Source organism: Pezoporus flaviventris, unplaced genomic scaffold, assembly GCF_033815535.1.
Source record: "Pezoporus flaviventris isolate CSIRO_AGI_PZ_B2104156 unplaced genomic scaffold, CSIRO_AGI_Pfla_v1 ptg000006l, whole genome shotgun sequence".
Lineage (NCBI taxonomy): Eukaryota > Metazoa > Chordata > Aves > Psittaciformes > Psittacidae > Pezoporus > Pezoporus flaviventris.
The window spans coordinates 13,314,027-13,386,115 of NW_026892554.1; the positions used below are offsets into that span (position 1 = coordinate 13,314,027).

The window sequence follows — 72,089 nt, forward strand, 5'->3', positions numbered from 1 at the left end:
CAAATGTTCTGACTGAGATAGTACTGACTGAATATACTGTTCTCAGTGATTGTAATGGTCTGACTGCCTCTTTATGTCAGTGGTTTTTAATCTTTTCAGTGTTCATACATCTAAATCTTCTGCTGGAGGAATGGGCAATTTTACTGAAAATTTAAGCCAAATGACAATAGGTTTTCTATCCTTGATTGTCTTTTATAGTGCTCTCATTCACAGTCCATGGATCACAGGTAAAAAACCCCACTAACTGAGGTGTTTACATAGCCCTCCTTCCCACAATACCTGAATACCGCAGTCACCATGGAGTCACTTTCATTAGAACAATGTGAATCATAACAGCGCTATTTTTCTCATTCCACCTATCTGAAGAGCAGGAATAGTGAGGGTAAGATTTTAAAAACAAATAAACAGAAATCAAAGATTAGCTGCCCAAATCCACCCTTATGAGCCTACTTAATGTAAAAACACCCTGCAACTCTTGTTCGCAATATCCATGAGCAGGCCAGGATTCTCAGCCCCATTTATCCTTTCCACTAGTGATTTGATCAACTGAATCCTTACAGCATTAATATTTGTTCAGTGTTGAGATTTGGCTGACCAACTTTTCAGAGTGCAAATTGAGACAAAGATGTGAATTGTCGGGGTAAAAATGAGGTAAGAGGAGTCATTTATAGCAGTTACAAGGTTAGCTCATCCAGAAATTTTAGGTTTGGTGATAACTTCAAAACTAAAACTGTATTAAACTCATTGCATAAACCTGTGCGGCTACCTAATTAGTCCTCGTGGGATCTCTATTGCAACAGTGCCCCAAAAATGTAAACTAGTTTTTGTTACAATGGCTTATTTAGAGTGAGGCATGGACAGAGCCAGTCGCATAAAGACAGACCTGCTATGTGCCCTGCCAAATGAGATGGTGATTTGGTGACTTAAAAGAAGGGCTTTCAGTGGGTCCAGCACAAGCTATTTCCTATCTGAAAAAAAACAAACCCCAAACCCAGTGTCACACAACTGACAGCTCTGGCATGATGAAAAAGGCTTGGTAGGCACAGACACAGATCTGCCCATCTTAAATGCTGCTGAAATCCCACTGCCAAAGGACACTGCTTGTGTTCAGAGTGCCAATCCTACCCCCACTGTAAGATGCATAAGTCAATACACGAGTAAATACAATTTATGCTGATTACAGACCTGCTTCCTTTTCTTTCCTCTGGTGTTGCCACTAGGACAGAAAGAAAAAAATATTTTTGGGGAGAACAACTCAGCAGCTACAATTTCTAAGTAAAGCTTATTATTTGTACAGCAAAAAATCAAAACAACCTTTTATTTGTCACTGCAGGGAGAAGAAGAAATATGATTCCTGTCTCCTGGCTCTGTAATGTCCTCTTCTTCAGCTGTGCATTTTGCCCAGTTGTGTCTTATCACGTTAGTGAAAAGAGGGTTTCTGCTGCTTTCTTTCTCTTTCTGTCTGTATTTCTTCTTTCTTTCTTTATTCTGTTTGTCCTTCTGTCTCTTTTTTAATACCTCCCTGTTCTTGACCTGACCTCTTGCTCATGTAACATCTCAGTTTTTAAATGGTCATTCACTATCACTATTCCTTTTGGGAAACACGTTTCTAAGCCTAAGCATACAAGATTATAGCAGATTTCTTAGCTTACTGTGTAGTGTGTTTCCCATGTGATAGCTTCTCCTCAGGAAAGCTATTCTTTCATGCAGCCATAGCACCAGCATTGATCAGTGGAAAAGTTCAAGGCAGCAACTCATCAAGCACAGCTTCAATACTAGATTCCAGACAAGGTCTGCAATAAATAAGACCAGTAACAAAGCATCATATTTCCTCCTTACACAGAAAACCAACAGTGACACAGTTCTAAATTTCAGAATATAAGGACAATTTCTTCTCTGCATTGGAGCAAGATGAAAGCTGGAGCTATACTCCCTTTTAATATAAACTCTCTTTAAGTAATCATGAATTTTTAGGATGCTAGTCTTTGAAGTGTGCTAACATATAATTTTAAATGCACAGGTTCTTACTGTATGAGATTTTTCAGTGCCTTCACTGAATAGGACTTTAATGTCTGAGCACCATCATATTATTGAATATGAGTGTTTAGAATATATTATTCTGACCCCAGCGTTAGTTACTGCTTTTTATAAAATATAATAATGGCTCCAAGATTTCAGTGTTAGCCAACAAAAAAAGAACAATCTAGTGCTGTAAGCAGATAGGAAAAAATTCCAAATAGCACTGCGATAAAAAAATATACACCCTATGAGGCCCTCACAGATTATTGCTATTGATTTCTTTCCTGGAGACGTGGAAATGTTACCAGATGGGGTGTTAGGCAGTAAGTGTGTGGGTGCAAAAGCAGTTTATTGCTTGCTGTCTAGAAATCACTGAAAACCTTCACAATTCTGTTTGGCTGTGTCACATAAAAAGGTAAATTTTTTGCCCTACACCAGTCCTTACAAAAAGCTACATGACATGCTATAGCAATGAGCATACAGTAAATTTGTCTCTAAGGAAAAAAAGATCAACAAGGGAATTAAACACACACAGATACATGCACACGCTTCCCAGGGACCGTAAAATGCCTTGCACATATTTTGAGTATTTGTTCTCATCTTGGTCATATCCTTGCACTATGCTGATTTAAATTCATCTGAAAGACTAAATTGATTTATTTCATGGTTTTTCTCTTTTACTTCTGCCTGGAACATTGGGCTCTGTCCTGTATTTTATGCTTATGAAAGTGCTAATAAGATTTGCTGTAGATTTCTAAAAGTCAGGTACTGGAGCTAGAGTATAATGCACAAGTGTGTCTGACCCCCTCGGGGATGCACCCATTAAAAAAAAAAAGGCTGACCTTCTGTCACTTTCTTCCTCCTCCCTTTTAATGATTCCTTCTATATCCTTTTGAGAAGATCTTTACAGCCCTTTGACCCCTGTTAGAACAGGAAGACTTAAACAGCTAAAAGTACCCTCAATATCAGCAGTTGCCAACAGGAGCTCAAGAGGCTTTTTAGGAAATGCCAAAAGACAATAACCTACATTTTCAATGCATTTAGAGACAGGTCCACATTCAATATTGTATAATTCCCCCTACGTTTGCTTTAGCAAAGCACTAGCTTGCACTGAGATGAGGCCTGACAGTACAGACATTCCCCCAGCAGCAAGGCTGCTGTTTTGGCAGCAAACCCATTTTTAATGACAAAGCAGCAAATCTGTGCTAAATCTACACGTTATGTTACTTCTTATTTAGCCTTCAGAGAAGCAGACTTGCGTGCTTTGGAAAGATCAAGCAGCTCTGGCTTTGCTCTGGCAGCTATGCCCACCTCTTGCCCTCCACCAAAACTCATGCCTTGCTGCTTCCTGACCCTTATAAAATCCTCCATCACTGAGCCCACCACATGCCACTGTGCTCTGTGAAGAGAAGCACCACAGCAGAACCAGGTCATGCCAGGCTGAAACCAGTCTTTGCCTGTTCCCAGTAGATATTTCTCACGTGGTGAAAAACAACCCAGCAATCTGTAGCAAAGCAGACTGGTGCTCACAGCTGGATAACAGCTTGTTACTGAGGTCGGGTACAGGCATGAACATCTGGTGGGAGGGAGCCTATACAGGCCAGCTAGAACAACAAGATGAAACCAAGGCGTAAAAGCTCCTTTGTAAACAATTGCTTAAGGAAGCTTCATTAGAGAATGCAAAGGAATCTTTTGTTTGTGCTTTTCTGACATATTGTAGATTCTTCTCTCTTTCTCTTGAAGAGAAGCCTCTTATTCTCCTCTGGCCCTCTGCTCAGATCGAGTCAAGCAGCAGGACTCATCTGAACAGGGCAGTTGATAAAATGGTCAGTGCTGAGCTGAGGCACCGAAAAGCAATGAGGCGATAGCGGAGTAAAAATCACCTGGGAAGTTACATGGACTGTTGCAATGGTATCACGCAATCTCACTGACACCTTCTTATGTGTGTCACCAAATAAAACATCATTAAAATACCAATTAAGCAGTGTGATGTAGCCATCATCTTTAAAATCCAGGGAATGGTGTTTTGGGATTACATATAAATTAACAGAAACTGAGGCAAATCCACTCAAGTCCCCATGATCTGATCTTTGGGGACACTAACCATAAGAGAAGAGCTGGAGCTGTGCTGAGATCGACCTGACCCATCTCACTAAGAGTCTGCAAAATGTTCCCTGATACAACCAAGCCCTGGGCTGTCAACACATCCAAGAAAGAAAGTAAAACTTGTGTTAGACCGAGGGAATTCACTGAACAGGGATGAGTAATAAAAAGGCATTTCAGGAAGGACAATTAAACGTGGACACTTAGGCTTCTTTCGGTATTTCCCAAGACTCTGGTTAACATTCATTGCTGGCAGCACATATTAACTTTGATAGCTCAAGTAGTTTTCCACTGAATTGACTTAAAAGAACTTGTCTTGATGCAAGTGTACCTGCATACTGCAACAGAGTTCAGCCCCCTTTGCTGCTGAGGATGAAGATACTCTTTTAAGCATACAAACCAAGTGTCTCTGGTCCATTTGAGCAATTACAGTATGGAGACTGAATTGTGGTGGATAACCTTTCTGGGTCATTTGTAGACCAATAGGCTTGGAAAATTAATGAAACTAGTCTTCATGGTAGAGACTTCAAAGACAGTAACAAGGAGATCCCCACATGAGTGATGTTCAAACTCTACAAAATGAATGGCAATGAATATAATTGGGCAATACCCCACATAAAGTGTGATCCTCCAGACAATCAGATATTTTTTATACAATTCATTCGAAAGGAAAGAGCCTTGTGTTTGCATGTTTGTGTGACCTGGTTGACCATCCAATAGTAACCGGGTAGCCTTGGTGTCACACTGACAAAGAATGAAACTTAGTCTAATATTTTCCACAGAAATCTCCTGTGAACTCGGAACACTCTCGTGGCAGAGCACCACTTCCTTCTGACTTCTACACACTCTGTGGTGGCCACATAGTAAATACAAATACAGAAGTTATCCTTGTTTCCCTTAACAAGCTAAATGTTTCCCATTAGCAAGGGAGACCAGGTATTTCCCCCTTTGTGATTTTGCAAATCTGGCCCAAGGGCAGTGATTTTATGATTTCCAGAGAAAAAAAGGAGCAGCTCCAAGAAAGGGAAAAGAATTAAAAAAACCCAAAAGGTAAAATTTTCCTGCAAACTTCTTGCTGCAGATGAAAAATAAATCACAACACGGATCTGATAAGACTTGTAGGCCAAAACCAAAGCACAGCCTAAAGTCCCTGGCTCTTGCTTTGTCCTCTCTGAGGCACCATGTCCCTTGGGGACCAGTTGTGCATCTCAGAGAGTCCTTTTGCCTGGTGGCCTGTCATGGAGTCTGTTGGACTATAACTCATAGCTGCTATTTCAGAAACATGTATTTTTGTTTGGTTTAATTCATTTCATACACATGCATGTGTGCACACACACATATACAAAAGCCTAGCTCTGCTTTTTCAAGAGGCCTGGAGTGCCCAGGCATTTCATTGTTTTTCATGCATTAGCTTTGGAGGGCTTCAACAGTGGAGGAGTATTTATTTGTGGATTAAATTGACATAGTACTCCCTACAAGTGCTCCAGATTGAGATCTATTGAATTTGGTGCACTTACGCTGAGGTCCTGATCCTGCAGAACAAGGGGAACCACCCCAGTGATGTTCTCAGTCTAGATGTTAAAGCTAAGGATATGTTTAAAGTGTTTGGGAACTGGAGCTCCAACCTCTAAATATCACAAGGAAATAAATGTCCTATGATTCTCACCAGCTCCTGAAGCTGTAAATGTTTTATCATGAAATATTAAATAAGTAAAGCCAACGCTGCAGTCAAAAGTGAACCTGACATTAAAGTCAGACCTTCCAGCAAACAATCTTCATGGGGTGCATATTTACATAAGCATTTAGAAATCATTAGTATTTAGGCATACTGTAAAGCACTTGTTACCATAAAAAGGCAAGAATGCTCTCTCAATTTGCATCAGTACTTAACTAGCAAACAGCCACCAAATCTTAGATTTCTACTAGGCACATAAATCTTGTATATCAGTGAGAACAGGCTTCACGTTAGCCAAAAGCCCCCAGCAGAAGCAGTTAGTACTGTGTAATAGCAGTCGCTTGTTAATGAAATCTATCCTTTGAAGGAGTGATTTTAGAATTCTGCAATAGCCAATGAAAATTACATGCAAACATTATGGTCATTTGTTATCATTATAAATTGTGATAATGTCATGGCTGACTTACAAAGATGATGACCTGAAAGGCCATGACATTATGACATTACATTTTATCAATAATGAAAAATTGCTTCTTTTGCATGATTGTACCGGAGGTGAGCCAGGACCCTGAAGGGCTGCTGGCTCAAGCAAGCTGGTCTCAGCACTACAGAGGAAAACAGACTGATAAAGAAGTATTTGGGAAAAACAAACCAACTATAACAAGACTAGAGACAGAAGAATATGTTTACCTTACAGTACTTAATTTGAATTTCTGAAGACCTGGATGATATATATCTTGAAGACAGCACAGGGGAGGTTCTCACAGTAGGTGCCACAGTAGGCTCCTTCTAGGACTTGGATGGCACAGGGAAAGCCTTGGGGACCAATGAAGCCCTTAACAGAGGAGTTTAATGTTTTCAATGGCATTAACTGACAGTTCTGATTTGGTTGTTTTCTAATCCAGCCTTTCTCTCCACTGCCTAGAGTGCCCCTCTGCCACGCACTTCAGACAATCAGCTTTAAGCTGGATCTTAGTGACACGCAGTACCCTGAACTGTCTGCCAGGGAGAGGTGGGATGAACTGGTTGTTATGCAGGGAAGTCATTAGAAATAAAACCAGCTCATCTATTACCACTGGTACCAGTGCTGTCATTTGACAGCTGCTCCAAAAGCCAAAAAGCTGGAGTCTTGCAGGACATGCAGTTCTGCTGTGCACAAGACGTAAGACTTCTAACTGCACGGAAACCTGAGCTTGCAGATGCCTGAGCAGATGCCAGGTAAGTATTTACACCTGTAAAAACGTGTAAAGTCAAACCTCCAGCCTCATTATTGCCAGGGCACAGGAGAGCTGGACTGCCTGAGGAATCACAGGAGGTGTGGTGACCTCTGCATACTGCCCTGCACACTGGAAGGGCACTCATGGGTACAGCATGGTCCCTTCTGCATGCTTCCCATGCAGTAGTTCCTGCCTCCCCTCCTGGAGCACAGTATGTATCGAAGAAGCATGATATGGAGTGCCTCTCCTCAGATACACATGGCCTTGACACACACAGCAAGAGAGACAGCGCTGTGCAGTCTCAGCACTGCCACATGTGCTTTTCCAAGACCAGAGAACAACTACTCTCACAGTCACTAAACTGCTAAAATCTTGTGTGCAACTGATTCCCGCACTCCTGCCTGCTGTTTCACTACAAAGAGCACAAAGTCCACTTAAGGATCTCCTACCAGCTACCCCTTGGCCCCTGCCCCATGTCCCACCATCACCTGCCCAAGGCAAAGCCCTGAGCAAACAGATGGGCCTTGCCCCCTGCCTGGTGCTCCCACTGCTGCTGGTCCTATGAGCAACAAAGGCAGAGACTGCTCAGTGCTTGGTTTGAAGTGAATAGGGGCTATAACCTGAGTTCAGACCTAACCCTAAATTCCTCAAGCCCCTGGAGCAACAGCAGGGGGGTATTTAACAAGCAGGGCTACCTGACTTAGTGCATCCCCTTGGCCAGCCCCACCATGCCTACACCAGGGGATGTGGCTCTCCTCCCCTCTAAGGTGGGTACGTTAATGTCACAAAGATGCCTATGCATAAATACATGTTCCCTCTGTAATTGTTTAGAGAACATCAGCCAAAAAGCCCTTGTGCATTTGTAGTAATATTTATGAGGACAATTTTATGGTGAATATGAAAAGGAATGCCCATAGTGATTCTCTTACATACTGCAATAATGAAGATCAAAAAAGGAAAGTTGATCATTTTACTTGCTGTTTTGCCAAGGCTGTAATGCTTCAAGCGGGTCTATACAGTGATGGTTTCTCACTAAATCAACACCTAGTGTTTGCATTAATGTTTTGGTTTTTTACTCAGAGCTTGAAAAATATGATTTAATAGAAGCTGGAAGCACTGTGGCGCCTTGTCTGTTCTCAGCTGCATGTATTCTCTTAGATGGTGGCAAAGAGGCAAATGCTGTACTACACCTAAATACCATGGGCTGAAATTCCTAAAATAAAGACTAGAAGAAATCTAAAACAATTATATCTTGGGTGCAAAGTACATTTAATTTAATTTTATTTTGGTTTATGTATGTATTTCATAGCAGGAACAGAAAATACCTGTTTATTTGATGCCATTTCCTCACAGTATTGGTTTCTGCGGGTGTTCTCTTGATGCCACCTTTTTGAGCCATCTACGTGGAAATTAAAAGCTGTAGCACTTCATAGCTGAAAAATATTACAGAAACTGCCTTAATTCTAGTGGAAAGGGTGGCGGCAGCAGTGCAAGACAGTTGCTTCCAGCACATGGAGCAGCAGCACACAGAAAGGCTTGACCAGTTTTCACCTAAGAGGTTCACTTTTTTGTGTGCATATGGGCTTCTGCTGGTGGTGTGAAATCCCAGGGCATCTGCCAAGAGGTATTGCTTAATGTTTTCTGCTTTTCAAAGGTTCAGTAAGCAAAAGGGGTTATCCTGAGCAGGCTGCTATGACCATGACAGGAGCAAAACACCTCTGTGTATAAATTTGAAACCTTTAACCTCCTAACTGTCAAATTTCAATATTTCTGGTCACAGTGTTAAATGCACCCTAGCATTTTTATTGGAAGAGTTTTCAGTGTATCCGGATGGAAAAATCAAAGTTTGCTTTTATATTTACACACTGTTAGTAAGTTGTTAAAAGAAGAATAAAACAAGGTGACTGCCAGCAATATTTTGTATTAGTATAAGCTTTACAGCTGTAGCATAATAAAATAGCATTCCTATTCTCTCTGTAACCTGTGATATACACTCTAAATGACTTACTGTTATTGCTGCTTTAATATACACTACATCTTACTAATGATAAACAGACTGTACTATATTGAGGCTAGGTCTCAAACTAGACAGAAAGGAATAAAGGAAAAGATGAGATGGGATGAGATAGGATAAAATGTCTCCTTAGGAAAAAAAAATCAAAACCAAACCAACTTTTAGCAAAAATCTAGTTTTCAAGTCCTTCATATATGAGTGCTCATCTTACCTATTTACTTTTAGTTGGTATTTTTTACCTTTACATATACAAAAGGTGTCACTGTAACTGATAGATACAGGGATCTTACATTGCCCTACCCAGAGATGGTATCTGTCCATTTTTGTGCATGAATCCTGTATCATTCCATCACAAAGACCTTTATGACAGCAGACAAGTGAAAGAAATAATGGCTTTAGAAAGCTATTTTCCTTTCAAACAGTAAGTAAATATTATCAGATATATGTGTGACAGTGATGCAGAAACCTGACACAGAGCCACCCCTTCCAGGGGAAACACCTGGCTCCTGCTCCCTTCAGTGCAGCCACCACCAGGAGCTTCAGCAACAAGCATTGAGGACGACATTTGTGACACCTTGACAAGGCAAAACCTTCTGAAATGTCATCACTGGCAGCAGTTATGACTGCAGAGGCTGCTCCTGTGAGCCCCTCACAGCCGGGACACATGGGGAAGCCCTCCTAAGGTCTCCTGCTCCCTCCGTGGCCCCAGGGATGGCTGCTGCACAGCCCTTGCAAGGCTGCTCGTGCTCCTAAGCTGTGTATGAGCCAGGATTCAACATTTATTGTTAAGCCCTGCTGCCAAGAGGAAAATTCACTTTGGGGCAATGAGAGGATTACAACCCAGCTTCTGATCTTCCACTATCCCATTTTACACTGGGGTGACTGCTGGCTTCAGTTAGGTTACTGTGCTTTATGTGGAGTAGATGTAATCAGAGCAACAAGCCTCTAAGCACCTATTTCTGCTGCAGAAGCATCTCTGCCTGTGGCTCTTAAGCACAACAGGATGGCAGTACCAGCATCTCTCAGGGTCTGTAGGCAGAGACCTGTTGCTAAATGGCCTAGCTTTTTCAGACATGAAAGCAGCAGCACATGGCACTTCTGGAGGGGAATATTTTCTTGTGTTGCTGGCATGGATATTTTGTGGGTAGGTGATGCACAGAGAGCCCTGAGCACCACAGTGAGTTGCTGAGCTGCATACACAGCACCAATCACATGTTCCTCCTGCTCTCCTAACTAAAGCATCATGAACATTTCTGCCCATGAGCTGCAAGGGGACCACCTGTACAACAGCTTTGTATGTCAAAAGCTCTGTCCTCTCCTCAGCTCTGCATGGCTACAGCACCAGCATGCATGATCGGGGTTTGCCTGTAGCCTCACTTCAAAACTGATTCCCAGGAGTCAGACTTTTAAGTAAAAGGGCAGCAGAGGGCAGGGAAGCAGCCAACTCTCCTCTGCTAAATGTAGAGGAACATGTTTCTCAGAGTGGGTGAGGAGCATCCCCCTCTCTCCTTGATTGGGTGCAGGAGGTCTCTATCACCTCCATCTGCTCTCCCCTGTGTCCTCTAGGATACTGCACTCCTCCCCAAGGCACATTAATCTGAGCTGGAGGAGCCTCTGAATGCAGCAGGGTGTATTTACTGGTGAGCAGTTTTAGCTGTATGTGTTTCTCAGGGCTGTCTCATGTGTTCTGGAAGCTCAGCCCTGGCTGGGGACCACGAATGGGAGGTCGGGCTTGGCACGGTGATGCTCAGGAGAGCCCTGAGCACGGGGATCGCTCCCACGTTGAACAGCTTTACAGGAGCCCTGCAAGGGCAGAGCCAAGCCATCCTACCACATAGGCACAAACATGGCTCCCACACATTTCTCTGGGGACAGGGGTGTTCTAATTTATTAAGGAAGAATAGCACTGGCAGCTGGGGAAAGGTGTCTTGCTGCCCTCTGACCTGTGACTCAGCTTGAAGAAAATGGGATGTCAAAATGCTCTTGCTCTGAAGATGCAGGCAGCCGCAGCGGCTACTGGAGCCAAGCTGTTTAAATTCACTTAAATTCACATCACTTAAACTAGTGACTATTTCTACGACATTGATAGAAAAAGGCAAAAATATGGCAGTTGCACCTATACTTGCCCCATTTCACATGGAGTTATAGAGCAAAGCTCAGGTAGCTCCTGCCTGCTGGGGAGGGACCTCCTGCTTCACTCCTTTACCAGTCCCTGATTGTGTCCATGGTTTGCTAGGAAATACTTGTAGCCTTATTGAATTTCACACAGCTCAAAATGTCAGCACAACCTGAAAATCAACAATTCTGCCATTCTGATCAGGAAAGAAAGGATGGCGAGATCTGCCCTTAGTGTCATAGAATATAGAAAGGTCTCGTACTGAAAAAAATTAAGCAAAGTGCAAAGAAATGGTGGTTCTGTCCACATGAAGCATCAGGGCCATTTAGTCCTAGTAATCCTTTGAAACACACTATTCAGAAACGTATTTGGAGTTCTTATCACATTTAGGAACTTGCTTAAAACATTTCTGTATTTATCTGAAATCCATTACTAATTGTGATCAGTTTTGTCTGTTGAAAACAGGAACTGGAGCCTGCAGAAAGTCTTTGGGATTAGCAACATTTTCTAAATGCATTGTGACAGTGAAAAATAAACTTCATAAACGGTTGTCCAGTGCTTATTTATTTACTATGATTTATAATGAGATTCAGGCCTTTCAGACCTGATTCTTCACCATGAAATGTGCCCACTGACTACACGCAGCACTGCAAGCAGGTATGAGCATTGACCATGCAGGAAAATGTGTGTCGATGGTGAGGGCACTGGCTGGGAGGAAGGAGGCTTGAGATCTATCCCATGCCTTGCCAGGATGCACGAGGTGACACTGGAAAGGTCACTGAAGCTCTGTGAGCCTTCTGTTTGCTGTCTATAAAGCAGCAGCACTGAGGAGGGCATTCCCACAGCACTGCAGGATCAAAGGAGATGAGGTGCTGTTTTGCTGCTCCTAACTTTGTGCTTTTCTACAGACACGACTTCTGCTGTTGCTGCTCTTGTTTTCAAAACATGCAATAATCTCAGTTTGGTCAAATAGCAATCAAATACTATAATTTTAGCCATGAAATCAATAGTCATGAAAATGGCCCTGGCTCATTATAGCTCTCTTGGGGGGTGAGGGTGTCAAATAGATAAGAATAACAGCAGAACACTGAAACTAGACTGGATTAAGGACTAATTGTAAAAACAAGATGCAGGGCAGTTTTGTGACTAAATGTAGGAATATTGCTCAGTTATGACCCTGAAATTATATTCCCTGTTTACAAATGCTTAGGCAGATTCTTGTGTATTTCTCAAGCTGTTCCTTAACTTCAGAATATCCTCAAGTTTCAGATCAAATGACTGCTTGGTGTTCATCTGCTATGTGGTGGCTAAAATGTTCATTGTACAGTGAGAAGCAAGAACAATACCATGTTTGTGTTGTGTAACCGACACAAATGCAGCCTAAGCCAAAACCCCATACCCACTGGGCATTGGGTCAAAGCCATAACCAATACAAGAACAGTTGGTGCAAGCAACCCAGGGACAAGCTGTGGCTGAAATTTCTATAAACGTTACAGAAATATTTAGAAATAACCCTTCCCATCTTGTGTCTTTGCAAAGATGCTGGTCAGCTTAAGTTTCCATAGCAAAGCAGCACTACGTAATAGAACATTATAAGTTCTATACCATAAAGCCACCTGAACTTTGAAGAGGAAGAGTGCCTGTCCTCGCAGTGGGTCTGTGATTGCTGGGACTTCCTTCAGCATCCCCTTAAATTGCTGGCATTTGGCTCATTTGTGCCGCTTCTATTCAATTGTTGTCTGTGTGATTCAATTTACCATTTAGAGCCATTACTGTGTGTCATGAACTTTCTTAATCTGAAATGCGAGAATCTTCTCTTAAATACGGGGCTGCTGAGAGGCAGGTGTCATGGGGGCAGGTCCCACAGGACCCAGCAGAGGGGAAGGAGGTGGAGAGACCTGATGAGCAATCCCAGCATCACTTCCTCCTTTTCCCCCTCCCACCTCACTGTATCTTCCCTTCCCACTGCCCCACTTCGTATCATTCCCCTCCTGTCCACATAGACCCCTGTGGCATTTGGTATGGAGGTAGGGACCTACAGGGTGCACGGGTGGTTTTCCATGCAAGGGTGAGTAAAAGGTGTATTTATCTCCAGCTAGAGTATTCTGGCTGGGAGCTGAAATGTGGGAAAACTAAGATTATTATTTCACTCCTTCTGTGATCTGCCTCCCTGCTCTGTAACAATATTAGCAACAAACAACAAGAAAAACATATCTGCAGAGAAAATTTCCAGACTTGATTAATGCTGTTTGTCAGTTTAGCTGGGCAGTGTGGCTGTGGCAGGGAGTCTTGGAGCACAATCCTTCAGGCAAGGCTGAAGGGGCTGTAAACAAGCTATGAAAGTTTAATGCCATTCAAGATATCTGAATGACTCCTCAAACGGTATAGTGGTTAGGAATTGTCCTGTACAGCTTTTGTAAAGAATTCACAGGGTTAATGACTAAAGAATGGAGTTCTGGTAATCAATATAGTCCTCTGGCTCTATTGATTGGAATTGCCTGCTTATTTTGCAGCTAAGATTTTTTAGCCCATTCAGAACAAAGACACCCTAGGGGACTGTTAAGTAAATAGGCATTTAAGACTTTTTCGTTGCTAAGAAAGTAGTTAATTATTATTAGTGCTTAAAAGTCTCGATTTAGACAGAACATCCCAATGAACATCATAATTTTGTTAGTTTTCTCTATGCTTTATGCAAATTCATGTGTACTGGCAGCTGTTTAGAGGCATGCACCTATAGGGCTGGGCAAGGTGCTAAGGGATACTTCAACCCAGGAAGGGCTGAAGGCGCTGGGTATCTTTGCAGAGGACCTTTGACAAAGAGAAGCATCAGTTCTCTGAGGCTGGTTCAGTATTTGTAGGAGGATGACTACTAAACACCAAGAAGTCCTTGCTGATCTTTTGCTGAAAGATGACATTCAATGGGGTTGAGGAAAACGGGCTCCTCAAAGGAGAGCTGGGCTTTATATGCACATATTCTTCCCAGAGAAAGTGCATCACAAACCAAACAACTTTCCAGCTCCCCATACACATAAAGACTTTCTGCTGCTGACATTTTTTTTATTTTAAACCAAAAGCTGCTCCTTGCTTAGCAGAAGATGGAGAGCAGAATGACGCTTCTCCGCTGAACTGCGGGTTACAATGGAGCTGCTCTGCATTTTGATGCCACTCTAGTTTCCTTTGCTTTTTGCCTGTTCAACCATTTTTGCTTGTTACACTTAAAGCTGTGAACCCAGTGTATCAGAGAAAAGACATCCTTTAGGGACTGCAAGCATAGCTGATCTTTTTCATCCCCCTTAAAAATAAATTATGGCTGCTTGCTAGTAGGAGCATTTAACAAAAAACAGAGATCACGCACCAGTCAACAAGCACTTATTCACCAGCTGAGACATTAAGAAAACATCACATTTCATATATGATCCAATTAACAGCTTTTTCCCCTCACAATGATTTCCTACATACTTAGGCTATTATATACAATTTGGTAATATGTGGAAGTATTCATCACGCTTACATTCTCTGACACTAATCCTGTTTGTAGATTCTCCTCGCTTTCCCCTTTCTAGGATTTAGAGTGGAGATTCCTGACTATAGCCTGTACAAAGCAGTGGCTGGAATTTAGCCATAAGTGATGTTGCAAATCCATAAAGTGATAGATAGTGGCAGAAGGGCAGCCGAGTTCCTAATTTTACACGCATCTTCATTTTGTCCCTGCCTTGTACAACTGTAGCCACAGTACCTTTGCTCATTGTGACTCTCCAACCTTGGTGTACTGTTTACTAGCACTTGGAAACCTTCACTCATTATTTGGTCCAACTCCTAACAGGGATATTGGCCAAATACAAGCCCTGAATTTGACTTTAAATCTCAGCCCAAATTTGCTGCTGTCAAGAATCCTGGCAAGTGAATTTTGAAGGTTTCAATGCACTAAATAGCAGTATCTCTTTTTGGTTACTGCTGAGGTCTATCCTTGATCTGCATCAGAGAGCCAGCAAGCAAAAGATCAAGTTAATTGTTCCAAGAATAGGAACAGTTATGATAACTGTATAATGATATCCATAGCAAGTGCAAGACATGAAAATCATTCCAGGTCCAATATAGAGGATCATTAGATAGATCTACACGCTTCAGGATTTGATCCAATTTACAACTGATTTCAGGTCAACTTGCAGACTATAGTTTTACATCTCGCTGAACCCCACAAGGCTCTAGTGGGACAAAATGGGAGGAAAATAAAGTAATGGGTTTCTCAAGTGTTTCTGAACCTTCGGGGAGAATCAAATTGGGAAGACAAATGGGAGGGAACTAACGCTGATTTTGTTTCCACTGTGGAGTGTCCTTCAAAATTACAGGCATAAGCCACATAGCCTTTCTTACAACAAAGGCTTTTACAATGAGTAACATAGATTCGGTTACACTGGAAATTTCTGGGAAATTTTGTAGGGAAAATTCTTTCACAATTTGGGATGGAGGAAGGATGTTAGGATTTGACAGATTTTCTATTTTAACTTAGTTTCTCAGTGGTCAGAAGCATTTCAGGTTGGATAAGACACTGAATTGGATTCCAAAAGGTTGGTTTCTTTTTTGTGAATGTTTTTTGGGATCATCAGTGGTGAAAAATAATCTGACATGTTATGCAATGTAAAGACCTATTGTGTGTTGCTGGGAATGTGATCCTGAAGAAACAGCTGTAAACAGTGCGTATTGATGTCGGATGTGTAGTCATTAAGAAAGGAGAAAAAGGAAGGTCCAAAGCCAGGGAATTAATGCAGTGTTGCCCAGGGGCTACATTCAAATATATTTAGTTTTCCAATTTGTAGTTTTAACTTTGCCAATTCCATCTGTTAATTTCATTTATAAACACCCTGCTCTTTCTGTCTTCTGGTACCTTTGCCTCCCCTCTTTTTTGTTTTTTTTTCCCCCTTTTTTATAAACCTAGCTTCTCACTAAAATACACGGGATCTCCTCGAGGTGCGGAGTCCGAGAACATTTTGGAGTGCTAGATAAGCTGACATTCAACCTAGGAGCCTCTGGAAGTTGGGGTTTTACCTTTGCAGGGCTACAGAAGAAACTGCACCATGTTCTGTGAGGGGGAGGACACAAATATCCTCTGGTCAGTCTTTCTGGACAATTTACATGTTTGCTTTCAAGGAAGAAAGTACTGTCACCCTTGATGGTGAGTTGGGTTGAATCTCTAATGGCTGCATACACCAGATATTAAGTCTTGATAATACAGAAAAGAGGAAGAGAGTTACTAAGCTGGCTTTGTGCAATGATAAATGACATTTGCCTAAAAATTACTAAAGGTGCTCCCTCTCCATGGACAGCTGAAGTGCCAGGACAGCCAACTGGGCAGACTGGGGCTGCTCTTGTCTCTAACAGCCTGTGCTGGTGAGAGTATCATACTGAGTGACCGGTTCCTGTACATACATAGAATTAAAGTCATGGCTATTTTTATTTTGCATTCAAAATGGTATTAAGCTTCTGAGGATTGAAGTTCTCTTCCAGGCCCCACCAGAGATTCACTGTGGGACTTTATTCTGCCCCCGTAGGCTCTTTTTGCTTTTATTTCTCTATCTGTTTAATGGAGACAATGACACTCGCCCACCTAAAAAAGTCCTTTCACATCCCCAAATTAAAGTAAAAATACTCATCATTGAGATGTAGGTGACAGAAGGTGATAACTTTCGTTTTGCTAGAAATTTCTCCCTCCAGTATGTATGCAAGATGTATCTTTATGGTTTGGTTGTTTACCATACTTTGTATGAATTATAGAGCAGGCTTCTTATACCTTGGTATTCAGAGTAATGCAACATACTTACTAGAAACCCACCTAAGCAATTACTTTTCTGATCTATTGCCAGATTCATATCAGCTGCAGCAGCTTGCGAAAACCTAACAAATAACATTTTACATAGGCTTGTAGTCTATATTCAATTTTATCTGATTATTTTTAGCACAGTGATTTGAGAATCCAAATTACAGCTAAGAAAATGGAAAATTCATTTTCCAACAATGCCTTAAGCTTCACTAGCATTTTAGAGTAGAACATTTCTGTGATGGCCTTTGATTCAATCCAGGCTGAACGAAAGACATTTCATCACCACAGAATGCATTTCTTTATTTGCCTTGGATCTATGATTCTGTCAGTATTGAGAGAAAAGAAAAATCAATGCTGCACTATAAACCTCGGGCAGCCCCTGGCCAACGTGGTCAGCATGGTGTGAGCAAAGGAAATGGCAGGGGAAAAAAATTGACCGCTCAGCAATAGTGTGGCACAGTAACGGACAAAGCTCTGGGCTAATAACAGCTTGCAATTACACATGGAAAGCCAAAGCTTGTAGGGCATTCAGTACGAAGGGGATGTAATACAATTTATTGAACCACCGGTTAGAGTTCTGCAGCTTCTCAATAAAAAAAAAAAAGGCAAAAAAAAAAGGAGCTGTGGACCTGTACTGCTTAAAAGACAGACTTCCATGGTGCCAGCGGGGGAAGGAGACTTGAAGAAAGCAGAAAGCCCTTCCTTTATGTCTTGGATAGTGAGCAAGTGGGAGAATGCATCCTATTTATGCTTTCTAAAAATACACCAGCCAGGCTTAAAGGCACAGCCCGCTGCCAGTGCCCCGGCTGCTGCCATGGGCGCTGCACACACACATGCACCCTGCGCTGGAGCACACAGATGTGACTAGGCACTGCTGCTTAATTCCTAATACGTAGTGCATCTACACCGACAGCACACTGCATGTCCTGCCTTGCTGGGAAAGGGGGAAAAGTGTCATGACAAAATCTTTGCTCAGATACAGTTATTTATCCAAGAGAAGCAAGCTGTTTCTGCAGGAGAAAGCATGAAATTAAAATGCTAGTAAAACAAACATAAAAATATTGAACTGAGAAGAGGAATCATTGATAAGCATGTTCTGGAACAGGCAGAAATGAAAACTTTCAACTAAAAGCCTGTGATGTTCAGTGGTCAAAGTTGGTGGCAGCATTTCTGGCAGGCCAGGCTACGCTAGTGAAGGTCAGCCCTGCAACTGGAGGGTACTCCCTTCCTGTCCCACTGTCGTGCCCTTTGCCAGGAGGGACAGTCAGGGACGCTGTGGCCACTGCTCACAGCAGGGGCACAGTCCCAGCTCCACAGGGATTTGTGCATGCCCCAAGAAGGAACAGAGGTTGTTGGGTGTAAGCACTCATAGAACAGCCTGCAACCACCATGTGTTTGTGCTTATTTGTGCTTTCAGTGATAAATTACGTTCTGCAGACAGTGATGGAAAGTTTTGTCACTTGATTGCATGGAGACGGGTTTAGTCCTACAGCCACAGGCACCAAGTACTGCCCAGGCTTGGCCAAAGCCCTGGCGCTGGCAGTGCTGGGTCAGCTGAGAAAGCTCGACAGTCTTTGGGAATAATCTGCGGCAGCACCCACTGAAGTAAATTAGAGAGCCCTTGGTGTGGCCTGGGCAGAGCGTGCCTTGGAGAAACCTCTGCATGACACCATTCTGACCTTTTCCTGCCTGTGTTTGCATAAATGCATGTTTACCAGAGAACAGATTACCTCTTGGCATCAGTTTCAGGCATCTGACATAACTGCAATAGTAGCAATGTTGCTCAAAGCCGTGATGCAGAATGAGGATACATCTTTTCCCCAGAGTTTGTAAAACACAGCAGGAATTTTAATACCCAGCCACCAGATCTTGCAGTTCCCAGGGGACCCTGATCTTTGCAGCACCACATGGGCCTTGCAATTGCCTGATCCCATTTGTACGCATTGCTAAGAAACATAGTTTCTTATATTTTTGGCTGACACTGACTTCCCAAGTACTGCAGTGCTGTGGTAAAGTGTGCATCGAGAAGAACTGAAGTAACAGCCACAATGTAGCTAATTGTTTTGTGCTCTTAATTGAAGACACCAAACTCCCCTCACAATGCAGTACAGCTACAAGATTCCTCAGCCTCAATAATAAATAACAGATTTTCCCCTGTTGTAACCAGAGGAACCAGACAACCTGTATTGCTGTTGGATGCTATCCCAGCAAGAATCTGGCCCAGAGGTATTTTTGCTTTATCTGAAATTTCATTTCTAGAATCCCAGTCTAACTATTTTACCCCTTCATATTTTCACATCAGCCTCATCCTCAGTGCGGTTTACGGCTCTAATCTTTCACTGTGGGGTCACTCCTCTAGGGTTCCCTGCACAGGAGGCAGGTTGCCGCCTGCACATCACCTTCGATGACAACACACCAGAATTACCATGTGAGAGGACACGGTGCATCTTTTGTGACAATTATGGCAGGGTCCCTGGTAACTCTATTCCCTGTGTGATAAAACAGCCTCACGCCAAACAGTCACTCAGCAAATCCCTTGCCCTTATCATAATTAAGTCCTTCTACATGACATGGCGCAAGAGATAAGGGATTTGTATGTAAGACATGAAGAAGACACTGGAGTGAGGTGGTGCTGCGTGTGGGGGCTGCGGTGCAGCCCTGGCAGACAGGGAACCCCTCGCTGGTGACTTCTGCGGATGGGAGGAGGAGGAGGATGGGAGCGCTGACCATTCCCAATGTCACCTGCAGAGAGCCATTAGCCCTCTCAGCCCTCTATTCCTACATGCTGAATCAAATTAATCTAACAAAAACAGATGACCTGTGAGCTCAGCCTGCCTTACAGCAAAGTCAAACGGGAGTGAGGGGCAGCGACGGCAGCAGCGAGCGAGGCAGGGAGGACCCGTGCGGTTCCTGCAGCCCCTGTCTGTGGCCTCCCGCGGATCTCCCTCCGTTGCAGGCTGTCACATCCACGCACCTCAGCCACCTCTCCCTCCACAGCCAGACTAACCCTCTCTTGTCTACCTTGGACCGGCTGTTCGCTGCCCCCTCCATTACAGACGTACACACACACAGAGCTGCTGACCTAGAGGTGTTAGCCACTCCGCAGCTGCCGTTCTTCTCACATTAATCTATAGGAATCAATGGACATTTCATTAGAGTAATCAAGTGTGGATGCATCCCGCATTTATATCCCGCGCCTGCTCCCTCCCCCCAACTGCTTTCACAGGCTAATTGGTCCTACAGCAAAGGCTACATGGATATTTTTCCCTACAGATGAGTGTCAAGAGCAGTTTTTTGCTGCTGGTTGAAATACCTATCAATAGAGAGGTAGTATAAAAGCCTTCACCCATCAGGCTGTATCGCTGATGCTAATGCATTATGCACTCTCAGTTATCACACACCCAACTCCCTCCTTTACACTGTTATCCCATACATCCACCTCATTTACATTTACTTCAACGAGAGAATTAACCCATTGCACTTTTCCTTTTTTAAGAAAAACTGAAACCCAACATTGCAAGAATTAGTACAGCTCTATCAGCTCACAATACATTGAGGAAATTGTTCACTTATTCATATTTCACCAGTAACCTTTTTATTTTCAGTCAAATCTCTTCATCTTGCTTACTATGTGATATCTATGATATCTTATTATTTCTTCTGGTATGTTGTGGTTTATATGCTTATTGGTATACAATGACCCCTCGTGAAAGGTACAGGCAACAGCATTGTTTTCAGCAGCCTTTGTTGTCTGGGAGGGGATGCTCTCCTCTCTGCTCACCTCCACAAAGACCACAGAGGTTTAGTAAGGCAGCACATGTCACAAGAGATGCTGTCCCTAAAATGCATATGTGACAGGAGGCTGGTGACTGAACAGGGTCCTTACAGTCAGGGGACCAGGGGCTCTGTTTGGATCATCATTTGGCAAGAATAAGAAAATATCATGATACTTGTTTGAAAGTTATTTTTTTCATGAGATCATGGACTTTTCATTCAAAAATAATTTAAAAAGCTTTTTCAGGAGGTGGGCACCTAACAGCTCAGCTTAAAAATATATGAAAGCCTCAGGAATGCCACTGAAGGCAGGAGGCAGCCCAGAGAAGGCAGATGGTGGCTCAGAGTGCTGTGGTGCTGCTGGAGGAGGGCTCTGGGGCATGAGGACCTCTGCATAGGGCACTCTCCATTGTATGTCCCGATGGTCCTTCTCCAGGCTGTACCAAGACCAGGCAGGCTGCAGGACAGAAGTAGCCCATATGCTTTTGAGCTAGGGAAACAGGCCTTGGTACTTGGCAAGTTGGACAATTTGCTAAGGGAAGCAGCCAGTTTATTTAAGCTGTTTTGATTGTTGTGGAAGAATACAGACTGACAAAACTAGAAACCACCCACTTGACGTGGGGAACCTCCAAGGAGGAGGAGTTAAGCTCAGCAAGGAGCAGGTGTAGGGAGTTTGGCCTCCTCTTGCACTTAACAACAAACAGGCAACTAAACTTCTCTTTCTTGTTAAGAATTTCTGACTATTAAAGATGAGCTGAATTCAAAAATCATGGACTTGCAATACAGCGGGGAGTTCTGGAATGTTCTTAGTCATCTTTCAGCTCATGTCAGACCTGAAAAAAACCCCAAGTACCTATTTTCTACGCAGAAAGCACTTAAGTGCAGGAGATTCAAGTGAAAATCTCTTTGTCCTGCTTTTAGAATTCTTAGCATGAATTACATGGATTTACCTCAGGTGAAAGCACGGCCCCATTGGCTGTTGGTGCTACAATACATTATTTGTAAAAATATTTAGATATATTGCAGGGATGTGGAAGTCCTTCTCTCTTCCCAACTTTTCCATGTCGCATGCAATTTACAGTTTTGTTTAACGAATACTGGGCTTGGTTTTTTTTTGTTGTTTTAAACTAAAGCCTGCTTTTTGCTTATGGCCAAATTCATGAAACTGCAATGAAGAAAAATGAACCCGCTGAAGGGGATTGACCCCAAATGCTCAAGAACAGGTCTTTCAAGACTAACGAGAGAGTCTGCACATTTGGTTTTCCTGCCAGATCTCTTTCCTGAGGGCACACTGCATAATGCAAAAAGCTACGTGAAAAGTTTGGTGCAGATGATGAAAACAGGACCAATCGGCTGCTCTACAAAGAGATGAGGTTCTCTTCCCCTTCCCCCTCCACACGTTTTTCACTGTAAGCGAAAATGAAACTTGTGCTTTTCAGAGGAAATAGCTGCTAAAGGTTAAAGGGTAAGTCTTCCTTGCTGCAAGCATACATTTTTGCAAGCTGAATCTTAACCATGTGGCCAGCAGCACTCACACTGAAGAGAGCCTGGAAGAAGAGTAGGGAAATAGAGGGCAAAAGCATCAAAAGAACATCCCAAAATTGATTCATCTGTTCTTTTTAACTCCTTCATTTGAGTTCTGGCCACCTCTTTTTCTGTATTTCACATTCACTTTAGAAACAAGACCCTTATTCAGAGGTGGAGGGCACTGAGCTGTGCCATGGAAGGGCAGTAGCTGTGCAAAGGAGGAAGAACATCTCTCCAGGGCTGGCCTGTGGCAACCCACGAGGGCAGGTAAGTTTGGGGCAAGAGGCAACTGAAGCCTTGACTCCTTGTCCTGCTGTTCCAACCAATGAGCATATTTGTGCAGTGGATGTACCCACATAGAAATACAATGTCACACATCATAACCTGTAGGGAAAAGAGTGAATGGAGGCAGGAGGAAGCTCTTGCCTGCTCTAGCTCACATCTCCGCTTGCTTTTGTGGTGGGAGAACCAATTATTGGCTCTTGATTTTTATCTTGTGAAGGAAGCCACAGTGAAACAACATCTGAATTGTCCTGAAAGTAGTGCCTTGGACATTAGGTATATTCTGCTTAGTGTGATGCTCCTAGGGAATAAGTGACCCCAACAAAACACAACCACTCATTAGTATTTATGTGGAGTTGAGAGTATTCCTGGATAGCACTGTTATATTAAATGCAGAAAAGGATGAATGGGAGTGCGATCAAAACCACACCTAGCAGCATACTGTTCGCAGAATGCAAACGTGGGCGAGTTTGAGTACGTAGTATGTCCTGTCCATAGGACATAAATGGAGAGCAGTATAGCACAGATGTGTATCCATAAAAATTACAACTGTTTAGCTTTAAATGAAGACAGTTGTTGTAAGATAGCAATTCCAGATTTGAGAAAGAGTCAGCATTTTCTTCGTATTCCTTCTCTCCCACTTGTCTCTCCAAAATAAACAATCAATAAACACCTGGGGATGTTGTAGTGGAGTTTGGCACATTTAGCTAAATGCTGAAGTCTCAGTGAAGCACCTTCCCAAAGGATGCAGGGCAGAGGGATGCCTGGGAAATGGCTATGGCCACTCAGACCAAGGCAGGCCCTGTTTAGCAGAAGTCTAACTAAACCATCAAAGAAACTAGAGAGTTCTTCCAAGTTTGGACTGTCTGTTATCCAACTCAGTTAATGGGATACGTGCAATGGGAATGCGTGCCCAGTGTCAGCTTCCACTGACACCACTGCACCTCTATGCTTCTGGCCTTAGTGGAGCCGTTTTGGTTTACCAGCCCCTGGCAAGTGAGAATCAACCATCAGATCCACACCTCGGTGTTTCTTCACTGTGGATGTGGGTGCACATCCGCTTTCTCTTAAGATTGTAACATATGCTTTTAATTCACTATGTGAATTTTCACTGAACTTTACTCCTCAGCTGGCACAGATGTAATTTCAAGGATTACCAAAAAAAGATCTGCACAGATTTTAACATCTTTATGAAATGCAAAGAAAAAAAAACAAACTCAACAAACCCATCTATTTCATCTGGCAGTAGGAATATCAAGAACTTTAATTCTAACTGATCCCTTGAAGCCAAGTAATTTCTGATAAAGCCAAAACCATGACTGTATTGGGCTACATTAAATACAAAGTTGTATTTGGTATTTGACATTCTCAACACAGACCATCTCAACGTAGCCCCCTGAATTTTCTGGGCAAGTTTCTTGAGTGAGTTGTGATACCTTAAGGGGGCATTAAGATCAGCCCTAAGTGCTGGTTGCAAGAACCCATCAGGGTCAGAAACAGGTTTTTTTTTCCTTATGGCAAATGAATGTGTTTTTAAGCCTTTTCTGACACTACAGATTCCCTTTCTTCCTACAAAGATTTAATGAAGGCAAATTCTTTACATTTGGTCTGCTGCATAAACTTATTGGTGAGATAAACACCTTTTCCATTTAAAAAAGGACCAAACCACCAGACAGAAGATGAGGACATGAGAAAATGGTCCTGTCTTTCATACTGTCGTATTAGCTGTGCTCATATGGGAGAGCTGGGCCAAGAGGTTTTGAGGACAGTAATACTTGTATGTTATGTTGGTGCAGTGCATGGGGCACAGAGGTCCCTGTGGCTTCTGTACATACACATTACCAAGAAGAAAGTGAAGCTGCTGACAAAGTTTTCCTATATGGTATTAGGAAATATGTATCAAGTTGTTTTGTTTTTATTCTGCTTCTATAAATGAAGAAAAGTGAAAGCACTATTAATGCACTAAAGAACTATATTGAGATCTCCAGGAATTCTCCTTTTTTATCTTTATCTGCAATAAAGCCAGAAGAGGAGGCAGTCCAGGAAAAAGACATTCTAAGAAAAACAGCTATGTCCAAAGCCCAGGCTTGTACATTATTTATAATGTGTAAAAAGCCTATACACTCTGTTACCACTAGAACCTGTCTGTTTAGAGATACGGATTAGACAGCAGCAGCATCTATGGCTTTATAAACTAACTGATGGGCTTCCTCGTGTTTTAATGGCTGCAACTGATGTACAACTGAAGGGATCACAAACGCCATCATTCTATGCCCTGTAGATCACCAATACAGAGGAATAACACAGAATACCACTAAATGGTAGTCATAGAAACTGGTTATCAATGTAAAGGTTTGAAAGTAAGTATAAAAGTTTCTGTTGAGTTATATGCCACTCTTTGCTTGAGGAAGATTTATCATAACACTTCCCCCCCCCCCCCCCCCAAACAAGAGCATAAAGCTCTGTTGCTCTTGCAGACCTTTTGGTGTGTGGGCTGTAACAGAAAAACATAATCCTCAGGGACAGACCAAAGCTGCTCAGAACCCATGCAGGGAGAAAGAGGGACGCAGAGGATGGGAGCAGATAAGGCTTCCTCCAGCAGAGGTTCTAGACAGGGCAGGGGAAGAGATTACATTAATCCCTGTCCCATTTACGGACCCTGCTGGCCATCAAAAGGCATTCTTGAGCTGAAGAGATGAAAATATTCCTAGCTTTGGATCTGTTAAGAGGCTCTTCATAAAATGTCACGGAGCTGGTTTAGAGAAAATGGATCCACTTCCTTTCATCTGCTTTCAGGGTTTTCACAATTGTTGAGGTTAGTGAGTTTGCTAATGGCAAGAAGAAAGGCTCTGAAGTGGTACAAGTGGGAAACAAATCAAGCTGATGATGCAATGCTTGTGGCCCCCAGACCTGTGCTAAGGTTGCATTTCTGTGATGGAAGTCTTTTGCAAAGGCCAGCCAGGGAAAATGAACACAAAAAGCAAGACATTCTACCAGCTGCTTTCCCCTGTATTATACACACCTTTAGCGATAAAACAAACCTGACTGCTATGATGAGCACCCACTCTGCAGAGCAGCTTTCTCACCTTCCCGTTTGCCCAGGGGTGACAGAATGACCCCCCTGGTACAGCCTCTGGGTCAGGCCTTGTTTTTGCATTTCTAACCATACTGCCTTAAAAAAAAAATAAACTCAAACTACAAATATTGGCAACATTTTTAAGTGGTCAGATTTTAAGGTGGATAAAAAAAAAGTCTTCAGAGCTTGCATTGCTCTTATTGTTTTACAAAGTGTTGCTGGCACCAGTCATTTTAATACCTAGCAATAAAAGAGGAGGTGTGAGGAGTATTGCACTAAGATTTGCAGATGGATGCTCCGAGCACTACTGTGAGCACCATTCATGTTGCCACAGGTGGCTGCAGGGAAGGAGTACCATCATCAGTACCCGTGGCCGTTCAGAGCCAGGGCTGAGCACAGAGCCTCGCCAGGGAGGCCCCGAGTTACAACAGACCGCTGGCCACACACTATCATCTCTATTTGCAGGAGTTGGTGGACTTTCCTCCTCAGCTAAATAGGCTGACAGCCTCAAAGATTGGCTTTGAGTTTTTGGTTTGAACAAATCAATGAATAACAAGGAAAACTACAAAAACAACAACAAAAGAAATGGTTTCTGAGTGTTACCTGCAAATCCACATAGTTATAGCAGAAAAATCTCTAACAAAAAGGACACCAGGAGCAAGACAAGGGAAGAGATTCCTCCTACAATACACAGATCTGAGCAAAACCACAAAATGCTCTGATAGGAGATTGCTACTCATTGCATACTGACATATACCTGTTCTGAATAAGAAAGACTTGCTGAGAGTCACTTTTAGGCTGTCTCTCAATGAAGCTGCCAAATTGAAACTTAGAAAAACTATGCTTTTTAAGTTGGTTTGTAACCTGCACTTGTGCTGGCCGCGGAGGAAGAGGATGGCCTGAGCAGTTCCTGGGTGAGTGAAGTGTGAGTAGGAATATGAAAATAGAATTTCAATTACTTTTCATCATCAGTCTTTCAGTTAAATTACATTTAATTCACACGTGACCAACCCTGCCAAAGGAAGGGTGGAGGAAGAGAGAGGGCAGGCCAGAAAACCATGAAGGTGACGTGAACAGCTTAAGAACAAACATCAATAAACAAATGTTTATTACTTATGATAATGATTCCCATTTCTTATGCAACATTGAAAATAGAGAGCACTGCACAAGCATTAACTAATCAGTGACCTAATTAATGATTCAAGATCCCAAATCAACAACAGAATAAGACAAGTCCAGTGGAGCTGTGCTATCATGGAGGTGTCCCATGGACCCAGAGAGCTCTGCCCTCACACAGAAGCTCAGTGAGCAGCATCACAGTCTTTCCTCCCTACCAGCAGCATGCACCACATGGGCATGGAGCCACCTGATCCTTTGGTAACATTTGGGTGGCAAGTTTGAGACAGAACAGCAAGCACCACCTTCAATGGGTTTTCAAGGGGGAAAAGTGGCAAACAGCCACAAACCAACTAGCTCATATCTTAATAATGCTAAATACATGGGTGAGACATTCGCTTAATAAGATAAACTCTCTTTTATCTGGAAAGCTACGTAATGTTACATTGATATTGCTGCTTTGCCAGCCAACAGGTTCGCAAACCAAGTAGGCAGCTGAAGGACCAAATATCAGATGCTCAGCCATGCAAGAAAATTCGGTGTGCTGGGAGGAGCTACTAGCAGACCCCTGAGATGGTGTTTCTCTGCTCCTCCCTCCACAGCGCTGCTACCTGGCACTGAGTCCCTGCTACCCCAACAAGGGGGTCAGGGGCAATCGATTTAAAGGAACTAACTTGCTGAGTTCATTACAGATCCTGTAGAAGGTTTCCCAGGATTCCGGGCTATATCCAGCCCAATAAGTGACATTTTGCATACTTTCACTTGGGTGCAGCAGTTTTACATTCGGGCTTAGCATTAGCCATTGCAGAAAGGGCTGTGAAACACAGGGCTATAAAGCAGTTGCTGGTGAACCTGGTTCTCTGTTGCTGAAGTCACAGGGAGAAAGGAGGTCAGCACAGCATGGTGTGTGCAGCCCTGCAGTTTTCCACTTCCATGATCTATCTTGCATCCAGGATAGCACCGTGTCCTGTTGCGGGCTGAGCCAGTGCCCCTGGATAAGCTTTCCAGCTGCAAAACACTTGGCTGGTACAAAAGGTAAACCTACATCATTTCATTAGAGCTCAGAGTAATTGAAGAGTCATCAGTTCTGTTTGGCTGATTGACAAGGAGATATGTAAATGTAAAGATTTATTTTGTTAATTTTACAATAATTAGGAAAGCTACTATGTTACAGAATCTAATGCGGGGCACCCTGACAGGTTAACACTTCTTACAGTAATATCCTCCTTGAATTAGGTTTTAATGCATTTTGAGATGGTTAAGTCCGGCTTGGAAAGAAATTGAGATGGTTCTGGTTTATGAAGGGTTTACTGCGGTTTTTCACAGACATAGGTACTTTTTTTTATGCATGTGTCAAAATAAAGTTGTAGATGTCAAAGAATATTTTGAGTTTTCAAGTCTGAGGTTCAAATTAGTTATTGGTGTAACTGCCATAGAGGTAACCAATGATCTGACCTAGATTCTGGACTTTAGACAAATTTTATCATCCCAAAGGATTATGTAGAGTTTACTTATCAGGAGGAGAACCCAGTCACCTTTCTCTGCCCCTTGTCTAAGGACTGGACTTTGCAGCCACCTTTGCAGTGGATACCTTGTCAAGGAAATGTCTCAGCGTGATGTATAATGAATGGGACTTGCTGAGTGCTAGGAAGAAACCATGCTGCCTTGCTTCTGTACATAGAGACATGTGAATAGGCTGAGGGTCACAGAGATCTGTAGACAACCAAAGCCTGAAACTGTTTATAGTTATGCAAGTTCCTGGTTTTCATCGATCTTCATTCGCTAAATCTGGACACTGGGCTACTGGAAATAGCTCCACCTCTCACCTCTCTCCAATGCTTATGAAGTGCATTGTTTTGTTTTAAATTAGTGGTGAAATTGAAGGGAATCCCTATTTTAAGCCTCCCAAAATATTTGGAGGCTATAAACCCCTGGTTGAACTAGAGTTTACATTTGCATGTTTCTCTCCCATTTTATAGTGAAGCGATTGATCTGTGTAAAGTGATTCTATCTCATACTGAGAATGGCAGCACATAGTGCCTCGATACTTTATATGAGCAATTCCTGTTTTTAATGTTTTATTAATCTTAACCTGAGACATTGTATGTTACTGTTTAATTGCTTAGCTGCAGTTGCTCTTGTCCTGAACAGCCTTGGAAGAAAGAAGAAGTATGGGATGGTTATTGTCCAAAATACAACTGGATTTCAAAACTAAGTTTGTTTCACTTCTTAGAATTTAAATCAGCAATATGGCTGTTAGATGCCATTCACCCTAAAGGAGAAGACCATAATCCAGCTGTTGAATCCATCACACAGAACATCTGTGTGATTTAGCCAGGACTATCTGACTCTTTGCAGGGTCCCAAGCAGGACTGATATTATTCTTTCCAAAAAGGAAGGAGAAGTAAAATATCTTCATTTAGCTGCTAAGGAAAAACATGCCTCTCAGGTCTGAGAGATTTAGACCTTCTTTGAAGTGTGCTGCATATGGATATTCCCAGACATGAGATGAAAACTGCTTGTCTCAGTTGTGTTTCTTTGACAGGACCTAGTCAATCTGAAAAGGCATTTCTCTTATACTCAGATAATTTTTGTACACTGTTCTATTTCTGGCTTAACAACTTTCCTGTTTAAATCACTGCAAAACATCAGCTAAGCAAAACTGCACTTTACTGATCCACGACCAAAGTGTTAGCATATTGTGGTTGCAGAAAGCATAAAAAGGACAGATTGGAGGAAGGGAAAGAATTTTCATTAAGAGATTAATTAGACAAAACAAGGCAATAAAAGAGACTCCAAAAGGCTCACTCTTCAGAGATTTCCATAATTGTGCTCTTTACAAGCCAGTTTAATCACCCAAAGAAAGAACCAATAGGCAGATGAGGAAGTGGTCAATAAGAAATTATAACTGACCACTGCATTACTGGGGTATCTCATACACATCAGGCCAAATCTCTGGATTGCCAAAGTAACGCAATAATGAATCCTGACCCATGTTTGTATCACTGAGGTCTTGTTCTATTCTGGGAAAAAAAATAGATCCACTTAAATTTTCCCCTCTCATCTCAGGGCTGCTGGCATACATATAGGATATATATTTTGGAGGTCAAATAAATCAATGAGAAGCAAACCAAACCAGAGTTATGGTAAACAAACAGCCTAATTTTATTAACCGATTCAGAACAATAATTTTCCTATTATTTTTTTCTGTGCTTGTTCCTCAAAAGCTTTAGTGGAATAAACAATAGAAAAAAGAAAATGAATATGTAAAGTATCTCAGTCTCTTCCCACATGTAATAAAATGAAAACAAATGTTCTCACTTCTACAAACTCCACCACATCAAATTAATAATGGAAAACATCACATCAAAGCACTCTTTGTGCTCAATAGCCTGTGGCACATTTGGACTCATCAATAGATGTTCAACAATATTACAACTTGTTTAAATCTTAGTAAAGTAGTGTTATGTACTATTGTTATTGACTTTCTTTTTCTAATTATCACCCAAAGGTGACAGATGATACAGCACTAATGATCAGACTGTTTAAGAGCTGAATCAGCTTAGAATCCCAACTCATTAAACCCCAGCAGGACTAAAAGATTCCTTGCACTTTAAGGCTAAAAGCTTCACCTTGCTGACAACGTTTTGGTCAGTTATACAGGACACACCACCAGGAGATTTAAGGTGTTTTTTTTTCACTGAGAGTATCTTTGGAGCTTTTAAGGATTCTAGTGCAGGTTAAGTGTCTGAATACTTAAAATGTGTGAAATGGATTTAACTGTCATGATAAAGAAAATATTTGCAGAACCTGTTTTGTTATGCTGAATCTCCCCTGAACCTGTTTAAGCTAATAGTAAAACTGCTCTTGATTTTAATAGAAGGTGAAGTCAATAGAAGTTGCAGATCCATGGCATTTTTTTTTCTTTTAATCCATTTCTCTCGGTCTGCTTGGAAGCAGGGACCACGATGGTGTGTCTGTGGTGTGTTCTGGTCAACCTCAACCTGGTACAAAATTCATTATTTTTTATGAAATTAACTGGTTTGGCAACAAAATGTGCCATTTTTACACTTCCGTTTTAGGAATATATTGGCTTAGGTTTATTTTTGTTATTTCATTTGATATAGGTAGGGAACAAAATTCCTAATGCTATCCTTGAGTATGAGAAATGACAGCCGTGCCACTGGGGGGTGGAGGAGATGCAATATGACAGCCATCTGCCTGTATGTTCCAGCTTGTCTCAAGAAACCAGACTCCTCCAAGACTCCTGAATACTTTTAAAAGGGCATAAGCTAAATAGCATCTTGACTGTCTTGCTGCTCCTCTACTCTACATTGTATTTGCTCTATTTGGTTTGTGCTACTATCGATACTCCTGGACTAAAAGCTCTAAGACTCTCAAAATCTGATGCAGCTTGCTCACAAACTGACCACCTAAGACAGCAATGAGCTCCATTATCAAGTCTGTCACAAAAGAAGTACTTGTTTGCAGTTTAAGAATGGTTCAGGTGGAACTGCATTATGAGAAAACCATAAATGAGAATTAGTAAAAAATTGATGTCAGACTATAGTAAAGCCCATTCACTTCCCACAAACGCTGTGGTGCCTCTTGCCCAACAATTATGTGTGAGCTGGAGGTTTCAGGATGCTTGTAAGATGCTTATTCTCTCTCTCCCATGTTTTTACAGCCCGCCTGGGACCTTTGTAGACTTAGGCTCATTAATCCCCCCGTAAAAGGCTTGGGTATCAGGTGCCTCCATGACCAGCATTCAGACCATTTGAGCAATTAGAGAGAAATACCACAGATCACTCTTAATTCTCTGTAAAGTTTGACTATAAACATGCAACTCTGACAGCCTACTCTGACAGTGTAGCCACAATACAAACATTCCATCCTACCAATTTTCCTACCGGGTGTTAAGGCAAGACATTTCAAAACTGGAGTCCAGCAGAACTTCAATCCCAAGTGTTCACACAGGGAAGTACCACCCGTTTGCCTACAAGGAGAATTAGAGTTCCGATTTGCAATACAGATTCCCGACATGAAAATACTCTTAAGCCTTTATTTTCAGAGGTTTAGACTGCTTAAAGTTAACTTGGTAAGAAACCAGCTAAGGCATAACAAGTAAAGAGCTAGCAGAAACAGAGCATCCAAACGCAGAGAATACACAAGTTTCAGTCAAAACAGAATTACTATTTCTTGAGAAGCAGCTCTAATAATTTACAGGTTTTCACTCCACAAATATTTATTTATTTGCGGTCTCTAACAGCAAGAGTTGAACCAGAGATCTCCTGAGCTAAAAGTTTACCAAGGTTAAACTAAGGGATGTGGATACACTAAACTCATCTTTTGTGGCTCTGTTGAGAGAAATGCTGTAACTGAGAAGTTTGATGCATGCCTAAAGATGCTTGTGTACAGCATTTGAAATCCTCACCTGGAAAAACTTCCATTCACTTGACAGTGACCAGAACTAGAAGCTACCTTGCACTTAAAGCCTAGACACTTCATCTTATAGTGTGCTATCCCTCGTGAAGGACACAGATGATGGTTTTTCCAATAAGCTGTGTTACTTCTGCATGCAGATCTAAAGGAATTAACTTTTAAAAGATCAGGCAATAGTCACTCTGATCTCTAGATCTACTTTCTCCCATTCAGGCCTCATGTTATAATTCAGGCTGGTAGTTACCCAGTTTGCCAGGTCACATTCCTTAAGAACAAAGTAAATGAAACTATTAGATCTTATTACAAGGACAGGATTAGCAACTGAAAACTTCCCTGTGAACTGCCATCTAATAATTTATGACAGTTTTGATGTTTCTTGGCAACCAGATTTACAGATTAATAAGTCCATAGTTCACCTCTGATATTTTCTTTCCCCCTATCACCAGCTTTTGGACCTTGTAACGTTCTGTTCATTTTCACTTTAGTGAACTTCACTGTAGCGCACAGACAGTGCAGGACTGGCAGCAGTGCAGCAGTTACAGCCCAGGAAAGATTTTATCTCAGAATTAGATGAAATCCATGTGTTAAAGGGGCACAGCAGCGAAGTGCAGAGCAAGTTTTTCTGCCTGATGTGTGAACAGAGTGAAAACACAAAAATATCTTTGGAAAGAACCTTCCCACATCAACTATTTTTGTGCCATGAGCTTCCCCTCCTGCCCCCTGCAGACACACCTCAAGTTCACAAATGATGCCTTGCTCTTTTTTCACTTTCTTTTGTAAGACTACTCATATGCTAAACTGGCCACAGACTTGCCAAACCGTAGACATTGTGCAGGTCAATGAATATTGTAAATCCCAAATTACACAGGATTATATTCTGGGAAAATGCTTTTCCCTCCCCCCCCCCCCCGTTGATTGTGACTGAATCTCTTGTGCATTTTGGGTGGGTTTGAGTCCATGTCCAAATGATACATCTGGCTTTACTTTTGATGAGGACATAAAACTCAGTTTGGATGCTCATGTCTCAGCTGTGCAGTCCCCAGAGGATGCCAGGTAGGCAGCATTTGAACACCGCTAGCTATTTACCAGAGCTATTTACTTTGGAGATACATAATAAGGGCTAAAATTTCCTTTTCAATATTGACATTCAATGGAAAGGTTGCCTGTTTCTCTGGGAGTCTTTCAAAACAGGTTCCCAGCAATTCCCCCATTTCCCCTTCTCTACATATCTCACTCCTGAAGCCTGTAGCTGCAAGCACCATTCTTCTTTGCTGCTTGTCAGAATGAGCAATTAATGGCTCCAAAGAGTTGCTTTGAATGACCTATGTAGTCCCACCCACAGGAACTGGCTCTGAGATAGCCGTGCCAAGTAGTTTCACGGGAATCCACAGCAGAGCAATAGTTTTGCCCAGAAGTCATAATATTTTGGATGAAATTGTGAATCAGTTTTTAGCTTTGTGCTATGAGCTTCAGGCTACTTTTTAAATTCTCCCCCGAAGCTTACTGTTTTTTACATGAAGAGGCCATAAGTCATAATAAACATCAGGCTTAGGAGCGGCTCACACTCTAAATGTCAGGCTACAAAGCTACCTTTAAAGATTAAATCTCTGCCCTCTTCAAAAGGGAGGTTGAAGGGAAAGATGGAGAAATTCCAAATACAGAGAACCTTACAAATAAAGTGAAGTTTACTACTAACAAAACGTATCTTGTGAAAACACACTTGGTGCTTTGCTGTTGGAGCTGCCCTTGATAAAATGTGGGTGTCATTTGGAAAGGACATCATTTCCAATGAATTCTGAAAGTGTCACACAGAGTATTGATTGATCGAGTCTTGCCGTCAGCGTGACCAGGGCCAGCAAAGAGCTATCCCTGTGATCCAATTTTCAGAGCTCACAGACACCTCCAGTCCCAGGCAAATGGCGTCAGCAAGTGGCAGGAGGGATCTGGGGGAGGGGAGCAGGAGGGAATCGTAGAGGGGAGAGTTGTTGCCCTGCATCTGCTTGTCTAAGCATTAAATGTTATTAGCCACAAGCATGGCCCCCCCACTGTGGGAAAGGCTGCTGTATTTCTGGCTTTTGTGTTGCCAGCAGTGCCAAACCATTTGTAAGTCAGAAGTAGGTTCTTATCAGCAACATACACCCTGATAAGATCATGGTTTTTATGATTCCATCAGTGTTCAGCCAGTTTCCCGCTTCTGCCTACAGACGTGTACACCCAGCAAAGAGGTGGGCAAGGGCATGCAAACTGCACAGCCACTGCTTTCCAAACACAGCTCTGGCAGTAGGAAGCCACCGGCATGCTGCCCGCCTGCCCCATGTGCCACTCTGGCACAGGGCTTGGGAAGCAGATTCTCCCCATGCCAAATGCAGAGCCAGCTTTGGGCTCTAGTGTAATACTTTGGACCTGCTATTTACAGAGGCTCAGGTACTAAACCAATTAATCTTGTAGGAGAAGCTGGAGAGGGAAATTATCGACACCCATTATGAAGCTGAGTAATCTCAAAAGGAAACTGTTGTCTCAGCCTGAGCGACTCCTGGCTTCGTTCTGAAAGCACTGGTGAGGTGTTCACAGGGATGGCTCCCACCGCTGCACAATTAGGGATGTGCCTTGATTTGCCCACATTAAACAGGAAGAAATATCATGTGGGATACTAGCAAAACAAATCCTTTGCCGGGCTTTAGGCACCAAGCTCTGGTAAAACAACAGGAAAAATGAAATAATGGAGAACAAGAATAAAAGGAGAGCAAACGGTTAAGAGAAATGGGGGGATTTGCTGTTTGTATGAGACTGGTGAGGAAAGAAAGACTAAGTGGGATGAATGAATTACGAATGCCTTCTCATTATACACCAGATGATTATGTGCCAACTCATTGTTACTCAATATATGAAATATTTGCTCCTGCTGTATTGTTTCCTCTTGTAGCAAGTGACATGAAATCTTCTTCATTACTTTTGAAAGGAAATTACTTTTTTCTCTTATAATTATTTATGTATTCAAATAAACCTAGCAACTGATGTGCTTTGTCAGACATTTCTGATTAAAAAAGTTGAAATATAGATAGCACTGGAAAAAAAAAAAACAAATGTAAACAATAATTTAAAAATAACAATCATTTCCTAAAAAAATAATTCAAGAAAAGCAGGCTTTAATCAAACTGAGACAAAAGGTGCCCGAAAGTATTGTGGGATTTGCAGCTATTTTTTATTGAACAGAAAAATTAAGGCCCTGAGCTTCTAATGAGATTTTGCAGACGGAGACCAGCACCAACACATAACTATTTACTCTATTTAACAGACTCATTTCAAGATCAGTATCTATATCTGTAAATATTTCTGGCTAAACCTGAGGATCTCTCACATCTGAGTGAATATAGCACAGCAAAAGCAAGGCTCCTCAACTAGTTATCTTGTAATTTGTTTCCTATAAAGTAAATATCTTGCTTTAAAAAGCGCATATGGAACTGAAATTCTTGCTAGGCATCCAGAAAATACATTCTACACTTTGCACTATGAATTTACCAAGCATAATTAATAACAAAGACAGCAGATGCAGTGAAGATACATAGTAAAGCCTCCTACAGGATACACTATGTTTGCATAGAGAGCATAACACCACTTCAAGCCACAAGCAAATCAATCAAAGTCAACATCTATTTCCAAGTGATTTAAAATAGAACAAAAGTAACTAATTTAATGAATTTTTCATTACAAGCCCTCCACTCCACCACAGATGAACTAAAAAAAATCTACAAAACAATCATACAGCATGAGAGAGAGAAACCAAATTCTCCTTACCTTAGGAAGGACTGCTACCAGCCGATCTAAATTAGGCTAAGCACAAGCAATGCGCTTGGGCTGAAAAGCCCTTGCTAAGCCTCTGCTTATTTTATGCTGCCTGAGCAGGTGTGTGTGTGTCTCCTAACAGTTGCACCTGAAATTTAAGTTGCCCTCTACTTCCCCTAGTAGAGACTTTATTCCATGGTTCCTAACTTTGCTAAGGAGTTTAACTGCAGAGATCTGTGTTTCTCTTTCTGTGTATCAGATCTCACAACTGGCTGCAGCTGACTTCTTTTTCAGAAAGTTTTGATAGGCATGGGCATATCTGAAAAACCTCACTGCTATCAGGCAATACACATACTATCTGTGTCATGGGCCACCTCACCAAATAGGCTTTCTTTGGAGCAAAACCTTATCTGTATCTCAACATAACATCCAAGTGTTCATGGGATGAGTGCAGAGCGAGCTCATGTAACATGAAGGCCTCTGAAGTTCACTGCTTAATGAAGGCATCGCTAATTGCTATTGCATCTGCTGTTGCTCCAGATGAGTGGGACTGGTGTTGCAGTCTGTGGTTGCACTGTACACTGGCGGCAGCAAAGGGGGAGCGTTCAAATGGAAAACGCTGCCTTTCCTCATCGTTGTTGTGATGTACCTAGCCTAGAAGCCATAAAATAAGTTTGTAATAAAGTGTAGCTGTTCTGGGCACTAATATGTGAGTAGTAAAAGAGGACAATCCTGGGATTTTATTCTGAAGAGACTGAGGCAAAGTCTGTTCAAAGCTGAAGCTCCCATTAACTTCAATAGGTCCAAATACTGCAGATGATTTCTGCAGAAGTTCATCTGGGTAACCCACTTTTTGCTGCAACAGCTAAGTATTGACAAGGCCTGTTTCCATTTCCATCACTGTTCACACCTTTGTCATATCCAACTTTGACAATAGCACTGGCCCATCCAACAGAGATTAGGCAGATTTTTTTCCCCTTAATAAATTTTCTCATTTCTTAAATTTCTTACAGCAAGTGGATATTTTGCAGAGGATCACACAGCCTAAATCAGAAAGCCAACAGGAAATTAAAGGAGAGCAAACCTTCCCTTTCATCACTCTATATTAGCACTCTATATTAGTTACTTTACTCAGTTGTTTTTTATTCTGGCTCTTTTTTTTTTATTATTTTGCACTACTAACAAGTGGAGGGGGTTTTATTTTGATCTTTCTCCAATAACCATAGCTGGTGCATCTAGGTCTGCCTTTTTGGACACCAAATGCCAAGCTGTGCTTTGATGTGTGGCATTCATGCAGCTTCCCATAAACATTCCAGGAATAAATCAGAGCATTGTGGAGCCAGCTAGTTGGCCTGTATATGTAACCTGTAGGAAGGGGCAGTTCCAGAACACCTGGCTTTTTGTAGTCTTTTCCCTTTCTTTTGCCCGGTGTTAGGATGCTCCTGTTCTCTCCTCAGAAGAGGAGAGTGTTAGTGGTCAGCACAGCCCAAGATGACAGATATTGAAGTCCAAAGCAATGACACCAGTTTTCCAGAATTTCTTGTTTTTCACAAGTAGGCAAGTAGACAAAAATCTCTTCACAGATGGTTTCCATTATGCCAAGCGAGCCCCAGTTTGGCTCCTGCTGATCTCCCAGGACAGTATCTCTGTGGCTTCTCTATCCAGAATCACTCACTTGACTACCTCATGCACTCAGAGTGCCCAGTTTCATATTGCTGTTGGACTTGCAGAGCCCTAGTTGAGCTTGTTAATGGGAGTTTCACTGTAAGACTTACTAAATCTGAGTGAAATAAAGAACCAGAAAACACTCCAGAAAATGGAATTCTTGATTAACCAGCATTACAAAAATGTGACATGTAACTTCTGGGGAGCATTTAGGGAATATACCACATCCCATTTCACCAGATTGGACTTCAATTTTTATTCTATTATAATCTATGTACCAAAATCTGGCATTTTCTTGCCCAAATTCTATTTAAAATGAGCAGACTGTTAACTTAGCAGAGTGAATGAAAGAAAACCTTGTAAACTAAACTTTACATTTTTTGGGTACAGTTCGTTGAAGTCAGACTATTAACACCAAAGCATACTAATTCAATATACATATTTAGTTCTCAATACTATAGTGCATGAACGTAAGCTACTAAATGCAAGTAAAGAACCTGGGAGTTTTTCTACCCTTTATACTTCATCTGTGTATGCTGCACATACAAGCTGAAGTCTGTCTTGGAAAATCTGCAGATAAATGAAAGGAAGTAATCTGGTATAATGCTAGGCTTGGGCAGAAATCCCCCTCACTGCATTGGCCAAGGTCCTGCTCAGTGTGGGCAGCCGGGTGGTGGGCAGACCTTTCAGCAGACCTGCACAGAAGCAATAGTAATGCCCAGTACATGCGGCAATGGTGGTATTGCAATAGTCTTATTTGGTAAGAACAAGAAGCTGGCCGCAAATCTGTTGCTTCTGAGGGCTATGAAAGAGAGAGTCTCCGTTACAAGAGGTTAAGAGGGCACATCTATCTTCAAAGAACAGGATAAGCAGCAGTTCATGGAAACCGAAAGAAACGCAAGTCCTGGAGGGAAGGCTGTGGAAGTGGGGAAGCCTGAAGCTAGACTGCTTGTCTGTCTCTGCAGGAGCCACACCACAGTGGAGATCATCTCTGCATTTGAAAAATACACATTGAAGAGCAGTCACCCTCTGGACCTGAATGGACACATGGAGACACACAGCAAGCCTGCTGCAAGTACAGCTGTCCCACCCCCTGCAAGTACTTTGCCTTTAAAAGAAAAGAAGGATGCCACTCATGCCAGCTCTCCCTAAGCAACATTGGCACTGCTTCATGTCCTGGTGCTTGTCTCATTAAGGACAGAATGAAGGTGCAATACTCTGAATAGGAATTGTTGCCTACATTATGTCAAATCCTTCATAGAAAGGAAAAAATCCAACTGTGGGGTAGAAAACCCCTGCCCGTCTTCAATCAATCCTCACTACCACCAGGCATCTAGTCAATTTTTATTCAGTCTTCTGTAGACTCGACTTCAATGAAGTGGCACAGCAGGGCCAGTGCCGGCAGCTGCCGGGTCCCACTGCCAGCACACTGGTGCTGCCGAGGAGGAGAGCCAGCAGAGCCCAGGAGGGCTGTGCAGGGGACACTGGAGTATTTCAATCCGTGCCCCAGCCCTTAATCATAAACTCGAGGTTCAAAGCCTTGCTGGGCTGCTGGCCGCTGATCCCATCTCAAGGTGATAGTCACCTCTAGCCTTTCTGCAAACTGCAAACCTACTGTCCATCCATCTTAAAGCAGCTTGACACTGGCTTCTCTACCCATTTTACAGCCAGCGAACATTTCCTATTGATTTATTGATTTCTGTCTGCCTGTGGAAGGAGCTCAGAACAGACTCTATGTGCTCTTGCAGCCTCCTGCATAGATTTTTTTCTCCCTTTTTCCCTTTTTATCCAAGCTGTGTTAGCAGTCTGTGGTGAAGCAGGAATTAGACCATGCGGGAGCCCAATTTGCTACTGGCAAATGTGCCAGGCTTTTCTTCCTCTCCCTACCCGGAATACACACCTCCACTCCCACTCTCTGCCTCCTGTCTCCTTTTCCTCAGGAAAGCCAGCAGATCCCTGCCTATCCAGCCAGTTCATCTTAGCTAAAACTTTTGCTGCTTCCCTTCAGATCTTTCCCTGTCATTAACAGGTGTTTGAAGTGCATCTAATCACTGCTTGTAACTGCGATTCCTTGATTTATACTGGGTCAGAGGAATTTCCTCTTTTCTCAGTCAATCCAGAAAAGGGCACACTCATCTGTGTGAGTACAAACCTCTGCATGTTTTAACAGACACGTTGCATGTATTTCAGAGTCCCATGGGGCATTCGATAGCTCATAGGTTTGAATTGGAGAAGGGACATACACTGCCTTCCACCCCCTAGTTGCCAGTCCAAATGGAGCCCAGGTCAGCAGTGATTGAAAGTTATTCCTGGCTGATGCCGGTTCAGAGCCTTACAAGAAATTAGTGCAGTTTCCAGACAGCTCCCAGCGGTCAGATGTCCACATCACAAAAAAGCAATCTGGCTTATCATTCTCCACAGAGAGGCAAGCATTGAGTGAGTGAGAGGCTGCTCTTTCTGGTGTCTGAGGTGGTGCCTCTAAGCTATGTCTCAGCCGTGACAGTGGGAAACTTGCTGCTGGTGGCCACAGTCTTCCTCAGCTGGGGAGCAATGTCCCACAGTCCACCTCACCCTGGCTTCAGGGCCAGTCCCAGTGTGGAGTGATGCTGATGCTTTGCCCTGCTTGAGCCCCTTGGACTGTATTTTAGGTGAGTTTGGGTTCACCTTCTTACTCGTCATCCTCCTCGTACCTCTGGCTGCCGAAGCTGCAGTAACACTTGGTCAGACAGCAAACACAATGGCATGACAGGATAAAAAGGACATTAGCAGGTAAGGGGCTGTCCTCTGTAAATACAGTCTCGCAGAGGACTGACAGAGGTTCCACTGTAGACAACTTCTGTGAAAAGCACTGCTATTTGTTTCCTGCTTCCCAGCCTTCCCTCAAAGTGCACATACCTGAGCAGGAGAGGAAAATTAAACAGCAGCCTACAGAGCTGGCAATCAAAATATGCAGCCCTGGTATCCTTTCAGGAGATCACATCTCTGCACTCACATGTGCAAACCTCCCCTTTGCCACTCCCTGAGGGAATACATACAGGCAAATATATGTATTCATACATTTGTATTTCCACTCAGACAAAAGGGGGGAAGGAGAATCCCACTGGAAATGGCTCCTCTCTTCCCTTAGAAGACCTGTGGGGGTTAATCATGTTTCTAGGCTGTGGGGCTGCAGGGGCTGAGTGCTCAACACCTCTGCTCAGACCAGGAATCTGTTTATATTCTCCTTATCCCCCTTTTACAACAGTCCTTTGGCTCAGCTTAGATTCACAGGAATTTTTGTTCCTTTATCTCCTTAGAGACTGCCCTGCTTGTGGCAAAAATGCCTTTTGTGGGCCCTCACCTGCCTTCCTTTATGTTCCCAGAGGATGCACAGACTCAGTCTGGCTGGCTAACCCCAAGCAAGACACCATCCTCACCCCTCATCTCCACTGAGCACCCTTCACAGCTGCTCCAGTTTAATCACTATCTCTCAGCATTTGATTTCTTGACTAGAATTTATAGTATCACAGAAATTGCTGTATTATTCCTTAATATTATGAGCTGGAATAGATCATCATGGACATACTTCAGAGGTATGGCGAGAGGTGCCTGCACCAAAAGCTGTACATGCTTTCCCTTCGAGAAGCTGGCCTTGTGCATAGGGAACAGGTATTTTCTCCAGAATAACTATGTAAAACAGTATGAAACCTTGTGGGCATGAGAGTTGAAAAATATATGAACAATTAAAAACTAACCCCTGTACTGGTGTTGCTTATTCTAATCTGTTGAAGATAAAGCACTGATGAGATACTGGGGACTCTGAAATGGAGATATTTGAAGCCAGAATAGGGAGAGCATGCAAAGGGAAAGCTACAGGCATGGTTAAAGGCTATGTAACCAGCAGGTATCAGGGGCTGGAGCCTGCTCTTGTTTAAACTCATATACTGCCAGCAGTGTCAATTAAATGATGCAGATTTACACCAGCACAGAATCTTGTCTGAAGTCCGCTCTCTGCCTCACGCACATGAGAAAGTGTTTACAGGGCAACTACCACTGTTCTTTAAGGAAATTGCATCTGCTCATTTTTACATTGGGTCTATCCATATGTAACTACATGCATTTCAACGGGTTACTTCTGATTTACACTGCAGGCATCGTGCATTTCCCTAGACCAACATTAACTATTTATTGATCTTCCCAGTACCCCTGTGAGGAAGGCTATTATTCCCATCATATAGACAAACAAGGATTACATTTTGGAGACTGTCTGGATCTGGTGCACACATCTGAACCTCTTTTGCCATCAATTACACTTCTTACAGCTCTTATGTTCCTCCATTTTACCCCCCGTCACCATATGTGTGCAGGAGAATGGAGAGGAAAAACAGCACAAACAATAATCCAGGTCTAAATGCAAGGTAAGTCTCTCAGGCTTATTTCACCTGATTTCTCTTTTTTATAAACACAAAAATCTCTCAGACTTCTTAAATTTGCAGAGAGCTGTTTCCAAGCCTGGCTGGTGTTCTGTTTGATGTCTCAGACTGCACCTGGAGATGGGGTGAATTTTTGGGGGTGTGTGGAGTATGGGGTTGCACCAGCAGCAGGCAGTTGGGCAGCCCCACAGCCTCGCTGCTGTCAGCTTGGGGACTGATGGGGTGGTGGGTGGCTGCAGAAAATATGGGCTGGTATTAGCATGTGCTTGGTGTGGAAAGGGAACATGGTTGCTGTGAATTAGTAAGCGGGATGTTAAAGCTTGATCCAAAGCACACTGAGTGCAGCATTAAGTCTCCCCTGGACTTCAATGTACATTGCATCAGGTCTTTAATAACATAATTCTTCAGTACGAGGTGAAGAAATCTCTCAACAGCACAGTTACTGTTTCTTGATATACTCTAAGATGCCTGGATCTCCCGCTCTGCCTGCATGCCTGCCATGCGCCAACCAAAATTACCAGCACTGCACTGTCTATGATACTTCAGAGTTTCAGCCATTCAACAGACCTAACCAAATCTCCAGGAGACCCCGAGCCCAAGATCCTAATCTTTTTGCTCGGGCACTGGGGCATGACTTCCTTAGTTTGTCCCTGACAAGCAGTACGCTGCACCCTGCATTGGCATTTCACGGTCCCCTGACTCCCATGTGTGGGATTTCCTATTGCTACTTTCTTTCCAGTTCCCTTCTCCCTCTGGAAGGAGGCGATGGAGCTGAGTTTCTCTGAGCTGCCAGACAGGAAACCCTAACTCAGAGTCGGGCACGTGAGAGGTCCAGCAAAGACAGCCCCAGCTCTCTTCACTGGCCCAGGCATGCTGGAGTGGAGTACAAGTTGACAAACAGAATAAATACAATTGGCACCTGATTTATTGATTACACCCCTTCTGAAGACAGGCCCTCTACCGAGATGAGATTCGTAACATATCACATCACTTAAATGAGCCCTGAAGCGTGTCCTTGGTCACATTTTCACCACTGGTGTTTTCATGAGGCACCAACATTTTTAGGTTTTCCATGTGTGTGATCCTTCCCATGGTATGAGCCAGTGCACCCCACTGGTACTGGATCAGAGTTCCTCAAAAGGCAGAATTCATGACCTGCAGAAAATTCAGGTATTTCAACACTGTGATTCTTGTCAACTTCAGTGGGACTGTCCCACAGCTCAGGGTTTCAGAGCTGAGCTATATTTTGTGACAAGCTCTAGTAAATGGTTCAGCTTGCTTTGGTGATGCTTCTGCATGCCAGACTGGGAGATGCAGCAGCACACACACAAACATGTAGGAAAGCACTAACAATAAATGTTGCAACCTCTGGTATTAGCACATTTTAGGAATGAATGTATTTCCTAGATAGGCAGAATTTTATTTTTGTCACTTTGAAAATGCTTGTGTATTGGGATGAACTCCAGTTGCAAAGAATATCAATCAGATCTTTTTATGAATAAAGTGATCTGCTATAGAGATCTTTCATCAAATGACTTCATTTACAGAGTCACCCTATTTTACCCATCTTGCTTTGAGAAGACATTAGCTTGATTTGGTTTTGTTGCCAATGATATATCTTCTCTTTCGTTTAGTTTTGCTGATCTTACTCCTATCACTCTTCTTCTGTCACCTGCAGTGCATCTCTTCAGTGCTCAGTTACTTTCTCTGCAACCTATTTCATCCTATTAGGTGGACAGCTACAACTGGTGATGTGGCCCAGACAGATTTTCTTGTTCCTGATAATAAATGGAGTGTTCAGTTGTGTAACTCTGACCTTGTGTATAATTTTCAAAGATAAGTTTTGGGGAAACAAATGGGTTAGTCATTATAGAAATATTGTGAGACTTGACAGAAAATAACATGGCAGAAAATTATGACAGAAACGGCAGAAAGCACTGTGAGGCTCTACAGTATCTAAATTATCTTTCTATATCCCAGGATTGATAGTTTTACAATAATTCTCTAAGTTTCTAAACTTCATCTCCCTTGGGCCTCCCACTGCTATTGTATTTCCCATTTTCCTGCAAAGACTCCAGTTAGGCTTATAGCTCTTTTAACAATTTTTAAAAAGCTTTCAAAATGTTTAGTATATTTCTTCTGTTATTTTCTACTAAAAATAAATATTTTGCACTAAGGATTTTTTCAGCACTTCCCAATCTCATCTCGTTGTAGATAGTAATCTTCGGGAGGGGTCCAAAAGAGTAGAATGATCTGCTCCAAATAACACAGCACAGGCTTGTGAGCATTTGCAATAGGTAGTGGGAAGCAAGTGGCAGAAGACAGAGGTACTGAGGACCTTGGAGGAGGCAAGTGAGGACAGACACTCAACCTGTCTCTGGCAGCAAGTCACAGACCAGTCTGTTTGGCCTGATCCTGGTTTGTTTGTTAGGGCAGCAGCAGCCACATAGCAAAGGCTGACACACGCTTCAGCGTGTTTTTAGGGAAAAAGCCCAGTGCTCAGAGCAAAACATACTGGGCAGCACATCCCAAAGCAAAGCCAGAGGCTGTATACCATCACCAGCATTGATGTTTGTCAGAAATCAAACAAGAAAATAAGCACATGTATGAAGGAAGCTTGTCTCTGTCCTGTCCTACACAGTCAGTGGCACTGACTGCAATAATACATAGCCGTCCAGTCCTACTTACCACCTATTGCTGATTCTTGAATGACTAATGACACTTTAGGGTACCTGAGATATGTTCCTATTGATAGGAGTGCTTGTTGACTGCACAAAGGTAATGAGATTGTTTCTATGCTGAAGGTAAGGCCACTGAATCCCTGTGTGCAAATGCTGGGAGGTTCTTTGCCTCCCCTGCTGTTTTGACCACATTACAGCCAACATCTGCAGTGCATGTCTTGCAGTAGCAGTACTCATAGTGTAGGATATCTCCTGCCTGTGTTGCTACTGCTATGCTCAGTTTACCTTGTTGCAGCACCCCTACATTTGCAGGTAGTTGTGGTTTGACTGCTATTTATGAGCTGTGCTTATTTGTGTGCTGTGTTAGGACAACAACCCTGCAGCATGTGTAAACTGCTGTAACTCTGTGGTGGTCTTTAACTGAAAATCTCTGAATGCAGCCAGTTCTACTGAGGTTGCTAAAAAGGGAAACAGAGTTATATACACTCTGTGGTGAGGCCCAGGGGTGGATTTGTGCAGAACAGGGAGTAAAGAAGTTTGATCCCAGGAGCCTCCCTGACAGCCCTGTGACTCTCCTGATGGCTATAGTCACAGCCTCTTTCTCTGTCCCTTCCTTCCCTTCCTGCCTCCTTACTCCTGCTGTATTTTCCCAGGACTTTTGAAGGAGAGCTTGAATGCTGTTATGTGGCACCATGAATGTAATACAAGTTGGACTAGTTTTACTATTGTCCTATGCTTTTTATTCTCTGGGTGTAGTTGTTGCCTCCAAAGACGCATGTCTAGGCCTGAGAGGGGTCTTGTCTTTCTGCCTAGCTTTGGGGAAAGCATATGACATGGTGTCTGATTGGACTGAGGGTAAGGAAGAGGGACCTGCCATCCCTGACAACTTCACCATGTCAAGACAAGTGACAGGGGATTGCTCAGTACAGGGCCTGTTGAGAAGATAACTTTCCTCAGCTTTACCTGAAAGAATGAAAGCTCATTATGTGCCTAACGGCAGAAGGTGTCTCTCCTGGCTTTCTCCCAGGGGGAAAGATGACCCTAGGACATTGCAGGCAGATCTGCACAGAGAATTTGCCAGTGGTCCATTAGAAATGATTGCTGAGCAAGGAAACAGCACCTTTTCTGCTGACGCCAAAGGCAGCTGTGGAAGGTGGGACAGACGCTGGGAAGAGGTAACACCTCAGCAGAGGGGCAGAGGCTCACTGGCATTTCCACTGCCATCTCTCACCTTTTATACCACTTTCTGTCTGTCCTTGAAAAAGTTACACAGGGACATGTTACCCACAAAGCATCCTTGGGAGGTGAGGGAAGATTGTGTTACGCTGGATAGTATTAACAGTTGCATCAATCACAAGCCTGGTCAAAGCAAATAGATGTCCTACTCACCCTTTATTCAGGCTGAATGGAAGATGCAATTAAATGGCTCTCATATAGTGACAGCAGGAACAGCAAAAGCCATTATCCAAAGCCCTATCAGAAGTGTGTGGGCTGAAGCACCATAATCCTCAGCAGAAGAAAGACAGGCAGAGAGGTGCCCTGGGCCTGGCTCAGAAAGGCAGCTAGCAGCAGGCGAGTGCATGGAGAGCAGTGGGGAGGAGGGGACGTATCAACATTCAGGTGTGAGCAGAAGCAGCACTCCCTGTGTCTTAAGGCTGCTGGCAGGCTGGTCTGGAATCCTGACCTGAAAAATTGCCTCTGCCTGTGTCAAGGAAACAGGTTTAGACCAAAGAAATAACTGTTCTATATAACTGATGTCATTTTTGGGGAGGGAGGAAAGCCCAGGAGAATATTGGGTAATTTGGGGGCCAAAAAGGTCCCTTTAAGCTCATCCAACAATGGGAAAAATATTATCAAATGTGCTAGAGGGGTGGGATTCACCACATGTAGATAGCGCAACGTACGCCTCTGCACTGATTTAATAGCCTAAATTGTCCTTAAGTCACTAAAGAGAAATAGACCATTTTAGGGAAAGCTTCATCTTTTCCCAAAGAAGGTGTTTTAAAACAGGTCAGATAAATTGGGCTTAGAACTGCCTGCTTCTCTCTATTGACTTTCACAAGAGTCTAGACAACAAGCTGAGATAGAGATATCCACACTATACATGTCTAAAGTTAGGTAAGATGAATCCTATCCAATAAGTCTCTGTGCCTCTACCTGCAGGCAAGAAAGGGAATGTGAATAGTGATGGATGAGAGAAGAATTGAATTTCCTACAAACATTCATCCACTCTTTCTCTGAACTGGCTTTGGCTGCATTCTCATGTATTTGTGCTTTTCATTAACACTCTATGACAGTACAAATGGTAGTGGAAGGCAAGTTTCATGCTTGCACACACAAAACTTGTGGGAAGAAGATTGTCAATTTTTTTCTCACAGGCTTTTTGCACCAAAAGTGATGGCCATATTTACATTCAGCCAGGCTATCTACACGAACTGCTCTGAACTTCTGACCTCTTTAGGCACAATGAAAGATAACAAAGATGAAGGCTGTATATTTTCTTTGACAGAATTATGAAGGCCGGGACATAAGTCATTTAAGCAGAAAGGATTGAAAGGGCCATGGGGTGCATTGGCTGCTGCAGTGAGAAGAGCGCACAAACTCGTTCTGTCAGAGAGCTGGCGGAAGCTGATGATGGAAACATAGGTATAATCTGCATAGGAACAGGAGCAAGATATTTTCTTGCTGGTGTGTGAGCCAGGGCCAAGTCACCCTCCTAATTCTTCCTGTCGTTTCTGAAAGATTCATTTCCTGATGCCTCTGCTGGAGAAATGGGCTCCGTATCCCAGGTCTCACCTTGTCCATGAATGTATCAGGAGCTGTCCCAGGGGTCAAATTCTTCTCCTGCTCACAACCCAGGCAAGCCCATCATCTTTAAAGGTCTCACAGAAGCACTAATACGAAGAAAAATATGGTCACCATCATGTTATTCTGCTTGTATTTTTGTGGGTGTCCAAAGTGCTCTTTTCAATGATTTTAGGTATGCTTTCTGCAAAGCAGAAAAATGTCTAGCTATTTCTCAGCTGCTAGTAACATTTCAAACCCTAACATCAACTATCTGTACACAATAGATTTTCTTTAAATAACTCTTAGCAAATGCTTGACATCTGTTTTCTCTAATTAATTCTAGCAGTCATCATACTTCACTGCATATGTTGAAAGCTTTCAAGGATGATAAGAGCTACCTACAGCATTTCAGTCCTGTGAGTTTGAATTGTAAACACTACTCCATAAAAGCTTCAGGATAGTTCATTCTGAAAAGTCAGTGAGAGAAACGCAAGGTGAAACACCTGCTGAATGTGAAAATAATAACCAAAGGAATTAGGGAGAATTGTTTCAAAATGCTGTCTTTTGATTTTATTGTAGTTATATTCGGGATTAAATTGAGGCAATAGAAATAAACAGCCTGGAATAGCAGTGCTTCCTGTGAAACTATGAAACAAAAGTCTTTTGCCCTACTGCAGCTTCAAAGCAAAAGGTAGTCACAGATGCAAGAGCGCAAGGAAATGAGAAGGCAATACTATCATAACTACGTACATGATGCCCCACCTCACAAACTGCACTATGGCCATCATATCCTAAGGGAGAAATCTGTCCTGAAAAGCAAGCATCAAAAGGCATGCCTGTGTCAGTGCTGGTCAGACCCATCCATGCTCCCATTTCTGCACACTGGATTTGGTTGTTGTCACCTTATTTTCACCCACATACCTGCCTGCCATTTGCCATTGTGTTCTTGCAGCCTGGGGGTTCCCAGTGACCTGGGACTGACAGCACACTTCTGGTGCTGCCAGAGGCAACAATAATCACTCTTACTGCAAAAAACATCATAAAATCAGCATTCCTAATAATCTGATGCCTTTCTCTGAAGAGGAGTGTAGCCTTCAACATCACCTTTTCCTTGCCTGTAATCACCCCTTGTGTGTTTTGTAAACAGAACGACAAAGACCATTCAGATAACACGTTAATGAGTATAAGAGTTTGCTGAGACCCTTTGGGATAAAATGTCCGATGCTGCATAAAACTTACTAATTGCAAGTAATTGGAAAATCTCCCTATGCATCATGCCTTGAACCACACCAGTCACCTGGCAGCCCCCCATAAACCCTGTCCCATTGGTCCTGTCATCCCAGCAGTAGGGCTGGCAGTGAGAGGCTGCAACCCCTGGGGTGTGCGGGAAGGGAGCAGGGAGAGGGATGGGGAGGAAGGTCCCAGTTCCCCACGTTGTGCCTGTGCACTGCCTCACTGCTCAGCTGGGACTCTGGGGTGGCAGTTAGTGCCTCATACAGCACAGGAGCTGCTGAGCAAAACCACTGCCCAAACCTTCCTCTGTCAGTCTCTGAGACCCTAATGTCTCTTTTAACAAGTCCTAACTCACCTCTAGTAACTCTACAACGCTCTGCAAGTGGTGTACCACAGGCTTTTTGCTTTGCTTTGGGGTTTCTGGTGTTCTGTGGTTTGCATGCTAGGTACACTGGATTCAGAGCTGAAAAGCAGCATGAGGATAAGGCACAAGTTGTTAATATTTGTTGGTTTTTCCTCTTGCAAAATGCTTATAGTGCCCATTTCCATGTAAATACCTTCCAAAGTCTCCTCTCAATGTTAAGTGTCCAATAATGGCAACAAACCCCAGCAAATATAACATTTTACAAGGATACACAGTAAATCAGACAATTTAATGAATTCATAACCTTTCATTTCATTTCCTTCCTGTGAGATAATTTTAGCCAGTGTCAATGGGATTTGTAGGAAAGGGGAATGAATAGTGATCTTACCTCAACCAATAAAACAAAATCCTAATTTTCTGTCTTTTATCTTTTCCCATTCTTTTGTGCGCCTCTTTGGCCTTGTCAAAACATATCGTTCAGTTAGAGACTAAAAATATTTTCCCATCGATTGGGGTTATTGATTTTTTTTAATCTGTACTTTGGCTTAGAGAGCTCGGGTGAAGGGTGAAAGTTCACCGGCTTAGTCCGCTGTTTTATCTGGACAGCAGAAGAATGTATTGGCAGCAGATTTGATTTACCTTGTTGGTCAGCTGTAGTCACTCCAAGCACTGCAGACAAGCAGCAAGCATATTTTGCTGTCTATTTTATTGTACAGTGAAGTTCTTGAAGGTCCAACCTCTCTATTGATTTATCTCTCAATTTCCAGTGGCCCGTGTTTCCATTGTTATTAACATAAATGTATCAGAAATCAGATTCCCTCTCAAAGATATATTGATCATTTATGAGCTTTGAAAAAGTCTGACATGTGGTGCTATACATTTTGATCATTCACTCAGTCCACAAGACTCATATATACTGATTACTAAACAAACACAGAGAAAAGTAGAATAGGATGGTATATCTCATGGTGCAGTTATAGAATAGGACATGGATATATCTGGTGTTAATACTGATTTTTTTCATACTAAAAAAAGGTTGTTAGGAGCAAATGTTTGTCTAAATCTTCAAGAGTCATGGTGGAACTGCTGCCAAGTTGTTTTGGAACAATTTTAAAAGAAACTATTATGAAAAGATAATTATGAAATAATGATTTTATTATGAAATATAAATTGTACTATACAGTACAAACTATTTCTTTTTCTATTCTGTCTGTAGGAAGTATTGAACATGCTAAGCCCTTTTCTGACAAGACTTGCTTGCTTGAAGCTTTTCGTATGCTATTTGTTACATAGGTTGCGAGTATATAAATACATACAGGGGTATATTCTTGTCCTAGGAAATGAATTTTGAAAGATGTCATTAGCAAAGCCTTGTACCTAGCCAGTATTCTAAGTCACAGTGAGTCCTGCTTGCTCAGGGACTTCAGGGCTTCATGGGGAAGCCCTGCTAGCAGAAACAGTGAGAGAACAAGGAGGTGGAAAGAAAAATGTCTTTGAATCGTTCTCCTCTGAAGAAAAACTTTTCCTGTACTGGTGGAACATATGTCTGACTAAAATTATTAAACTATGCCTTTCAGACAAGTCTGGCATGCTAAAACTGCAAACACTAAGCAAGGACATTTAGCAGGCTCCCTGAACACCCTCTGATGAGTGGGTGCTGCAAATCAGTGCGTAAATTCAAGGGTAACTTATCTGATATCTAGATTTCTTAGACAAATTCAAATTCATTAGCTACATAAACATAGGGTAACTCTAAAGAAGGTCTATGTTACTGCAGTGCCAATCGCTTCTTGGCCTCACTGGGTTTTGGAACATCTTTCAAACACTTATTCTTCAGGAATCCTTTAGCCACCAGTCCTTTGATCCATCATTGACTTGACCACAACTACTTGAAGTACTTTTTACAGCTCAGAGTGCCCCTTCTCTGGCCATCCACTCTGCCCCTCCAACTTCTCTCATATAACCTGTGGCTATCATTGTTCAGCAGATGTGGACAGTCTTTTCTGTGGATACCTACTTAATCAGGGTCCTTCATTATCTATTTGAAATGAATCTCTGTCACAGGCACGAAGTCACAAGTCCTAATACTTTAAAGGCTAAATGGTCTTTTGCTATCCCTTCATGCAGCCTCCCTCTTTCAGCTAGCCAGGTGTTTTTAGCCTGCCTGCCTGCCTGCCTGCCAGGTGAGGGACAGGGAAGCTTTCCTTTGCTGTAGGCAGCATGAGTGTGCAGGCTTAGGGCTAATTCACGTGGAAGTTTATTTTGCTACAGCCCTCTTCTGGGGGGAGGGAAAAGTGGGGAGGGTTGTTTTCCTCTACCCAGCCATTACCTTCTCAGAGGCAGTGAAGCAAAAGGACCTTTCCAGTAAGGATTTGAATGAAGAGAGCACTGTGACCTTGCGGATGACAAGTAAATGCTCATGCAGTGAGCAATGTCAGTTCCCCATCCTCTTTGTGGCTGGAAACATCCTGGAGGGCTCTCTTAGACAAAATGCATTTCCCATCGCAAACCAGCTTCCTGCATTCTGGATAGTTTCTAGCTCTGGCAGCAAATGCTCCCAATCTGTGGTGTCAGTTTTATTTTAGGTTTTACTTTTGCCAATAGTGCTGTGTTCTTGAATTTGACTTTGCTCCACACTCCAAAAAAACATGCACACTGCCTTTTCCCACTCACTGTCTCACCTTGGGCTCACAAGACCAGGAGGATGCCTGAATATTGTCCTGTCTTGTCCCATCCCCTACAGACTTCTCTACATGACACAATACACCACAGCTGGACCCACAGACCAGGCTTCCTTCACTGCCACTTGCTATCATGACTTGCTGTGCTTGCTCACTTTCGCAAAGGGTTGTTTTCTGCTTTATTTTTCTTCTTTCTATTTTTTTTTTCCTTCTTGCATGCAAAGGAAACAGCTGGAAAAGGCTTTTTTTCTATGAGTAGGGGAATCATATAAATATTGCATAATCTATCTCCATTTTCAGTAAGTCTTCATTAGATAGCCATACAGGGATCCCCAGGTGACACATAATAAAGCCCCTCTCCATGACAGAAACATACCCATTAACAAATTTTACATTTTCCTGTCTTCCGCTGTTCACCACAGAAGCAATTTCAGTAAGTAAGAGCCTGATTAAGTCTTTGCAGGACTGGAGCACATGCTGTCAAAGGAAGTACCGTCAAGACTAAAGGAATGAATTACGGGGCATTCTCTGGCTCTGAAAATTCATTTCTAAAATTCAAGTAACAGGACACAACAGACCGTTGTTCTGTTTTGCAGTTGTGACCACAGTCATCCTAGGTGCCCCTAAATCTGAATCTCTTTGTTACCTAGAGTAGATAAGATACAGCAATGGTTGTTCAAACATACTGTATCAGAGACCTTTGCACAGGGTATTGCTACTGCAAAAACAATCAGTACCTGCAAAAGCTATTTGCTTTGCCTAGGAAACAGCAGGAGCTGGACATGACGACTCACACCACGCCAGACAATGTGACTGCCTGGTATCTCAGAAGATAGTGTATTCCATTATTGTACTATATGATCCTAAATACTGTCATAAACTGCTAATACACTAATGTGTTCATACTCTATTGATTGATACTGGGAATACTGTTCTGGGTTAGTCTAGCTCATTTGTAATACTGCATATAAGCAGAATTTCTTGGAGCACACGGCATGGAGGAAAAGGGATTCCACACATACTTTATCTTATAATTGCAGCACTAATATTACAGTTTCTTTTATAGTGTAATAAAAATAATTTTATTTATAAATCTCCTCACTCTCTTCAAGCATTTGGGACACCACACAAAATTCCAGAAATAATTCAAAATGCATTAAAAAGTATATTAAAAGGCCACAGCCTGAAAGTTTTAATAAAAACCTGATCAAGGGAGAGGGCGAGAGATGTTATTCATCTGGGGTCAATAACAATCAAACTGAAAACACTGTTAAAATATTTTGAATATTTTTAACACAAGGAGACAGAGACTGAGAGAGACCTGGAAAGGAGGAGGCGCATTGGGCCCCCCTAGTAAAGTGTCTTTGGCTGCAAGTGGGCAGCAGGGAGAGGTGCAGGCCACATCTGGATGGGATCAAGGGGTCCTTGTGCCATGCTAAGATTCAACATGCACTGCGTGGTGCTATTAAGGGCCCTAATTCTTCTCTTCCCACCCAGGCTGGGGTAGGTGCATGTGTGCTGCTTCCACAGGGCTGCGTCTCACTGGAGCCCAGTGCCACTGACTTTTGCCCTGGTCAGTGTCCCATTGGCCATCAAGGGCAGCCTAGCATGAAAGGCAGGGCATAAGTAGGAGTGCCCTATCCAGGCGGCTATTGCCTATCTATTCAGTTTACTGCTGAGCAAGAGTTTGGATTCAGGCAGGGTTTATACTGCTCCAGGACTGAGAAATGCAAGGATTAGACTGCTTTTACCATTAGTGGGTCAGACTTTCAGATTAAACTGGGCACCCCTAGCGAGCTGGGCATAGTGCAGCGGGGAGCCTGTAAGCAAACCATTTGTTGTGCACTGCACAACCTGCAGGTAGCAGAGAAACCTGCCTGAAAGGTGCCCTAAATGGATACCACAGTGTCTGAGCTGAGTAAGAGCACGCACTGCTGCTGTGCAGCCCAACAGCCTGATCAGGATGTAACCTGCAGGGACCACGCACAAGGCATAGTTTTTGAAAGCTACACCTTCCTAAGCACAGTTTCTCCACTGAGATATACACAGACTGAACGCTGTTCCTTTGGAGAGATTAGGTTTGACTCGACGATCTTAAAAGTCTTTTCCAACCTAAACGATTCTATGATTCTGTCATTGGAAGGCAAAATCTGTTGTTTCCTTTTAATTGCTTGAAGTTGCTTGCAGAGTTACCAACATTAACTGCATTCTGATTTACAGACAGCCTTCAGTCTGGTCCTGATTCTCAGAGCCTGTGAATGTGTCAGCCACATGTCTATCTCACGTTCTTATACAATGGTTTTGTGAAAAGAGCATTCTCTTCACACAGTAAAGCATGAGGAAGTAAATGTGAGTAGTGTTCATGGCACATGGCATCAGCATTCACTCTCAGATACTATTGATACATACTCTACGTTTGGAGATTCAGGATATCTTTTATACCCTACTAAAATATTTATTGAAGGTGTAACTGGTTACACAAGAACTGCAAATGTCTTTCAGATGGAGTTTGATAAGTGTAATTAGATATTGCAGGGTTTACCTTGTATTTTAGCATCTAGGATAGTCTACAGTAAGTAGCATAAGAACATTGTTAAAGAGGAAAGGTTTTTTCTGGGAGGATGGGCATGTGCAGCAGGGGTTTGCAGTGTTGCATGCTGTCAGTCAAAATTTGCTAGCAATGTCAGTGAAGGTCAGAGTCCCAATATCTCTGCAATCAAAGCTGACAATGACACATTCAGTAGATAGATGTGAGGAAGGTACTTTTCCACTTACTGTTCTGAAGTAATAAGTGAAAAATTAGAACTTTTCTTTTAAATATGCTGCACATAGAGCAATGTAGGTTTGGATTTTCTTCACTGAAAAGAGATAGGAATAATAAAATGGAAAATGAAGAACTAGGACCTGTCATTTTAACTAATAGTGCATACTGATTCCCAGGTTTAACTCCAGTAGTTGTAATGACAATACCCAGCATCCTGGACTTGGGCTCAAATCCTGCTGGTCAGAAATACAGTGTTCCTTTTTCATCAAGGAAAAATAGGAATCTTGTTGAATATGTACCTGTAAGCACAGGTATCTCACATTTGTTTTATAAAAGTGTATTCCTGATAGAGGAGAGAAGCATTCACAAGAGAAGGAAGAAAACACAGCAAATACCTTGCAATGGTGAGTTTCACACATTCACCCTGGGAATTTGGCACCCAAATAGAAATCTAGAAGAGTTAAAATGGCAGTATAAATCACCTGGCAATTTATTATGGAGTGATTATATATATTTCAGAAGGTGTCACACAATATAACTGCATGAATAAAAATGGAATTAATATAGGGAATCTTGTCATATCTTGCAATATATCAAAGGATAATTTGGAATATGACTCGTGTCCCCACTGTAGGGCTGCAAGGGTACTCCCTACTTCAGAAACAGTTGTTGGCTTAAGCCCTTGTTGGTTTCATTATCAGCTGCAGTGAATTTTGAAAGAACCATATTTTTTTTTTTAAAGACAAGTAACCAATAAATACTGTGGGTACTACCCTAAAGTCTTTTGATGTATTTTTGTGTTCACAAGGCTACTGCTACTACAATGTGGATTTCAGTTTTCCAGCCAAGGACAAATATTAGGAAGAAGTATTACTTACGGGACATGGATGCTGTCTGCAACTTCTTTTATTTCAAGTAAAAATTGTCCTCCGACCAATAGAACAGGTAGAGGTTACAAATACCTTTTAAATTCCAGTACTATTAACTTTCAGAAGGAAGGAGTGCCCTGATAAAATAAGGAGCTAGGCTGAAAGAATTTGAGCTTCTTAAAATGAGTTCCTATGGGGAATCTTTTTATGTGCTTTCTTGTTTCTAGCATCCTTAGGACTAAACTCCCTCAGTTCTCCACCTTCAGTAAAAGTGAAGGGATTGAGAAAAGGAGAAAAAATGATGCATCAAATATTAAAACACTAAAACGCCAAAAAAGAGCTGCACCAATTATGCTGTATGGATGAAACTGCAGCATTACTGCTTGATCTGAGACAACAGAAAGGAACACAGGAAATGTAACTTATCATCATCAACAAAGAAGTTCATTAGAACAAGAGAAACAGTGTGATTCCCTTAGCTGCTTTATCTCTCTCTGTAATTCACTACAAAATTCTGCTATGTCTTTGATGGTAAAAAGTTAAGCACTCTGTGCTTCTGCTAAGTATTCAGGGTCAACTTTTGAAATCACAGCAGTGTGAGCACTCTTATTTCCAATGGCATCTGCTTTTATAAATACCATTTTCCTTGTTGCCCTTAAACATTTTTCCAGGCTGGAAGAGACAAATTTTGTTCTTAGATGAAAACAGCAGTTTCTGCTTAGGAAAGTGGGAGCTACATTCGCATGCATCTGATGGCTCCGTTTGGCTCTTAGCCCAGAAGTGAATTTTTTCTTAGATGATTTTAGAAATCAGTTCCACTGCTTAAATCTGGTTTTCTCTACAGCAAAGATAACAAAACCCCCTAAACCAAGAAACCCAATTAAGATGCTATGTAACTGCTATAATAATCGGCAGAGCTTCTATTTATTTCTAAAACAAATGTTTACTTGCTATACAGGATTTGCAGTGAGGTTGTGAGCAAAGAGCAGTCTCCTGCTGTGCCTGGCACTGTAAAATTGCATGCTGTAGGAGAGGAAGCTTCTCCCAAAGAATTTAAGGCTGCAGCAGGTGACTTGTCTACTTTTTGCAATGTGACCTATGCAATTAAGGCCTGGCCTACGCTAGAAAGCATGGAGAGTGTTGTTTGATATTGGTTTAATTAAATTGGAGCAACTTTTGCATGGGAGTATTCATACGTTGGTTTAATTTGTGTTGATGAATTTACAGGCATGAACTAAATTTGCATAATTGGTCTTAGGCCGACATAAAAGAGTACAAGCACAGAAATTGCACCAGTTAGCTAAATGGATATAAATTAACCCTGAAGCCCTCTCTGAGCAGAAGGAAACCTCAGAAATACTATATATCTGCAGAGAAAAGCATCAAACAGAGCAGTTCTATTTATTATTTAAGGATTAACAATATAAGATTAAAAGGATGCAAATCCAGTCCAAAAAGTTTTCCAAAGCTACTCTGTGTTGAAAACTACCTATTCAAAAAGTCACACTTTCAAATATAGTTTGGAGATGCAAGTCAGCTCACACTAACTCCATGGCAGGAGTTCCTGGGGAGCTGGTACAGCCTATGCTTCTCCATGTGTTCTCGCTCCCTGCAGCACCTCCTGTTCATCCTGGCGTGGAGCTGGACCTACACCACACCACCACCTCAGAAACCCCCCAGAAAAGAGGGATGCAAAGAGCAAGACCGTTCTCTGTCCTAGTCACAGACACTAAATAATTCATCTCAGATGTAGCGGGGCAATGGAGTTCTGATCAGGTGCATGCACAAGTGTTAGAACTTCATGGTTAGTAGAGACACACCTGTGCCACATAGCTTTTATAGTAATTAAAGATCAGAATCCAATCATACTAATTTCACCAGCAAGACCAAAAGGGACAGTATAAAGTAGCAGCAGGACAAGAATTGAGAGCAGGACTATTACAGTATTTAGATTGTAGGGAAAGATGTAAATTACAAATAATGAAGGAGAAGTATTGCAGAGATCTATAATCTCTGTCTGAAGATCAACAGCAGGCTTTTGAAATGCCAAAAAATTACACTCATGACAAGGTAATGTCACAGTGGGAGAGGAAAAATAGTGACAAATAGTTTGTCAGAAAGGTAAGAAGCATTTGATGATCTCTCCAGCTGGGGCACTGGATAGTCTTTTTATTATTGTGGTTTGCAAGGCTCTGGATGGAGCTGGGCAATTGCTACATAAAAGTACTTTGATAACAGTTGTTCAAATTAAGAAAGAAGTTCATTTTGGCTGCACCATGCATCTTATCTTGTGCAGTCATCTGCTGAACTGCTTGAGGGACATTTTCTTTCTGTGTTAATGAAAAATAAAAATTTCCTATAATCATGTGAATGCACTTGGTTGGAACTTCAAGATAGAAGTATTTGTACACCCATCTTGAATGTCCCCCCTGCTCCTTTCTGCTGGATATTTTCAGATATCTGATCAGAGATCAAGAAGGATATTTTATGGCAGAGCTGAGCTGTTAACAGCAAACAATGAATACGCAGTGTATAGTTAAAGTGAAAAGATCAACTTGAAGACTAAAATAACTGGCACACTTGTCAAAACAGGACTCTTTGTAGGCAGTTGACAAACAGAAAAAGAACAAATAACTGTACCCTGTCATTTGCTACAAAGTTTGTGCCCTCTAATTTCTAAAGCCAAATAAACCCAACCACTTCCATGTCAATGTGCCTGACGAACAGACTCAGAGCTGAGGTAATGTGATTTGTTATCTGTTGAATACTGCGTATTTGCTGTGAAGATTATGGATTTATTTATTTATTTAAAACTGGTGTACTTGAAATGTGTTGGCTTGTGAATGGTTTTGAGCAGTATCTTTTATTCACAAAAGAAACCCAATTATCTCAAACATGTCAGTGTGGGTGGTTCACACAGATTTTATAGTGTCTTGCTTTTCAGAAGGTGCAAAACTCCTGCTGATGGCAACAACTTTGTCTCACCTGTTGCATCACCACCCACCACTAGTCAAATGCCAACACTACCATCAACTAATCCAAATAACACAGTAATTAGTGTGCAGGAGAAACTGAATCCAGATACCATTTATTTCACATAAGCCAACAAACTGTCATGGGACCAATCAACTTCTATACTTTGCTAATCTAGACTATTGTCAACCCATAAAGCTCCACATATTAAAGACAATCAAGAAGCCTTATGGTCCTCTTCAGAGATACTTTAAAAAATAGCCAGATGCTAACACTGGACAAATACCAGCTTCTTATGGGTAACTTGTCCTTTTTCAACAATACTGCACAAGAAACATGTTCATATGTAAGATTCACAGCTGGCTGACATTTGTTCATCTCTACAGACTACAAAAAAGTAGACGTTGTTTCACCATAAGGGAAAGGCAGTACCCTCTTTCCATCTACCTGCTTTACATTTCACTTTTCATGCCTGTTTACTTTTCCTTCTTACTTTACACTTTTCCCTTTCGGCTAGTACCTTGTCCTGGGTTTGGCACTCTTGTGTGAGAGGGACTACCACTTCCCTTTCAGATGACAGAACATATGGTGCCATCAACATCTTGCTCTATCACAATCCTTTACTCCAAGTGTTGGCTGGATAGCTCATCTCTGTTGGGTTTTCACTTTCCTTCAGCTCATCTGTCACAATACCTTAGAAAACATTGTTAGCCAGGCAGTCAGACTGAAGATACTATTTTACAATTGGACTTGCTTTTGCTGACTATTCTGAGCACCTTCTTCCATCTGAGAGAGTTCATGATCTCTGTTCCCTAACTGTTGACATTTACCTGCCTTTTCTTCCATTCCCAGCTCTCTTTCTGTCATTCATGGTTCTGATTCCAGAATGACCTGTTACCATTTGTCTTTTATTCCTGCACACTTTAGAAATAACATCTTATATGTTGATATCTGGATTCCTCTACCTTTTACATTCCTCTAAGCCCTTATTCAGCATTGCCAGTTCTTTATGTGGAGCAGCAACTCAGCAGCACAGCTACCTCTGCCTCCCCACACAGCTCCCTCAATAACCAAGGGCATGCACTCCTCTGCTTGTCCCTAGGCCTGTCAAAGGAGAGCATCGATCAGGCACTGATTTTGCAGTGGGCTGAGGTCAGGCTCACATTTCTGCCTTTGGGCTTGGGGGAAAGCTTGACCTCATGGAGCTGTATGCAGGAGCATTGAGCAATGCTAAAAGCAGGGACTATCATTCTTGCTATAGATGGTGTCATACAGTAATGAGCCTTGCTGGCCCTCTCAGAAAAGAGACCTGGGAAAACCTGCCCCCTTCTTCAGGCAGCTCTGTCTCCGTTGAAATATCTAAGGTTGTTTTAAAGAGAGCTACTGAACATGGGAAATGCCACCCAGAGCTGCAGACTGTGGAGTCACTGGTGAAAGAAGGAAAAGTTCTTTCATTTAAGTACAAATTTTAATCCATTGCTGGGGCAAATGGAGGGTGAAAATGCATTAGGTAAGGTTACAAGTTTGCTTGACTCAGCTAATCAATAACTAAGTAAAGAAGATTCTCTAACCATGGAGAAAACATATTTATTCACTTGCAAAGGAACTAGGAGGTGCTTCCAATGATGCTTTGTATACAAATGTCTTTGGACCTTGTTCAAATAATGTTCTCTGCATTAAACTGCACACTGTTAACCTCAGTATGGTAACTGATGACAGCCTTCTCAGTGCTTAGTTAAAACAAAGCAGATATGTCTAAGAGTAAATGAGCTAAACTGCACAGAGCACACTTCTGCAACTGTTCACAGGTAGCTTTTTCTGCACAGCTCATTAGCTATTTAGCACTGCGAAATGCGGTTATTCTCTGTTCCCACTACAGTTTTAATTGAGAGCTTATGACACAGCATTGTTCAGGGAAAGACTGCAACAGCCTTTTCCTCATGGCTGTAGGACATGGGGCCTATATTTTGCCCTTAAAAAAATCTAATTCTTTGTACTTTTCTTTTTTGTACTTTTGATACATGACTCTCCAAGGGCTTAATATCTCTTTTACAGAGAGGAGAATCAGTCAAAGACTGAGTAATCTGCGTAAGAACACAGAGGAAGACTGTGGCAGCATCACACTGAGACCCGAGGTCTCCAGAATCCTATTACTATGCTCTAACCCCAAGACCATCCTGCTTTTCTTAAAAACTTTGCTATTACATTTTAAGCATACAGAGACTCAGATGGAAACAAAACCAGAAAGCCTAAACAAACTCAGCGTGCTGATGACTGCAGATACTTTGAAAGAACAGAAGAGCAAACATACAAAGTTAGATCAGTTTCAAATAAATTTGGATAGGACATTCTAATATAATGCATATCTATTTACAAGTACTAACCCATTAGTCAGTGGATTAAAATATTCCAGAAAGCATAGATGAGTGCTTTTTAATACCCAGTGGTTCATGATTCTTTTTCGTGAACAGTGATGATTTTGAATGCGTTCCATGTCTATGATCTTACACATAAAATCTGCTGGATTATAAGAATAACATTTCCCCTAAGAGATAGTCCCTCTTTCCCTGTGACAAGTTTGTTCATCCCCAAAGACCTGATAAAAGAGCAAAAGCAAAGGTCACTGACATCAGAAGTTACAGGTGATGTGGCAGAAATGGGTCTGGAAACACATGAAGTTATTCTCATGGATAGACATTGCAAAAACAAACCACACTGCTCAGAAGGACTCCGGCAACACACAAGCAGAGCTCCTGCATGTTGGGAACTCTCCTGTTCATTAGATAGATAGATAGATGGATAGATAGATAGATAGATAGATAGATAGATAGATAGATGGATAGATAGATGGATGGATGGATAGATAGATAGATAAAAAAAACAAATGTGAGTGGTTTTGCTGTGTTGCAGACACATTATTTTAATTCCATGCCTTCTTGATTTATGCTTTCAGGCCTTTTATTCTGTTGGGCTGTATCACTGGAGTCAGTCCACTGGAGTGGCTTTATGTCACCTGAAATCCCCGCTATCAGTGGAGGCAGGAGGATGTAAAGGACTTCCCCATGTGGGGGACAGAGGGAAGTTAGGTAAAAACCAACTGGAGATAAAAAGGCATAATGAGGAGATAGAAGGGGGCCTTTGGGGAAGCTCACAACACATTTGTTAGAGTACATCTGGAAAACTTCCTCCTACTTCCAAATGTCTAGAATAGTAGATGAAGTCCAACATCCAGCTAAGGCATTTCACAGTGTAATGAATGACCTCAGAATACGGTTCGTTAAGAGATTGTTTTATATACACCTGCTATGCTACATTATTCATCATGCCCGGAAGGCTCTGCATGACTTGCTCCCTTTCATCATAGTTCAGCCTCTGTTGCGGGTGACTGTCACGAAAGAAAGAAAAAAAGATTTTCAGAACAACTCAACCAGTCACCAGGTACTTGGTCTGGAACCGCGCTCACAAGAGCTGGGTTTCTTCCAAGGGCTTTGAGCTGAGAACTACAGTCCTGTCGTTCTGCGCAGTAACAGCAGAAAGCACAGTTCATACCTTAAATGTTTCCTGTTTGAGGCTGTTCTTACGTTTAGGGAAGTAAGGGAAATTGAAGTTTGAGCTTTTTCAGATCATAATATGAATGGTAGTTTATTTCAGGAATTATCTTTTTGGGTGACTAACATTTGTTCATTTGGCGGTTCTCTGGAATTGCAAGCAGGGCATTTTGAGATGTCATTGTACTGCTAAGTGCAACAGAAGCTGCAGAGTGAGTAGCTAAATACCCTCAGGAAAGCAAACACACAGCTAATGACAAACAACTACTGCTCTACTTTGAGGATTTACTTTGACAAACAGTTAAAACCAGAAGCAGAGTTTATGAAAGTGAGGAGCCTGATTAACTTTAAATTTAACTTATTCTGCCACATTTACCTAAAAGGGCATTTCTGACTCATGAAAGATGCCTCATCAACCTAACTGGGAACTTGGAGGGAAATAAGAGATACTGTCTTGAATAAGGGTTTGTTTCTGGAAGCGTATAATGTCTGTGACAAGACCAAATCAAAGGGTGAAGTGTCTCCCTGTCTTATTATATACATTGTAGTTTACCACCCTGCATTTGTTTTAAGGTTTACCAGGGGTTTGAATTAAATCCATCCAAATGAAGACTTGATATTCAAGGCTGCCCCTCGGCAAAGAGGGGTTTTGCATTCATTAATATTGCCTTGGGATGAAGGAAGGAACAGGAGAGCCCTGATTGACCTTAGACATTTATAAAGGTAATCTAATTTGTGCTCGTTTGCTACTTTTTCATTAAAGCCACTCCTGGAATGTTTCTTATCATGAGTTGTGCTTCCCTTGAGAAAAGTTTTAACAAATAGACCAAATCCAGCACAGAGCTGGCCCAGCAACTGCACTCCTTACAGGGATGTGGAAATGTAAGCTTTGGAGAATCTGTGATCCAGCCTGCAAAATTAGGAACTTAAAGCCAGATCCAGGGATGCCTACAGTCAGACAAGTCAGCTGTAGCCAGGACATGGCTCGTATTACATTCACATATGAATTACCATGGTTTATGAAGGACTGACTGAATATATTTTGTTCACAGAGGTCAGCTGCCCATTTTGCAGCGGGCACATACTAACAACCACTGTCAGTCTGCATATACACAGAGGGAACAGCAGTAAATCTGGTCCTCAGTACTGGAGCTTTCTCACAGCCATACAGTTGAAGACATAGTTCCAGAAAGCTCCTGCCCAAGAAATAGGTGATGACCAAAAGAAACGTTGCAGTTCTCAGAAACACTACCACTGCTTGGCAGGAACTTTCTTTGTTTCCCTGATTTAAAGTAGATTTGTTATACCACAGATTAACTGCATCCATTTAGGGAAGAAATGGTCTTGAATCATTGTTTCATCTTAGGAACCACAGGTGATGTTGTACACAGTCTGTTTACAACCTCAGGGGTTAGTGAAAATGAAACCAAACTAAGAAAACGCAGACCATTGACCAGAACGAGAGCTGCCAACATTTCCTTCTTTAATCTCTTAACCAAACAATACGACACATGACAGCACAATGCTGAGGATGAGGTTTCACGCCTGCTGAGAATGTCAATTTTTGGTTAAAAAGAAAAAAAGAATATTTTGCTCATCCTATTTACATATTGCACATTAAATAAGCCCTGCAAGGTATCATGCTTCAAAACAGACTTATTTTTAAAGAAATGTAGATTAATAATCCTCCTTGCTTAAAAAATGAGCTTCAATATTTGTGCGAATCGTAGAGTGAAAAAAATCAATGTGCTATCGACTGCTGGGGATGATCACATTCATTTTGCCCTTTGTGGTTGGTGAAATCCATGCTGCAATTACAGAGACAGGCTGGCAGCAAAGAGCCTCAGTTGGGCTTTCAGCTCCACATTAATCCAAAACTCACCATTTTAATGCAGATATAGATTGCCACGAGTCAATAGCTGACTACTTGAATTGTGAAGTAGCAGTTCCATGCTATATTGGCAGCACTGGCTGTTACAGTATCTTCAAGTATTTTGAAATTTCAAAGCGTTACTCCATGAAAGTGAAGAGCGTAACTGACACCACATCAGAAGGGGACTGCAGTGTTAATACTATTATCATAAATGGGAAAATGTGGAATAAAGACATAATACTACAAATAATCCCCAAGTAGGTCAGAAGTAGACTTTTCATGGGATACAATACATACGTACCCTTGCTCATGTCTTAATGCTCTGATGCATTATCTCATCAAGTACCCCAAGTGTTGAATTTTAATAATATAGTTCCTAGTTATCTCTCATTTATACATTTCCAAGCAGAGATGACTTCACCAAAGTCAGAGGGATTACTCTGCATTTATAATCTGGCAAGTGAGGTCAGAATTTGGCTTTGAGCAGCAATTTCCTTTTTAGCAATCTGTCTGTAACTAAGAATTGAATTTTGCCACTAAATTTGTGCGAAGAATTGGGGAATCTACTAAGCGGTCAGCCTCTCTTTTATAGCACATTAGGTGCAGGATGAACTTAGAACTCTATTTTACGTACAGTAACCCTTGCATACCTTTATGATACTGACCTCTTTTCTACTGCATCCTCCTGAAATGGTGAAACTTGCACTAACAGATCCCTGCACGCACAGTGTTATGACTATCATTTATGGTGCACAAAAGCAGATGCGATTCAAAGCCTACTGAGCTCCATGGAAATGCTTTCATTGATTTTACTGAACTATGCATGTGTGACTGCAGACAGCTTCACTTCTGAGGCAAACACCAAACCTGTGCTCAGGAGGAGCTGGCTGCTGGTGTGCCAGGGCTTGATCTCAGAGCATGAAGGCAATGACGTGCTGTGCCGTGCACACTGCCAAGCAGCCAGCCTCTGCCTTCTCTGTGCTGCACTGTGTCTGTGGATCCAAGAGTCACCGTGCAATTTGTCTGTAACTGGTTTTTATGCAAATTTCAGAACTGATCAAATATTTACAAGTTTCCCACTTAGTGCATGATGGTGGCATTTAGGGACATACTCTTACAGGTTTGACATTGATCACCTTTACCTCATCCATGCCTAGATCTATTTTATGTGCTACAGGTAGGAAAAAGAGAGGAGTATGCTAGGGCTGAGCAACAAACTCAACTTTGTCAGATGCAGAATAATGTGCGCAGTCATTTTTGTTACCAGGGTAACCTGTGAACTCAGTAAGATTGATTAGCACATGTAATAGTATCAATAATAAAAATAATAAAATAGGTAATATAAAGGGAGTAGGACTTGATATTTTGCTGCAAGATCAGATGTACACACTCAAAAGAAGCCATTTTCCTTTGTTTGTGTCTGAAATATAGCCTCATTTGATGTTGGTAAGCCTTCATGTGGTTTTAGACTCATAACGATGAGTCCTGAGCAGCATATGCATCTATAAGGTTTTGTGGAGGATTTATAAAAGAAAAACATTCACCCCAGTGTTACATATTGGTATTCTGTGTAGCTTTTCATAGCACACCTAATACACCTTAACAGTCTTCCTTAAAAACATTATGAGACTGGAGATCTTAACTCTGCCTGCAGAAGAAAACACTGGTTTTTGCTGTTGACCTGTAGCTGATGGCTTCTTATATCTGAAAGTCTCATGAAATTCAAAATTTGATATAGTTTGGAAATGAAGATATTTATATCTTGGTTATAAACAGACTGGAAAGTATGTTTGGAAACAAACTTTGCAGGTTTTCAGTTGCTTAGATAGATAGAAGTGAGCTTTCAAATGTTTCACTTTTGAATTCCTGAACCAAATATAGGGGTTTCCATGAAGATTAGAGTTTATCTCAACTATAATAGATAACAATCATAATTTCATTAATATCAAGAATCAGTATAACTGTGACACTGGTTTCACTGAACACAATGAGAGAGAAGGACATGCATGGAGAGGCTAAGGGTCTTCCATAGGAACACTTCCATTAGCTGAGACTGCACAAATTATTAAGGTTTTCAGATTCTGGTTCTCTCTTTGTGAAATTGCTGTGATCTAAAATCCCAGATAGAAAGAGCTCACAGCCACAACATTTCAACAGCAGTTAGAATATTAATAAGTAAATGGAAAAAGTGCTTCAAACCGACAGGAAGAGTTTTTCACCTTGACCTTGCTACCTGAGTAGTTTTCATTAATTATGAGGAACTGGGCTTATAGTGGAGTGCATAATGATAGCCATTACGTGGAGACTATAAAATTAGACCCTGTTTTTACAGCCTGCAAAAACAAACTACGAAGTCTGTCCCAAAGAGCTTGTAATCTTAATAGAAAGCACAGACAAAAGGAATAAGGTGCTGAATGCACAACCTAACCATGTCCCAGGACCAGAAGTTACCTGTACGGATTTTGGGGGAGGTGGGAGGTCAGTTGTGAGGGTTTAGGTTAAGTGGGGACAGCACATTGAGTGCAGGGAACCACACCTGACTCACGGCTCATGTAGCAGCAAAGCAGCAGTTGGTGAAAAGGACAGAAAATACCCAAAGCGAACCGAGGCCAGGCTTCTGCTGCTCTGGCTCCTTTGGGCTTCTGGCTGGCTCCTCTCTGCATTTTTTCTTTTTCTTTCTGAGGACTATTTTGGAGATGTCGGTTTGGTTTTCCCCAGTGCAGCTGAGTCCTTTCCCTTCTCTGGGAGGGCACCAGCTTTCCTTCCCCAGCCTTCCTTCCCCAGCCTCTCCCAGAAGCCTGCCAGGGACAAGCACCTACGGAGCTTCCCCCTCCACTTCTTTCTCCCTGTTTGTACTGCTTCAGCTATCATATTTTCAGACCATCCAGCTCGATGATTGATTTTGAGACACTTAGTGAAACTTTGTACTCAGAGAAAGTTAATTTTGAACAGTTCAGGAGAAGTAAGCTTGTCTTTAACAATCTCCACCTGGAATAAGAAAAACGTAATAAATTCTTCATGTTTACTGCATTTACACAAGGCCCCAGACTATGGATTACCTTTTTATTACTCCTTGTTGTAAGTTTTTTTCCTCTATTATTTGTTTTTTAACAAAACTGTGGCAAGAGGAGAAAATTGTTATCTTCCCTGTGGACATTTACAGGCGCTTGAATGAAAGTTTGGTTACAGGTTTGTACTCTCTGGAAGCATGAAATAGTTTACATAGCTGGTGTGCCCTAGCAACAGAAGACCTTTTCCAATGATCTGGCAACAGCTATTCAAGAGAATTAGGTAAACATCTGAGCGTTTGGATTATCTTCACTGTTGGAAAAATACCAAAGAAATAATGTGCACACAAACAGAGATACATATTCCTACACAGGAGGTCCCACGTGCACTTTTTCATAGACAGATCACAGGCAGTGGATTTTTATTCACTCATTTCAGCTGCAAAAATCTATTCACTCTCCAGCAGTGAGTGGAATTTTCCAGTGTTGCTTAATGTTGAAATAATGAACTTTGGCAAATCTAACTTAGAACAGAACAAACTCCAAATACGACAACCTGTAGGTGGCAGCTTGCGTCATTGCCTCATTGGAGTTGAGCTGTCCTTAGACGATTGAGTACAGAGGGATAAATCCTGGTGGACTCAAGGGTCATAATCTAGTTCCTCTACTGCTTTCTCCTTTATCCCATTTCCATCACTTGGTACTATCATTTTGTGTTCTACTCCTTTGAATGACTTCCTACAACATCACAGGCCGTGGTCTTCTCCAGGGAAAGATTTGGTGTATTCTAAACCAAACGTAACTCCTTATCAACATATAGTATCTGCATTTCAAGAACACACAGAGCTGAGGAATGGTTCAGCACAGACTGATCTCAAAAGAGAATTAATTTTCTCTCTAGTGATCTTTTAAGATCATTATGAAGTCTTCAGAAAGATGCAGTACAGTGCAGCACGGGCCCATAGAAATGCCCGGAAATGCAAAGCTCAGGCAGAAGTCAATGGACAGGCAACCAACTGAGCATTTCAAAGATGACAGGAATAAAATCAGCCAGGAAAAATAGAGTTAAGGGAGGGAAAAGAAAGCAATTCTTAACTGCCATTTTAGAATCAAAAGAATGGTGACCTGACTGAATTCGCATGTTGCTGCCCAAGCAAGAGGAAGTACAAAAGGACATCATATTACGCACTGGAAAATCAGTTCCTCTCTATGCCACATAGAAGTTTGGGAAGTTGACAATCTAGGTATTACTACTACTATTTCCCATTCCAATGGTTATTTCCATCTGAGCATATGCAGCAGCAAAATTAACTCACCAAATGTACAGGAAAAAAACCCCACCCATAAATGCCTCAAAACCAATTGATTAAGGTTTTAAATAGAGTGGACTTGTAACAGGTGCCAAAATTTGTCACTGAACTGAAAAAAAAAACAAAAGCCCCAAACTCAGATTAATCATCAGACTTCCTGGTTCACATCAAAAGATGGGGCACCTTGCTCGGCAGCACTATAGTCCACAAGAGTGTTGGGGCATTTTCTTGGGGAATACAGTGACAGCAGAGGTAAAGGAAATGTTACCTATATGGTCCCTTCTCTCATTATGCTTGATCCTCCTTTAAACCTCAATGTATTAATCAAGTCCTGTTCAACAAGTGTCACAACATGACCAGATGGAGCTCTAGCACCCAAAACATGGGGCTATGATTCTTGGCTCACTGACACATGCAGATGGAAGTCATTGGATTTGGTCAACACTTGGAAGAGCTACAGAAGGGCTTCTGAACGGGAGTGAACTGCTAATTAACAAAGAAAATGAGTATAGACTTTAGATTTAAGCTTAAGTATGGCCAGTGTGAAAGACCAGATGGTCAAAGTGCACAGCAGCGATCTCACAGGTTAACCCTCATCCTGTGTTTATGCCTGTTCATAAGTCTCTGACTAAGCAGTTAGTACTGAAAATATGGATATCTACCACTACTTATTGTTTATGCATGGTGCAATTGGTCTAGGCAGCAAAGTCTGGCTGAATTTCTCTGAATTCTGGAAAATGTAGGTTCAAGGGCTGTTTTCAAATCATCCACAAATCCGTAGTCACAAACAAAGGGGCAGCTCAAGAGACATGAATTCATGCTTGCAGGCAATAGGAAACAAGGTAAAAAACACTTAAATTCTCTTTCAGTATTAAACCTCATGCATGGACATGCTATTGCTCCCAGCCATGACATCTCTCAGTACTGAGATCCAAAAGAATGGAAACAAGGAAGCTGGCAGTCCCTGGCCAGGAGCAGCTCTTTTGGCACCCTTCCTCCCACGGAGCACATAAACTTAGCAAAATCTGATCCCAAATTTTAGAGCTCTTCGCTTTGCTGCCCACCCTGTTCCTGCCCTGTGACTTGAGCAGTACAAGGCACAAAGTAATTTCTGGGCTTGTATAAGCAAAGGAAATTAAAATGGCAAAAGTGTCTGTATATGCTATCCAAGAGACCAGCTCAATTTTTGAAGAGTAAGCCGTGTCTCCAGCAAAGCACTGCTCTTCCAACTGAATGATGAAGTGAAACCTAACTCAGATAAATTGCACCCCTGAGATGTTTACATGTTTTCAATCCTATGACTTAACAATTCAGAAATCTAAAGTAGAAACTTTTTTATATATCAATCTACAAACAAACCTGAACATTTACAGATAACTGTTAAATGAAAAAAATTCTTTCATTAGACTTAAGTAGATTTGCGCTTTATGGTACATTCATTACAAAAGTTGAAAATCCATTGGAAAAGACTGTAGTATCACCATAGTCGTAATTCAATTGCTACTGAGCCTCTTAATTTGATGCTAAGTTGGTTCATTAGAAAAAGTTTTTTGTTTCTTAAATGAGGTGTGAGGAAAGGGGAAGTACAGATAAGTAATTATATTTCTAACAGAGAATGTAAAATGAGTTAAATACATCTGCACTAGAACTCAATATGAAATAGGTTTGCTATCTTATGAACGTTTTTAATATTGCAGATCTCATTTGCATCCTAAAGCAGAATGAAACAGTGTAAAAGTTTTTTGAACCAAAAACTTCAGAAAAAATTGTGCTTATGCCAATCAGAGTATTTTGATTTCCTATGTTCAAAATGCCATCATTCTGCTTTTACACTTTTTTCTTGACCTACTTTCATGAGGAATTACATTTTCAAAGGAAATGTAATGAAAATGAACTTTCAGAAAATGATGCAAAATTCTGTATGAACAATTTTCAACTTAATTTCTAAAACTTCTTATAAATGGAAATGTTAAAGGGAGCCTGCTCCAGTAAATTAGTGCATACTTGACCAGTCCACACATTTTGAAACAAATAGATTTTGCCAAGTTATTTTCAGTCAACCCTCTCTGATATCAATATTCCAAGTCTGTGAAACATCAGACTGTGTGAAGCTATTACAAATAGTGAATGTGTAAATAAGTATCTCCATCTAAATTACTTCATACTTTCTCACACAAGAAACATAAATGCAACAATAGATCAATCTGACTGTAAATATCTAAATATGTCCTTTAAAAGCCAAAGGAATGTCAGATACAATTTATTTTCAGCGAGTGCAAACTGAGACATTAAGTGGCAATTCTACTTCCATTAGCTAAATCTGGCAAATATGCAACTGTTTAAAGGCATTGTCAATAGCCATTGCACAATTAAGTATTTGTACTGATGCCTTATTAAATTACCCTTTTCAAGTAGGCATAATAAACTAGGAGTTCACTGTACAGATTTTCATGGTGAAAGTCCGGATCACTGGAAAATTTATTTAAAGAGAATGCAGTCCACTAAATAATGAAGTAAATGTCAAACGTTTCTGGGCAAATAAGTCTGAGTTGTCTAAAACTTTTTTGGCAGATATAGCTGAAGACAACACTGGTAATAAAAAGCCTGCAGATTAACAAATTTGATTTACAGAGTTCCCAAGTAAGCTTTCAAATGCACTGCATCTCCAGCAGCAAACCCTGCTTGGTGGGGAATGGAGATTGTTACCATGCCAGTCAAGAATGGCAAGACAACCAGAACTAATAACCTGGATACTCATTCAAAGTACCATTGGCCTCCGTCAGTTTACTTATAACTTATGCTATGGTGCCCTGGAAAGAGCTGCTGCAGCTGCTGCCCACCTCCAGCCACAGGAAGAGGTGCTTGGACCTGGCTGCTGTACTCATCCTCTGTTGCCTCCCACCCAGCTCAGCATACCACATGAGGTGAAAGTAATGTACAATTGGTTTTCTGTTGTAGATTACTACTCCCCAGTGGCAAGGCATGTCTTTAAGGATCAGTGTTTCCAAGGATGGGCCATCCTTGCAGTCTCTGCAGGTCACTTTCTCTACCCTCTGCTCCTCTGATCAGCTATGCAGCTGTATGACAGTCGAACCTCCTCCTTGTTTCAGGGCACAGATATGGCAAAGAAAACCTCAATGCAGAAACAAGTGCCCCCATCCCAGGCATCTGCTGGTGACCACCTAGCTGTTTCTGGCTGTCAGGATGATGGCTGGTGCCAACAACCATCTGTGGGCATTTTGCCCTGTCCCCTAGATAACAATGAAGCCCCTTAATTGTGTTTTTTTTCCCCAAATATTTGCCCTGCTTGCTATTCCCCACAAACAGCAGTGGCTGTACCCATGTGTGAGATTGTCAAAGACTCCTTGAAACCTTTCTTTTCTAGCATCATTGTCAGCTGCCAAAAGGCATGGAGAATTACCCTCAGACCCTTACCTTTGTGCCAATTTGCCACTGTTGAAATGGAACAACAATGGCCACAGATTGACAAGATATTTCATGTTGGAAAATTGGAATTTTATCTTTCCAGACTTCTTCCAGGGCTGTGCTGCTGATTCTTTATATACTGTGTAAACTAGCTAGGCATGCATTCTTCCAAGACTCAGCTGTGTGCCTGGCTTGAGCTGACCTCTCACAGGAAGACAGGCATTGACATTTGCTAGCAGATTTTGGACTTTTGCAAGACAAAGTCTTTATCTTAAATGTAGCATCAAACCACTTCCAATATTTATAATTTCTTCATATGTATCTTCTACTCTTTAAATATTCTCTCACTGAACATACAAGAATTTTCTCCTTTTCATAGGTTTATTGTATTATTAGGTTAAATCTGATGCTTTTAAGAATGGTCCAGACTGTTATACATAGGGTTGGGAATTTATTCTTTTAAATTATAGCTTAGTATATTTAGTCAGTTTGTTTTATATCAAGCATTTATTTAAGTGGTGTTCATTGTATTG

General features: G+C 41.8%; 1 long non-coding RNA gene across 1 annotated transcript; it reads left to right on the forward strand.

Annotated features, from left to right (window-relative positions):
• Nucleotides 1–13,118: 13,118 nt before the first annotated feature.
• On the forward strand, nt 13,119–43,704 carry LOC133265993 (uncharacterized). The gene is made up of 4 exons (XR_009742216.1): nt 13,119–13,212; nt 38,593–38,835; nt 40,049–40,275; nt 40,924–43,704. It is a non-coding gene; the product is annotated as an uncharacterized LOC133265993 (long non-coding RNA).
• The last annotated feature ends 28,385 nt before the right edge of the window (nt 43,705–72,089 follow it).